Raw genomic sequence first — 72089 nt, 5'->3', positions numbered from 1 at the left:
ATCTATTGTTTTGGAAAGAACGAATTGGCAGAAAAAGTCATAATCCACAGCGCTTGTAAGTATAAATTAGACAAAGAGCGTCAAGGCTGCAGGTATCTGGGTAGTGTGGATATACTGCCAGTATAATTTCACTGTGGTAAGTACAAATGCAACACAAACAAGTTTCACTGCGCCAAGTACAGAAAAATAAAAATCGGGAGTCCAAGGGATTTGTATGAAAGAACAGCCTTTAGAGTCCAAGGTTTAGTACAAGCAACAGCCTTGCTGGGACTTGTTTGTGTAACATCTATTTTTTTGAATAGATACTACTGCTATTAAGAACGTGCACATAGGGGAAGTGAGGGAGGATAGAAGGAGAAAGCAGACAGACAGCCTAGATTATGGGACAGTATGATTGGGCAATGAGTATGATTGTACACAAGTAGGAGGTGAGTGGGATACCGTAGTTGAGTTGGAAGAGGAGGAACAGCCACCTGCCATTTCCCCATGAGTGGAGAGCTTGTGGGGACCTAGGTTAAGGAATAGGTGTGGACACATGGCAGTGGTGAAAAGATCAGTGATGGGGAAAAAGAAAATGGTTAGGACAATGGGGGCACAGTTTCCATTATTACACAAAGAACCAGGATGGGCCCAGTACATTTCATAGGCCCACATTGATAAACAATAATCTCATAAAGGCACTCCCATCACTCGCTGCTGGAGTGGGTAAGTGGATATATGCCTTTGAGAAACAGATGGCTGGTACGTCCCTGGCCATAGAGGATTTGAAAAGTGTGTTTGCTGCAACACTAGGGGATCAGGCTGATGACATTTGGGTTAAGGCTAGGTATCCGGGAGAGAATTTAGGGGATGGCAGCCATGATGGAGCGCATTTTAATTATATCAGGCCCTAGGTATGGGCAGCACTACAGCGTATGTATCCAGATACACCTGATCTTCAATCAGTAATGCAGCAGACAATGCAGGATGATGAAGATCCCACTCAGTATATTTTGCAAATACAGGAAATGTGGAGGGTGGAAACAGGAGATTCTTGGGATGGAGCAGTTCCATTAATTTTTTTTGTCGAAAAAAGAGGACTCCCGAAGGAGCTACAGAAGGCAATCAACAAGATAGTAGGGATTGGAGCTAAGAGCTGGGTGGAAATAGAGTCTATTATCATACATCACTGCAATTGGCTGAAAGAAAAGAAGAAGGGAGCCACTCAACAAGCACAAACAGAGGAAATGCAATTAGTGGTGAAGATGTTAGCGAAAGTAGCATTGGACGGGGCAGTGATGGCAGTACAAACAGAAGGACATGTAGAATCCAGGGCAGTCCAGATGGTCATGCAAGCGACACCCAGGTAGGGAGGAAAGTACGATATGGCAGGTGGCTATCAACCTCAAGGGGGTACCAGCAAGGAAGAGACAGATTCTCAGGGTCTTGGGGTGGACAAGGTGGATTTGGAAGAATGGGGCCTTGGGTAAGAGGAGCGGGACAGTGCTGGACATGTGGGAGTGTAGAAGCAGACAAGTAGCAGTATACCTGCACCAGCAGTGGTACTCATAACCCCAGCGAAGCCCAAACCCGTACCCATAGACTTATGGGCAAGGACCCCCAACAGTTACATATGGTGCACCATTGCCCACGGGCGAGGTGTACCCCCACTGATGTTTCCGCAGCTACCAGCTCCAGGCCCTTCAGGTGCACTGGCTTATGTGGTACAGAAAATGAATGCCGTGCCCAAAGGAACAGTGATGCACTACTACCAAGGGGCCACTGCCATTGAAGGGAAACCATTCATTTTCCTGGTAACAAATATGTATCCCGACTAGGACAACCCACTGAGAGTCTTAGCATGCCCAGTTCTATCAGTCACTGCCATCCCCAAACAGAAACCCTTGGTGGGCATAGAGAAAGGCAATGAACCTATAGAGATAGGCAATAAACCATTCAACTTTATGATGGATACAGGTGTGACCAAATTGTGGATTTGTGAGGGAGGATGTCCTTTGCCAGGCGAGGTAATGGTTATGCATGGCTTCTCTGGGGCAATACAATCAGTTCCATTCACAAAAGAGTTACCCATCAAAGTAGGGGGCAGAGACATACAGGCTCCTTGTTGTTCTCCACTGCAACACTCATCAATCTGATGGATAGTGACATTTTAAGTAAGCTCAACATGAGTATCTTGTTCACTGAGAGGGATGTGGTGTGTTTGACCCTGGCGTCTGTTACGTGAGGATAATGTTGATCATACATGCTTTGGGAAGTGAAGCAGTGGCAATAGTGTTAGCAGTGGCCCCTGATTTATTCATATACAGGATCACAATACTTCTCAGTGCAGTACCACAGGTGGCCAACCAATACCAATGGGTACCTTCCACAATTTTGTTCAGACCCACAAAGTCCCAAGAGCTTGTTAGAGGGACTATTATCATGCTTGACATTGAAGGAGTACTGATGTACAAACAGAGGATTGTGCTAATAGTGGTTGATTCAGACAAAGGATAGTGGTACACAATTCTGTATATTGATCCCACCCATCCCCTGGGGGATATAATGGATGAGGACCTTTTTGGGAACTGAGACAATGGTGGGAGATAATAGTAGCAATATGTGTTCCTTTTGAGATAATGATACAATACCAGCACCTTCCTTGACCTATGTTGCTGGTGTAGAATGCCCCTTTTTTGCTTCAGAAGACCTATTTTAGGTGCCTGACAACATGTGGATGAGTAATCTGCATGATGTAAGACTCTTATGGAGTGTTGCTCCAACACATATCACATTGACGCAAGGCGCAGTGTTACCCAGAGTTATACAGTGACCCTTGTCTAAAGCAGCTGAGGAAGGCATTAACAATACCATTATGACCCTCCTCCATCAGGGGAGTATAGTGCCATGAAACTCTCCATGCAATACAATGTTTACCCTGTGAAGAAGTCAAAAGGGGAGAGTTGGAGGATGATGCAGGATTCATGCCCCCTCAAAGATGTAGTGGAGGCAGAGTTCCCTGTGGTTTCTAACCTTGCTACGATATTGTGCAACATACCCACTTTGGCCATGCACTTTATGGTGGTGGATCTGAAGAATGCGTATTTCTCAGTCCCCTTACATCCAGATTCTCAGTATCTCACTGCATTTACATTTGCTGGAAGGTGGTTACAACATACTAGGCTTCCTCAGGGGCACTGTGAGTCACCCAGTACCTTCAAAAGGATCCTACATGAAGATTTAGAGAGCATTCAGTTCCCAAGCACTATCATTCAATATGTGGATGATCTGTTGGTGAATAGCACCACGGATCAAGAGTGTAGTGAAGATTCTATAACACTGTTACATTTGCTAGCTGGCAAAGGGAATGAGGTGGACAGAGCAAAGTTGCAATATTGTTAGCAGGAGGTGTTGTATGTGGGTCAGTTGATTTCAGTAAATTGTAAGAGAGTGACTCCAGATTGTGCTGTACCGGTGTGCAGCACACCTGAGCCAATAACTGTTAAGGACATGCAAATATTCCTTGGCTTGTGTAACTATTGTAAGGCATGGATTTTCAACAATTCATCACACGCTCGCCTACTGCTGCAGGCACTTGTCATTTCTACCACTCCAGTTTTATCAACTGCTGATTACATTATGGAATTGTACCGATGGTCAAATGATGACAGCAGTTTTGACACAACACAGTTCTGTGAGCCACAAACCTCTAGCACAATATAGAGGTATGTTGGACTCTGTTATGGAAGGACAATTTCCCTGTGAACAAGCGCTAGCTGCAGCTGCTTTTGTTATTGAGAAGTCAGCCACAATTGTCGTGGAATGTTCAGTGACTCTATATGTCGAGCATGCAGTATTTGTGATACTAGAGAGATCCAAATCCACTCTAACAACACAGAGAGCCTCAGCATATGAAGTGATTCTTTCCAGTCCATCCATAAACATTGTCCACTGCAAAATAGTAAACCCTGCCATCTTTTTGACAGAAACATTACAGACAACAACAAAGTTCATGACTGACTCACTTGCAAAGGCCCAGAAGATGACATAGCTAAAGCAAGCACATGATTATTCTTTAGATGATGTTGAGATATGTTTTGCTGATGGGTCCCCAATTACTGATCAAGAGACAGACCAATGACATACTGGAGCAGCAGCGTTCTGGTTGGTTGATGGAAAGTATGAGATTTACCAGGCCACTATTCTACACAGGAAGCAGAATGGATTGCTCTCATTGAAGTGTTAGAAGCAGTGCAAGGATGTCGAGTAACGATACATCGTGGCTCAGCATATGTAACAACAACAGTAAATTCAGGGTTGTCTAGGTGGATTAGAAGGGGATTTTGCAGAGCAGATGGGTCACCAGTTCAAAATGCAGCTCTCTTATACAGACTGATTCATGTGCTTTAACATCCCACACTTGGCGCAATCGTCAAGTGTCCCGCTCACACGAATGGCAGCGACTATGGTTCCCTCAGGAACTAAACCGCAGAAGCAGTTGCAAATTTGCCAGCATACCTGCCACTGCCAGACATCCCCAAACATGCAGTATTCGTTTTTATGCAGGGGCAACTACAGGTTACATATACTGTGCTGCCCATTACTAAAATTATTTAACTACATGGTCAAGCACCGCAGAGCGAGAAGTCAATGTAGCAAAAGAGGAGGTGTACGCAATCTCCAACAGATTTAGTGTGGAGGCAGGTTAGTACAGGAAAAGTAGTAATGGCCCAGAATTTAGCCTTAGTAGCATTTGATCAGCTGCACTACCCTTTGCATGTGTCTAAGCAGCATAATGCTGCAAATATATAGGAAGATTGCTATATGCTGAACATACAGGAATTATTGACCATGTTCATGTCCAACTGTGTCATTTGCTAGACATATAGCACTGAACTCACTCTGAAAACATTGAGAGGACCGTTTCTCCTCCCAACTACTCCATTTTGAGACCTCCACATAGACTTTGCTGATATGGCAGAATGGTGTAATACTTTCCATTATCTTATAATTGTGGTCAGTCATTTCTCCCATTTGATTAAGGCTGATCCATGTGCACATCCAGATGCCAAGTTGGCAGCCAAATTCTTGGTTAGAGAAGTGTTTCCCTGATGTTGAGTGTGCGAGACGCCTAAAAGTGATAATGGCACTCACCTCTTCATTGAGCTCTTCAGAGATTGCAACTCTTTTGGGAATTAAAAACAATATGTGCTCCATTTACCACCCCAGACCAACAGCATTTTAGAAAGTATGAACAACCTCTTGTAGACTAAGCTATTTAGGCTGTATGTCACACTAAAGAAAGACTGGGTTCACTGCTTGCCTTTGGCCCTATTCAGTTTGAGGACTCAGTCCTGTAAGGTCCATTACCTCTCCCCACACAAGATAATAACGGGGAGATGTAGGCACATGCCACTGTCTCCTGTACATAGTGTGTCTGATGCTCACAGGGCTGCATCAATTTTAGGAGATGAATTTCATTTGTACTCGACTCAGTTAACACAATGTATAAAATACCTTTTTCAACAGATTACGCCAAGAAGGACAGAAGAAGGAGAGAACAGTGCTGCATCTGATTCTGTGAGCTTGCCACTACTGCAGTTCTATCCAGGGGACAAGATTTATGTGATAACCATCCACAGGTGGAGCGAGCCACGCTATAATGCACTTTATAAGGTAGTGTATGACACTCCATTTGCAGTCTAAAGGAGTTACGGTATTGGGTGTATCTCTCCGATTTTTGGAAAGCATCCCAAACATCACCTCCTCCAATAAGTATCTTATCTTATCTTATCTGAGTGTCTTTTTAAATAAATTATTAATAGCAGAAATGAATTTTGAAGATCTTTTCATATGTATTGTACATTCATATCACTGTATCAATGGCTAGGTATCTGTGTGCCCTTCTCATAATAAACAATTCAAACGCTATTAACTAAAATGATTGCTTTATCCCCACAAACATGACTTCCTCTATCAATTTTACATGGTTAATCTCTTCCTTTCCTAACACATTTAGGTTGTTTTCCAGGTATCACTACACTGCAGTACTTTTTTAAATCTCATGTCTGGATTTATGTTTGTTATATTTTTGTATTTGTCTAGCGAGTTTCTATAGAATGGACATATAAAGGAGAAGTTGGGGTGTAACATAAGGGGGCGGGGGTGTAAATAGGGAACTTTCAGATGCCACAACATTACCTAGAACTTTATGACCACTGTAGTAAACTTTAAAAGAATGCAAGTGCTGAACAAAGTAGTATGGCAACTGAAGCTGTGGTTTAAAAGTGGATTAGATGAAGAAAATGTTTATTATCAGTACACTGGAGTTGTTTTTGACACAATGTCTGATGTGCGCCATTCAGAATTTAGTAACATTTGGTACAGCCACATGAGCTCAGTGGGGGAAGCAGAGGTATAACAGGAGCTGTTATGTCAGCTCACTTATCCCCCATGCATCGGGGGTCCCCAAAATGTTAGTACCCCAGGAAATATCATATTTGGAAGCCCAGTGTTTGGTTCATCTGGCACTGTGCTGGATTTGCAGTTCATTCCAGGGGCTATTGTGCTGAGTGTTGTAAGTGTCAAATATATGGAAGAACGCGGTGGGGAGCTGCATGGCAGGGGAGTTGACAGGGTTTGGAGAAGAACTGATATGGAACATCAATAAGAACTGCTTCACTATATGGACTATGCATATCTCAAAACTGACAAGGATCGAGACACTTGAAACTCCACTGAAGGTCCATCCAGCTGGGGAGTATAAGTTCTGTTTTTGAGGGTATGGGATAGTTTCTGTTGGCACTAATTTCAAATGAAACAAAACATTGTTCCTCCCAGATCGTGCAAAAGGAACAGCAGCCCATATGGATCTCTACTGGGTGTGCGATCAGCAAGCATTCCTGCATCTTCCACCATCTTGGTGGGGAGCCTCTGCAATAACAACACTGCACTCGGCTATCCTTGTGGTGCCTGAAGCTCATCTAACAATAGCATCCAAGCATAGTTTACCGCAACAGCTCCAAGTTCCAACCCAACCCCCCCCCCCCCACCAGGCAACAGAGGAAGAAGCAGTCACTGAATATACGAAAGAAGAGATCGAACTATTTGTCAGAAGAGTCATCCAAACTGCTCAAAGAAATTCCAGACCAATATCACCTGATTTTGACGGTAGTGTTCTTTGCCTCTTCCCTGACACCAGGGATCCAGGCTGCAGTAAAGGCAAAATGGCTGCAGATTGTGAGATGGTAGGTGATCCAGTTGGCAAATAATACTGAGCAGGGTGTGAATTCCATCAAGAGTGAACTGAGGGTAATCTGGTTGATATGATATGATATTATATTAGATGATACGTCATTTACAATGCGCCTATACACACGTGTTTCTAGGCGCAACAAGACAAGGAAGGGGAGACAGAGGGAGGTCAAAACAAATGATCTTACTATGCCTTGTGTCATTCAGATCGTGCAAATGAAGGGGCAAGGGAGTGGAGAAGTGCCAGGGGCGGGAAAGGGAAAATGCAATAAGCAGAGCTCAAGTAAGTGATGCCGGGGTGGCCGGTTCCAAGTAAGTGCAAGGAGGCAGGGGACTGTAGTGTTGAGATACAGTCCCTAGTGCACGGTAGGCCCAGAGGCGGTGCATGGTCTATTGGTTGTGAAGAAGCCTGGTCCCCATAAGGTTCAGGGGGAGGCCAGGTAACCAGTTAGTGCAACAAACAAGAACATCAGCAGGGGAGAGAGAGAGAGAAAGCAGAAGTGAAAAGGAATGTGCTTCCAATACCTGAGACAGTCCTGCTCAGGTTTGAGAGAGGCAGGGAGACTGTCCATGAGGGATGCACCAGCCGGGAAGAGAGATATACCCCCACTCTCAGCCTGGAGAAGTGTCTGACCCGCAGACAGCTGGAAGTGGATGAGCAGAGGGCTCGAGAAGGAAAGTGCTTAGGAAGGGAGAGTTGGATGTAGTGCAGTCCCCGGCACCAGAAGGTCTTGTGGACAATGCAGGGGGTCTTGCACTTGATCCTTGCAGCCACTGGGAGACAGTGAAGAGATTTCAAGGCTGGAGACATACAATCCCTGGGCGTGAGGCCAAGGACAAGTCTCGCAGTCCTGTTCTGGATTAGTTGCAGAGGGTGAAGAGTAGAGGAAGGCTGATTTAGAAAGAGAATGTTGCAGTAGTCCAGACTAGAAAGAACCAGGGCTCTGGAGACAGTGAGCTTCTGTGGGAAAGTCAGAAAAGGAATAATGCCTTTGAAGAGGTTCAGCTGGTAGTGGGACATCCTAGAGACATCTGTGATGTGAGGAGTGAAGGAGAGGTTGGAGTCAGTGATGACACCAAGGTTTTTTGCCTCACAGGGAGGCACAGGTAGAGGGCACAGGGAGTCATGACACTCCACAACCAGGATGGTCTGGATCTCTTGACGGCAATGGAGGGGGGTGTATTCACAAAATAGGACTGTCTTGCTGTACATGTGAACCCCCAAATGATTTAGAAAATGGTTCCCTGACACACATTATAGGGGCCCTTCATAAGTTCAATACTGACATGGAAAGTGAAGCAGGGGTGCAGAATGAAGATTGGTTCGATTAATTGCTCTCATGGGTGCCAATATGGCTCCGAAAAGTGGTGAAGATATTCGCCCCAATCATGGGGCTTCTGCTGATACTATACTGCACGCATCAAATGATACTTCAATGTTACGCAAACACCATCCCGAATAGTGCTACGATGATGGTTACCATTCAGGCAGGTATGGCTCTCCCAGGCACAAAGAATAGGCAGGTGCAGATGGAGGATTTAAAAAAGCCTTGCATAGTTCGGATTGAAAGGCCTATACATCCCCTGTGGACCTTGACCTCTCCTCCACCCGACCCAGAGAATCATACTGATCACTAGGTTGATTTAGCGGGTAAGTTGTACGTTGTGGATCCCTAAGAATAAAGCGGCGGGGGAGAGAGAGAGAGAGAGAGATGGCTTATTTAAATGAGGATTTATTAAATGGGGGAATGTTGGGATGCACATCCATATCCCACCTCCTCCCAAATGATTTATATTGCAAAAAATATTTGAAGGCATGGGAAATACACATGAGTGGGCACAGGGGGGAGTTTGTGAGGTGTAGTTGAATGGTACAGAGCATGCTTACTGTAGGGTGTTAACATACATTTAAGGCAGAACAATGAATAACTTTATACAGGGATAGGCAGATGTATTGCATGCACATAACCCACGTATATAGCATAGATCCTAATAACAAGAAAGTTAGACAGACCATTATATTCCAAGGTAGACCTGAATCCTCGCAGGCCATGTTGAAAACACAAAACAATAAGGCCTCGTGGGCGAATGTCCACCCTCACACCAGGCGAGGCAGGGAACACATCCACACACACAGATAAATCTTGTTAGAGCTTTGCAAAATTAGAAAGGAATGTGAGTGGGCAAACACGAGCAAGGGATGCAGCTGATTGTGAAGGACAAACCCATGGGAGCCGGGGCAGAGGTCTTGAGCGGCCAAGAAGCAAGCTGAGATTTAGGACAGTAGCGCCCCACAGAATAATGGTCTTCCCATTTGAACTACCAGATGCCCCAAAGTAAAACTCCTAAAGCCTTCACTATACAGATTGATTGGCAGAACCTGCAGGAAACCCAGGCAGGCCTCTTGGGAGAAGTAGTGGATAAGGGGGGAGCCGAGGAAAACAAGGCCTGCAATTTGTACCAGGGAGAGCAAAGGGTGATGCCAACTGTTAGAAGATTGTGACGGGGAGGTATATCGGGGCACCTGTGTGTCTGGGAGGAGAGTGTTTTGAGTAACTTAACCAATCATCTAACAAAAATCAACATGATGAAATCGAAGCCGACGTGTGAAGAAGTTGGAGGAGAAGATGACGCGGCCACAAAAGAAAATCCATATATGTGATAATTAGCATGTAAATAGACAGCAGCCAATGAGGGTGGGGGATGAAAAGTGTATATTGAATACTTCACAAATGACGATTTACACGGTCAAAACGTGCTGTTGCATTGAAGTAGAGAGAAAGCTGTGTGACAATGGATTGTAATACCCTGTTGCCATTTCTGTTTTGTATATAAAATAAATCTCTTGTTCTTCTCACTATAGGGTGCACTTATTCTTTTTTCCTAGTGGGTTGCCATTTATTTTTCACTCTGGTTGTTGAGAGATTACCACACAAGATGAAGGCTCTAAAGCACTGTTGTGTGTGATATTTTCTCAACAACCATAAAAGCAAATAGAGCATAACAACATTTCATTTTTTGGGATGTTGAACTTTAAGCATTTAAGGTTGACCCATGAACTGACCTACACCAGCAGCCTGTGAAGTGATAAGCCTGCAATCTCTAACCAGAAAATCAACTGAGTGTCATTGGCATAAAAAAAAAACATAGCCCTAAACGTTTGAATTAGGTCGGCCAGCGGCCTCATGTAAAGAGTGACCAGAAGGGAGCTAAGCGCGGAGCCCTATGGCAGCCCTCAGCTAATAGTTTATTTCCGATATGTAAGTGGGCAGAAAAACAGATTGAACTCTGCCTGTGAGAAGTCAGCACCCCATTTTTCACCACACGTCTAATATCATCCATTACTGCCAGAACAACGAGCTCAGTGCTACCACAGGGATGGAAACCAGCCTGAACATCATCCAACAGCTAGTATTTTTAGACAAAAATTGCAATTGTGACATTGCCACCACCTCGCAAAATATATTTGGGTAAGGGAGCAAAGATATTGGATGGACGTTAGCTAGACTACTCGGTTCCATGTGAAATTGCCATTTTTTAATTGTCCCAGGAGAAAATGACCGATTTAATTTGACCAATTTTCTTTTGATCTGAAACCGTCATTGTAAAGGTATTTTTCTCTTGAGACCTTTAAAACTCAGATTTCCCTTTTTCTTTTTTTATATTCAAGGTGTTTCACCCCCTGATCCCCAATTGTTCATAGCCCCACCCATGCCAACCCTCTCGTACGGGGTTTCAGCTCCCTCCCCACACGCTCTCCCTCCCCTGTGGGATTACTCTCCCAGCCCAACCATCCCACAACCATCCACCTAAACCAAAACACATACATACAACACACACCAACACACACACGTGCCCACACACACACACACTTACCCATTCTCCTCGCCCTCCACTTCCTGGTCCCACAGAGTGTGCACCAGGGGTGTGACAGTTCGCATTAGAAAGACTGCTCCATGTGGTTACGTAGCAGTCTTTCTAAAGCGACCTTTTAGTGAAAAGATCTTTAAAAAAAGATCTTTTGCACTGGGAACAGATTACTCAGGTCCAGGGATTTTTTTTTTGAGTAAGGGAAGTCACCGCCGCCATCTTCAGCCAATCAAGGACCAAACTAGATTCAAAATAACTATTGATCGCTTGACAGAAATCAAAGGCTACCAGAATATTTACATTCTTAATGATATTGGCGGTGCAGGGATCAGGAGGTTAGCCAAATGGGCAACAAGTCGCTATCACCTCCAACAACAGAGATTCAGAAACGGCCTGGAAAAAGAAAGCATTTCCTTAGGTGTTGTGTCTACTGACGGAGATCCAGGGGTAGCTGCTTGTTAACCCCAAGAACAGGGCATGCCATCTCCTTCTAAATCTTGATGATTGTGTTGGAGAATAACTGGGCCAGGTCATCAGACAGAGCCTGAGATGGAATAAAGTAAAAGGGCTCTGAGAGAACTTTAAATAGCTTGTGAGCAACATTAGGACTGGCAACAATACAGCCTTAATAACAAAGGCTTTTTGATTAAATCAGCATCTTCTGATAAAACAACGCAGATGCTGCTTATAAACTCATCTAACCTTAAGATCATAATGTGTTTCTCCAGACCTGTTCTAATTCTCTTAGGTTCTTTTTTCTAATTTATGAGCTGAATAGAACCATGCCTCTGTCACCTTCAGTGTGGCTTCACCAAGTCCTAACTGGTCAACGGCCATCATGATTTATTTGGTAAAACTAGTGTAAATGCCAAGATGGATCGGAGACCAGCCTTCCTGTTCCTCAAAGGCAAAGAACAGAGCCAGGCTCTTAAAGTTCAAATTCTCCCACTTATGGAAGATTTAAGAAGTGGTCTTATATGGGCGGGTAGTAAAGTCATCAGATAGCTCAGTGGTAAAAGAGCCACCAGCTTTGTCAGTCCAAGGAAAGATGACAGGGGTGCTTACTTTTAAAGAGCCACAGTTATCAAAATAAAGCCCAGAGTATCACCTTTTGTGTATATGGGAGATGGCACGAGTTGAGGTAAGCCTAAAATAGACAAGGATACCAGGAACAATGTAGCCTTATTGTTATCAAAGACATCTACCCAAAAGGTGAAATCACCAACAATTATAAGGCAGTAAAAAAGGGGCAAATTATGATACTGTGTACTCAAAATCGATGTGAAAATGAGTATTTGAGGAGGCAAGATGACAGACAACCAGAAGGTCCACCGAAAATACAAGATTCACTATTGGATTGGTTTTTATGATTTTTATTTTTATTTGTTTTTTAAAACACAAGCTATAAAACAGCATAATACATATATAATCATAATCAAATGAGTGAATCCTTGAGTGTAAATTCAGGCTTTTGATTACATGGGGATTGCCAGATTCTAATATACTATCAGATTTCAAAACAATTATTATGCAAAAAGGGTGCAGTGCCAGTACTAAAGTGCGTAACTAAAGTGCTTCTGCACACTTCCGTTTTCCAGTCTCTGTCAGGATTATCAAAGACCATCAGGCGAGGTGAAAATAATGTATATTACTGTGTTATTATTTTACGTACATTTTCCTGGATAGTGCCCGGCTAAATTATCTTTCCTAACATTGGAAGATTTAAGCATAGCTATATTTATAGAAAAAATCGTGCATCCTTCACTCCATCATACTAGCGACAACACAAAGAACATAACGGTTTCTGAGCCCCTCTTTTAATGATAATAGAGAAATGTTCAATTGGTTTTATATGGCAGTCACAATAGAAACAGGTTCAGCTTATAGTATGGATTACTTTTTCTTTTTTTTTTTTACATAGAGCTAACGTGCTGTCTTGCATCTGCTTCCAAGCGCTTTGATACAATGCAGCAGGCGGCAAAGCCTAAAAAATGGCTGCGTCATTCAGCGCATTAAAGAAAAGAATCTTCAGTGCACCATCGGACGATGAAGTCCCTGAGAAGACGATTTGCGCATGAAAGTCCTGCATGCTTCTCAGTAGAATTGGCCCTCACCACCAGCCATAAAAGCATCAAGTGAAACTCACTTCAGTGAAAGAACGCTGCACGGCACCCACAACAGGATTCAAATTAGAAGCCGTGGATGAAGGAATATTATTATTATTTTGTATTTTTTGTATTCATAGCTGAAGCTGGGGAGATCATGGCAGAGCAGGCGAGGAAGACTGACAGCCATCAATAATGAGGTATGTTCCAAGAGCTATTTCCTTGATTAGAGCTGCTCATCCAGTCATGAGATGGAACTGCCTTAGGCAGCCCTGAGTGCATAATAACATGTGGTCATGGCTTCCATTTACCTTTCGGTGCCTGCTGAGGCACATGCCACCAGCTGTTAGGTGACCTCAATCCTGAATTCTTCCGAGCGCAGCGTGTACTATTATGGAGTGGTCACTGTTACGTGTCGAGGCTGCTAAAACTATTCAATTAGAACTTTGGCAGCATTGGACATATGAAAAGCCAAAACAGAAAACAGAAACAGCTTCCCACGTCACCTTGAAACAGCTAATGTATTGCTGTGACAGCAGCAGAACAACCCTGTCAAAGATGGCCACCAACATGGAGCTACACACGGAAAAGGCAGTCATCCTCTATTTATATCTACACGGCACATCCAACCTCTAGTCGCGCAGCCTACAGCTTTCAGGCATTTGGCAGAAAATGGGAAAACTGGCCAATCAGCTCTGAGGTTGGATTCCCAGTAAATGACACACACGCACACACACACACTTCACTGCTTACTAAGTAATCACAGCCTCATTTTGCTTGTTCTAAACCTAGGTTGCATTTTAATCGGGAACAAGCCTTTGTTCACTTTTTACAAAAGGGCTACAATAGCATGCATCAGTCCAATGTATTACAGGCTGCTTGCAGATAGTGAGGTACACAAAGACCCGAACCAACTGCAGTGGCATAAATCAAACAAATATATTCAGGTGTCATGGAAGAATTGACTCTAAAGTTATGGAAGATTACACAAATGTGATCACCATGAAGGAAAGGTTTCTAACAAACATTGACAGGCTGCGTTGTGGGAAGCACACAGAGCCTGACCGTTCTCAGAAAACAAGTCACACTGGAGAAGGATAGAGAGGACATTATTCTGAGAGGAAAGCTGAAAGTGTCCCTAACAATTTGGATCTAATTTTGAGCCGCCAGTCTTAAAATAACAACCAAAGTGGGAGCACAATTTCTCAGCAAGCTCAGAAGTATGTTCTGAGTGCCCCTGGATTTTTCATAACTACTTGGTAAATCACTGGGCGGCGCTACGTTGAGGTTCAGACATTTGATGTCAAGATCATGTGCAGATGGTATACCTGCACCCCTAGGAGCACATGACAAATCATTTCTCACCAGCCCACGCTAACACAGGAGAGATCATACCTCTTTGTTCCTGCACATACTTCAGTGGAGAGGTCATCATCCTAGATACCCAAAACCAAAGTGAGAAGCCCTGAATACAAAGGGCCACATTACGAGGAAGGCAGTAGAGGGTTAACGGCTCCGGTAGAGCTAACGGCACCGTTAACCCTCTACTGCCTCATTACGAGGTCTGCTCGCGGGTCCCGCTAATGACGTCTGGTAAAACCAGGCGTCCTTAGCGGGACCCGCTAGCAGAACAGGATGCTAACAACTGGCCCGTCAGTAACAGGCCCATTGTTAGCATCCTCCCCATTCCCATTGAGCCCTAAGGGGACTCAATGGGAATGGGGATGTGGCGGGTCCCAGGAAAGGGAATTACCGGGCCCTCCAAGGTCAGAATGGGCCGGTAATTCCTCATTCCTGGAATCCAGTACCCGGTATGGGGTAGCCATGCCACTACCTCCATACTCGTAATGAGGCCCAAAATCTCTTAAAACAATGAAGAATGTGAGTCCAGATTTCTGACACTACTACACTGCAAGCTAAGACTTTACGCCATCATGGATTGGACTGACTCTCTCTTCCCCCAGTCTGTCTCCTGCTGTTGGGAACTGAAACACAGGCTTTACACAGGCATCCATGACAGCATAGCCCAAATCCCAGGCATGGCCACAATCAACACAGGAATAATGAGGGAAACAACCACCCCCTCCTGTGGCATGGGGTAACCAACTTAAACATCTGGTCAGGCTGAGCTGGATGGACACAGACTGTTGCACTCTCTGCGGCATTTTGGTAGGTCAGGCAGACAGACATCATGCTAGTCGGGCAAATGGGGTAAGGAGAGAAGCGTTAGGCCTGTAGTTTCTAGGAACTCCCCTAGAACAGAACTCTCAATTCTTTGGGACCCTGAGAAGAGCAGTAGGTGAAGGAGATCCACTAGTGGGATGTTGCAGCAGGTACAACCACTAACATGGAGGCTGAAATCCAACAGGCCACCAGGGTCAGCGTGGAAGTGCAGAATACCACTGTTACAACCTGGATGAAATGCGACCAAGACAGTAGTAACTCAGAATGACAATACCTGACATAGGGACACACAGTAGGCCAGAGCTAATCAGCCTCACATAGAAGGTGGCACTAGAAATGGGGAACGTGCAGGGCAGATAAGCAAGACAGACTGTAGAAAGGTGTACTGAGGTCCAGAGCTCAGATAAGTCAAAGGTCAAGAGCAGAGCACGAGCTGTGAGATATGTTGGCTAAGCAGCTGCAATACAAAACACACACAGACACCAGTGACACCTGAGAAGCCATGTGGATGGGAAGCAGGGGAATGAGGCAGAGTGTTCCTGGGGCAAGGAGGGTTCAATTCACCCAGAGTGGCCCACCACAGAGATGCACATAGGGAACAAGTAGTATCTGAGAGGATGGGAAGGCAGGATTGGTGGGGTGTGGGGAATCCATGCCACTGGTCAAAGATAAAATGGACGCCATCTAGATGAGGAGAGGGGAGAAGGATAGTGGGATAGGAAGTACCTGGAAGGTATAGCAGGAACTAGAGAGTCTTCTTTTAAGTTTTTGGAGCAGTGCTGCTGGTCATGTGTGCACACTCCTGCTCCATTTCTATTGGCTCTCGGCAGGTGCTCCTAATCAGATACACTGCCTCTTCTGGTGCAGAGCACAGACCCTTTCTGGTTCTGTCATGATCTCAAGACACGTATCTCCAGGAGTATGTGCATTGGGGCTCCTACATTACTTTTATCATAGTAAATTATGTTATTGTTATATTATGGTGTACTTGCAGAGTACATGGTCACCTCAAACGGTCTCCTGGCGCTGAAGACACTATCAGCATAGAACCCACTTTGCTCCTTTTTGCCATTGGTGCCAGGATTTTTGGAAGCATCTATGGAAATTGTTGGCCCAGGCCAATAACAAAAATGGGTTCAACATTCAGGGCCCTTTCTTTTTAAGAATTTTAAGAAATTCTCACTAGATTCTTCCATTCCTCCATTTTACCTAATGTTGGAAAGCTTGCCTTCTTTCATATCCTACTAATTATTCCATCTGAATAATCGGTAATGCAGCAATGTCTGAGCCACTCCTTGATGAAGGAATCTCTGGCAGCAGAATATAGGCTTTCTGCAGGGAGCGGGAGCTGGTCTCGATTGCAGGGCACGCCTGCAACAAAGGGAACGAATGGGGGCATAGAAGCAGGGCAGACATAAAGGTGCTGGGGCACTTAGGAGAGGGTATGAATAGGGCAATTAGGAGGGGGTGTACTTTGCTCTGTTTCTACCTGATTGGGATGAGTAATGTGATCTAGAATTAGTGTAGACTGCGGAAATGTGTCTTACTTATCTCTCAACCCTTTGAGTGTCCAAGCGAGGAAGGTGGGATGGCCAGTCAAGGCTTCTGGGTGCTGAAAAGGTCAGCAGGGTTTTTCCAGCTTTAGGATGGCATCCAACATAAGTCTTCTGCATGATGGTGCTAGGCCCCAAAATGGAGTAGGTTGGCGGTCAGTCCTCTTCAACTCGAATAATAAGCTTAAAAAGGAACTTTTTTCATCTGTCAAGAAATTGTGAAGCTAGTATTAATAATTCTATTGTACTTTGCGCCTGCAAATATCAGAACACAGTTATCATGCTGTGGAATCAGAAAAATACAATATTAAGGCTTTTACACCATGCAAAAGGAAAATACACTGACACGGGCTTGTAAAGATTCCCAGAATCTTTATTACAAAACTGAACAGTTATAAAACAAAGTACACAAATAGTTATTTGGCCAACAATACATCACAGAGACCACCAGCAGGGTTCAATGTTAGCAGTGAGCGGGATTTGCTTGCTGGACATCAGCATATTTATACATTTTCGTTATAACAATGTCCAGCCTCTTTCAAGTTAATCATGTACTGGGCTAGGGCCACGCCAGGTTCATTCCTAATTTACATATCTCGTGCATGCGGTTTACTTTTTTAATACATTTACTAACAAACATTATTATTCTCTAAGTTTAACGTTACACTTTTTATACATTGCTTTAATACAGATCAAACAAATGTTTTGCATGTCGTATTTGGATAGAGTTATTGTTCTTGTATACTTGTAGGTTAACATCGCTGATTCAAGTAATCCCCTGATCCCGAGGTCAACAAAGGACAAGGTCTACATGACCCTAACATGTAGCCTGAAGGCAGGTTGGACATTAACTCTCCTACAGAGGTTGAAGAGGTTAAGGCAAGAACAAGAGCACACGAGACGGCCATTTTAGAAAGGGTGACTTTGTTCAATAAACTAAAATGGCGGCTCTAACCTAAAATGGGGGCCTGATTCGCTTGAGGTCACGACCTTGTAATACACAATTTCCTCGCAAAGCGACTGGGCATAGGCCAACATATACAATGAGGACGAAACAATATTATATCAGTTCTAACAAACCCTCCTTTTGGCCTATGCCCAGCGCTAAACTACCTTCAATCATTTTGCGATTAACTCCACATTTCAACGTCTATACACCCCGAATCATTGTCGGACATATCTATTGCCATTAGATCAGACACTAGAGTCTCTTTCAACACATACTCTTTGGAAACCTTATCTGGGGCGTATATTTTATGCCCTAATAAACTTGTTGCTTGCACGCAACACTGAACATATACCAGGGAGATACTGTATACAACAACAAAGGAATAGAAAACTTCCCAAGATAATCAGCAGGGCCGAAAACAACTTCCATCCCCATGACCGTAGGAGGTCCCAAAACCATGCACTAAGTTCCCAGTTTCCCTCAGGAACATCCACTTCTGAACTAAGAACATGTAGATTTTGGATAGCCCTAAAGATCGTTGGAGAGGAGTCTGGTACGTAAACGCAGCAAGCGGACCCCACTAATTTACATACTCCTCCACGTTCAGCCAGAATGACACCTAATGCCATCCGGTTTTGAAGAGCCACTAATCTTATCGCTTTCTGTTCTAACGTCATATTATAGAGTATGTCAGTGGTCCGGTTGATGGTTCTCTCCAATACTCTCGCTAGTCCCCGGATATCTTCTGAATTCTTAATTTGCCCAAAAAATGGCACAAAGGATTTCATGATGTCCCCTAGAGTTTGCGCTGGAGTATCCCCTTTCACACCTCGTTGTGGACGAGTTTTCAAAATTTCTGCAGTACTGGCAATAAATACCCCAGGTAATAGAATCCCTAAATAGCAGTTTCCTTGCCAATCCCTGGGCAACCATGGAAATGCCACATTACCGCAAACAAAATAGACAGGTTCGCCTACATACAGAGGTCTGTTCTCACTAGTCAAATTCGCAACGTTGGCGCACTTTCTAAAATTACCCATTGGCCGTGTTCCATTCCTCTGTATGCAGAAGGATACTGAATAGGGGCTATGATTAACAGAATAAGATGGAGGCGTGGCATCCTTATTGCCTATAGGAGCCATTTTGAAAGAGATCAAAGACTGAAAAGGACGAGACAATCTATCAAAGGGCTAAACAGAAGCAACGTTCAGTTTACTCCTATTTGCAAACAGCGAGCATCCCGGGGGCATCAAAACACGTTTTTCAAAACTATTCAAATTTGTACCATCAAAGTTCCCTGAGATGCTGTCATTCCATCGGCCAAAGAATAGTGCTCTAAGAGAAGCGTAACAGGCAGTTGTCAAAGGTAGGGGATGAATATACCAACCTAGCCGCTTATCCCCATGTTACGGTAGATGGACAGATCCAGCAATTGGTTCTATTTAAAATTGCATGAGTGGCATTCATGATTAACAAACAGGTATTATTCTGATAGTTCCATCTATGCGAAGAATCTCTAGGCGATAAAGTATGCAATTGCATGGAAGGAGTGGGGATAACAGATACATTTTCAATAGGTAAAAGGTCCTCTAGTGGATATGCTTCCTCCAGATACCATAACCCAAAACCAACAGTTACTAAAAATCTGGTTATTATTACAAAAAGGCAACAATACACTTTGGGGGTCCCATTGCATGCTTGATCATTGTCTCTGCTAGTCACATATTTATCTAAAAGTTCGGTACGAGCGGTAGCGGGTGCAGGCATTGTAGTCTTCAATCGAAAAAACACCAATTGTTTGTTTGCTGCCAACTCCAGTCGCGTGTCTTCTTAATGTCTTTCCCACAACCCTTAGCCAACAGAATCCTCCCGTCCAGTCGGGCCAAAAGGCAAGCCCTGAAATGATTTTTCTCAATCGCACAGTCAGACCCTGCTTACGTCTATTTCCTTGGACGTAAATTATATTTCACAATTTCTGGTGAGAACAAAGTATCGTCACTTCCTACTGGAGGTGGCGAGTGAACGGAAATGGGATCAGAAAAGGATTGATCCAGAAGTTCCACTGTTGGAGAGTGCGGAGACAAGATGGCCGTTTTGTCTGGCCTTGCGAATTCTGGAACAGTCTCCGATACTCTCTTGTTGGTTGTTGCTGTTTCAGGCACATTAGTTACAGCAGTGGGAAGGGATTCTGTGTCTTCCGTATTGTATGGCACGGGCTGCGGGATCCATTTGGTGTGCGTCACATGGATCCAGCTCTTACGACCCGCTACCCGCACAGCAGTCTGGGTAACTAGCAGGACTTGGTAGGGACCCCTCCACCGAGGTGCAAGGCAAGACGACCTCTCAAAAACTTTCATGAGGATCCAATCCCCCGGGCGTACACTATGACCAGGGCCCTCGTATCGTACAGGTAATGCCTCTCGCACCTGGTGATAAATTGAAAACAAATTTTTAGTCAACTGGTTACAATAATCTGAAAGAAGCACATTCTCTATATCCCGCAACAAACTGCTTTTTGGCAAACCCCAAATATTAGCAGGTCTCCCCATTACCACCTCAAAGGGAGAGAGCCCAGTCGTAGTTTGAGGGGTTGTTCTCATCGACAGCAACACGATCGGTAAGGCGTCCGGCCATTTTAACTTGGTGCCAGCACACGTCTTAGCGAGCTTGTTCTTTATAATGCCGTGATGCCTTTCCACTAATCCGGCACTTTGGGCATGTCTGGCCGAATTGAACCGTTTATCAATCTGTAATCCTTTGCATATTTGTAGGGTTACAGCAGCGATAAAGTGTGGCCGATTATCCGACCAGATGACTCTCGGCAGCCCGAACCTAGGAAAAAACTCTTTCAACAGAGTTTTTGCTGTGGTTATGGCCATTGCATCTCTAACCGGGAAGGCCTCAACCCACTTACTAAATGCACAAATGACAACAAACACATATTTAAGATTGTTGCAACGTTCCATTTCAATAAATTCAAAGTGAATAACCTCAAACGGAACAGAAGGTGGAGCGAAACTTCCTCTAGGAGTCGAGGTACCTTTTCCTACATTATGCTGCAAGCAGACCATGCACCCTTGGACAAAGCGCTCCGCAGTTTTGAAAATCTTATCATTGGCCCATACACTGTGTAGCATTTTAGTCAATTTACGCGCACAGACGTGTCGGACCATGAGCCATAATAACCATCATTGTAATATAGGCGTCAGGGAGTAACCATTTCCCTTCAACATTGTCCACCCAACACCCATCATCATCCAGTCTTCCTGGACCCTCGACCCATCTCTTAGTTTCCTCTATAGTAGCATCTGCTTGAATGTCTTTTACAGAATCGATACTTTCACCCAAAGTGCAAAAATGTACAGTTTCTCTTACAGCATACATTTCTGAACTAAAATCAGTGGCAGTTTGTTTAGCTATCTGATCAGCGAAAGCATTCCCTTTTCCTACATCATCTGTAACCTTTTGATGTGCTGCACATTTTATGATAGCTAGCTGAACAGGGAGTGCGAGTGCCGAAAGTAATCGTACTATTAAAGTGCCATGCTGAATTTTCATGCCATGCGAGGTCAAGAAACCTAGTTTTTTCCAAAGTCTACCGAAGTTGTGGACCACCCCAAAACCATACTATCGGTATATTATTTACTGTAAGCCCTTTAGAAAGTTCACAAGCTCGAGTTAACGCTATAATTTCTGTGGCCTGCGTGGAATTATGTATAATTCTTTTGGTTTCCACAATCGTGCTTAAAGTAGTAACGGCATAAGCAGCCGTGGATGTACCATTAGGAAGTTTAAAACAAGAGCCATCAGAAAATAGCTCTCCTTGTGGGCTATTCAAAGGCGTGTCTTTCAGATCGATTCAACCTTTAGTCTCTTGTTCTGTCGCATAAAGGCAATCGTGTGACATTTTGTCACTTTCAACAGCATCTTGCGGGACAGGTAAAAGTTCAGCCGGATTTAATACACAACACCTCTGAATTTGAATGTGGGGGGCAAACAAGATTAGTTCATATCTTGTCAATCGTGCAGAAGTGAGGTGTTGCGTTTGAGTTCTATTCAATAAAATATTTGCAGAGTGAGGTACCATTAGGGTTAACGCATGACCCAGGACCATTCCCTCACTCTGTTTTACAGACGCAGCAGCAGCAGCAACAGCTCTCAAACATCTCGGAAAAGCGCATGCAACAGGATCAAGGGCGGATGAGAAATAGCCGCATAGCCTATTCTTCCCTCCATGTTCCTGCGTTAACACAGCCAAAGCACATCCATCACGTTCATACACATACAACACAAAGGCCTTGTCATAATTCGGAGTTCCTAGAACCGGCGCTGAACCCAGCGCGGATTTGGGCAAATCAAATGCTGTCTGGTGTTCCAAAGTCCATGGCAATGGCAAAGAAATGCCCTTCTTGTCAAAGCCAGCATTGGTTTAATCGTTAACGAAAAGTTAGGGATCCACAATCTACAGTAAGAAGCCATACCTATCAGGGCTCTAACTTCCTTCTGTGTATTTGTACAGACATGCCAGAAATAGTCTTTATTCGTTCAGGTGTCAACCTTCTTCCCTCCTTTGACAGGAGATAGCCTAAATAGGCGACCTCCTGACAATAATATTGGAATTTTTTTGAGTGAAGCTTTGTGGCCATGTTTCTCTAGATGACAAAGCAACAACACAGTGCCTTCTTTACAGGCACTCTTAGAATCAGCAGCCAAGAGGAGATCATCTACATACTGTAGTAGCGTGCAAGTAGTACGCAACTCGAGAGTATCGAGCTGCTCTTTTAATGCCCTACTATAAATACTTGGACTCTCAGTGTACCCTTGTGGTGCACGAGTGAATGTGAATGAGCGTCCACCTAGGGTAAACGCGAACAAATACCTGCTATCCTTGTGTATAGGAATACTGAAAAACACGTCTTTAAGATCAACAACGCTAAAATGAGTGGCAGAAGCCAGAATCATGGTTAGTATCGTTGTAACATCAGGTACAATATGAAATTGAGGAGCCACAATATTGTTAATTGCGCGTAAATCAATTATAAACCGAAAGGGAATCGCATTATCACCTTTTTTGTATACTGGCAAAATGGGGCTGTTACATAGGCTACCCGTAATTTCCTCAATTACTCCACGATGTACAAAATCAGAAACTATACATTTCAAAGCCTGCTCGCCTTCAACTGAGATCTTATATTGTGGGATGCGAGGCAATTTTACTCCCTGTTTCAGAATAATTTTAACAGGTTCAATTTGAAGAATGCCCACATCATTATCATCAATTGCCCATGAGCATTCCGGAACATTACTGAATTCTGGCGGTAAAGGTCGAGTCAAAAACTGAGAGGCGAGTGATTGCTGAGGTGAAATTGTTAACCGAACTCCGTCCGTAGAACAATGTATTAGTGCATGCAATGCCTTCAACAAATTTAACCCCAGCAAGTTCTTCCCACAGTTTGTGGTAAGTAGAAATGGACACTGCTCCGTGAAGGGACCCAGTGTTATCGGTACCGGCAAAGAGACCGGACAAACTACAGGTGTGCTTGAAAACCCTACAGAAACGTTGGACTGCCCTGACAGGGGAATATTTGAAACCCGTGAATGGTCAATGGAACATTTCTGTGCTCTCGTAGATACTAAAAATAGATGCTTCCTATTTCCCACCGCCATCTCAACATAGGGGTCTTTCTGATGAACGGGAATAGGCGTCGGTTCCAAATCCTGCTTCGGGCAATCCTAGTGAAACAGAATATTATCAAAAGGAAGCTCTTCAGAGAGGTACGCGGCAGAAGGGTGATCAAAAATGTTTCTATTATCCACATTCGAAACTTGCTTATCTTGTGAAGGAGCTTGCTGTGATTCTGGTGTAAACTGACCTCTGCCAGGGCCCCCTGCACCTGGGTGACCTCTGGATCATCTACCCATGTTCCCAAATGACCTTTGCTGCAAGGTCGGACAATTGTGCGCGCCAGTGGCCTTCCTGTCGACAATAGGCACACTGGTTAATGGTTACCGGAGCCAAGGGTGTACTTCCCTGTGGAAAGTACTGACCTCTAGATTGATTACCCCCTCTAGGGTTTCTACCAATCTGTTGTAATAGGACTTTTGTTTTCAGGTCACCCTTTTTTTTCTCAAGTTTTTCCTTTTCATTATTCACATGATTTTCATAGTACTGAGCCATATGCAGTACTTCTGATTGAGACTTCGCCTGCCGAGCGCTTTCAGAAGACATAATCTGTAACTGGATGTCAGGCAGCAATCCACGTACACATTTGTCGACAAACAGCTTTTTCCCTGACTCTGTGCCTAAGTCTTGTCCACTGAAATCTGAAAATACCTGTTCAAACCGATTGAAAAAATCGGTAGCACCCTCAGACTTTCCTTGGACACAGGCCGTAAGCTTGTCCCAAATGATTCTTTTTTCAGGAACTATAGTTTTTAGTTTTACAATAATCCTATCAGGCAAGGTTAATATCACTTGAGCCAGTCGCTCGCCAGCTGGTCTTTCTCTATCTAGCCTAACCATGTTATCCCATGTATCTCCTAACCCAGGTACATCATCTACAGTTCTAATCTGTTTCCATAAATCAACTGGCAGGAGTACGGGAAATAATAAATCAATATCACTTAAGGTGAATACCAACGACTGTAAGACCGACTCTATTTCTTTATAGAACCCGGTCGGATTCTTTCTTACATCGGGAATAGATTGCTTTATGGTGTTCACTTCCTGTCTTGAAAACGGGATGTGAACAAACTGCGATAAGCAATGTGTAGGAATGTCCACCGTGAGTATTCCTCGCGCAGCATCGGCCGCAATCTCAACTTTCGGGACAAATGTCGGAGGGACCTCTCTCATAGGCAACTGAGAAGTAGGCAGCTCCGAACGCTTACTAAGCAAAAGAGCCAAATCAAGCGCTAAGGCAGTCGAAGAAGTATCAATCGAAAAGGCTCTCTTATAAACACTCAACAATTCTGCGGGACAACAAATCTTTCTTTTTACACACTCATTCTGCAGGTATTCTACCATCACCTGTATCACCTTCTTTTGCATTTCTAACATATACTGACTGCATGTGTCATATACTTCATCTGGAGTTATCGACATATCCGAAATCCATCTTATTGCATCCTTTGTACAAATTCGCGCTTCCTCACCTTTTAATTCACGGCGAGGAGAAAACCGTTTCTGTAAGTACATAATACCTAAACTACTCCCATCTGCTTCCTCATTCTGTAACCCATCCAACTCCTTCCTATACTCAAAAATCCTCTCACTCAACATGCTCATATACCTTCTCCGCAGTATCTCTGGACAATGCTAAGGCGTTCAAATCCCGTAACCCTTGTGGGAAATCTACATTGTTTAATCTATTCCACATTATACTCAAATGAGTCCCTAATCCTTCAATAAAAACATTTTTCTCAGGAATATCTTTTAAATTTTCGAGTGTGGCAAAAACATCAGCTTGTTCACCCTTCGCCATACAATGTTTAGCCCAAGCGATCAATTCATTCTTTTTTTCTGGGGGCACAGTATTACGAGTCACAACCCTTGGTCTCGCTCCCTGGTCTACTACAAGCGATGCAGAATCACTTGGAAGAGGAAGAGTAGGCACATTCTGAATATCAATAGGTGGAGGCAAAGGGGCAGGCAAAGGAGCGACGTCAGGAAGAACAACAGGAAGAACAGCAGGGAGGACCGGAGGGACTATAGGAGGAGGAATAACAATGGGAAGGGGCAAAGCACCAAGAGGAGGGACGTACGGAGGTGGCGCGGAGGCACCGGGCCTTCGTTCATGCAAAAGTTTATTAATCAATTCATCTGACGTATGAAAATCTTTTGAAGGGTAAATTTTCTGAATGCCTAATTGAAACGCCCTGTCTGTGTTCCTAACTGACTCCAATTGTTTATTTTGATCATATAACTGTGGCTTTTCGACACTTGTCAAATGTTTACGCATATGTTTCTCTCTACTCTTTTGTTGCTGCAAAGCTTCTGTTTTCCAACTATGCAATGCGTCAAATGCTGCAGGTCCAGCCTTTTTCTTTACTAATACAGACTCTAGATATTCTATATGAGGGATTTCAAAACTACCATTGGTTGGCCACCGAAGATTAGAATTATATCTGGTCTGTCTGTGCCAAATGTCATTAAATGCTATGCTACCAAAGCCTTTCTTACAGTACATAGTACATGCCGGCGACCCCTCCTGTGGTGTGGGACGGCTATCTGCCAAAGATTATCTGTCGCTGCAGAATAATGCCCTAAAGCAGGCAGACAATTTCTCAGGCATATCAAAGTTCTGGTGTTACCTGGTCAAGTAATTGTGCTCACGAGTACAATGCGTCAAATTCAAATTGTCAGGGTTAAATTAAGAATCGGGTCACGATTCACCTGACCAAAGGACTGGGAGGCCCGATTGGGTTACTAAGGACAATGCTAAGGACCCATGTGTCTGGTGATTTTCGGCAAATTTACCCACCTCGACATATGGACCCTCGTCAAGACGTCGTCTCGGGCTACAGCTCACCGTTCAGGGATCGGATCGTGCAGTTTTGTCGAGGAATTCACTTCTCCTCCAGAGTGGCCGTTTCTGTTGGCACCTTTCCGATCCCGGTCCGATAGCCGAGCCAACCTTCAACAAGACGAAGTCGATCTTGAGGGTCCCTAAATGGGCGCCATCTGTGGAATCAGAAAAATACAATATTAAGGCTTTTACACCATGCAAAAGGAAAATACACCGACTCAGGCTTGTAAAGATTCCCAGAATCTTTATTACAAAACTGAACAGTTATAAAACAAAGTACACAAATAGCTATTTGGCCGTCAATACATCACAGAGACCACCAGCAGGGTTCAATGTGAGCAGTGAGCAGGATTTGCTAGCTGGACATCGGCGTATTTATACATTTTCGTTATAACAATGTCCAGCCTCTTTGAAGTTAATCATGTACTGGGCTAGGGTCACGCCAGGTTCGTTCCTAATTTACATATCTCGTGCATGCGGTTTACTTTTTAATACATTTACTAACAAACATTATTATTCTCTAAGTTTAACGTTACACTCTTTACACATTGCTTTAATACAGATCAAACAAATGTTTTGCATGTCGTATTTGGATAGCGTTATTGTTCTTGTATACTTGTAGGTTAACATTGCTGATTCAAGTAATCCCCTGATCCCGAGGTCAACAAAGGACAAGGTCTACATGACCCTAACATGTAGCCTGAAGGCAGGTTGGACATTAACTCTCCTACAGAGGTTGAAGAGGTTATGGCAAGAACAAGAACACACGAGACGGCCATTTTAGACCACAGGGTGACTTTGTACAGTAAACTAAAATGGCGGCTCTAACCTAAAATGGAGGCTTGATTCACTTGAGGTCACGACCTTGTAATACGAATTTCCTCGCAAAGCGACTGGGCATAGGCCAACATATACAATGCCGACGAAACAATATTATATCAGTTCTAACAATGCTATACGTGTATTGAGGAGTAGGAGAATCATTTTCCAAACTTTGGCCTACGAAATATGCATAATGTTTAACAAATATACATGTAATGCAAAGAACTATGTAAAATATAATTGCAGAGCCCTCAACTGAAATCAGTTGCTTCAGAGATAGTCATCTAGATACACATTGAACTTCCCACCTATGAGTGCACCATCCCAATGTTAGTTGACTGAGTCCCGTACCAAATGACCACTGATATATCAAATCACTATCCCACACCTAACAAATGAAACTGTTAAGTCCAATTTTACAGTAGCAGTCATCTCTCCCAAACATTGTTTGTCCGTATAACATCATAGAATGACGTAATATCCTTTTTCAGCAATGTAATCTATTGTTTTCCATGGTCGGCCAAATTCCCTGACAAGCAAAACCACTTCTGGGCCATGACAATGGCAGTGAGACACTGCAAAGGTCTCATCACCATAATATGATGGCATAACCACGTGCAGCATCGACGCAAACTCTGTGTATCCTCAGCCTAGAAAATCCAAGATAGTCACGATGGGTCTTAACAGTTAATGCTTTCAGTGCTTGGAATTTGATTGACTGCGGCATAGACATCATTTCGCTCAGAATATCAATGGACATTTATGAAATATGACTCCAAACTGATATGTGCCCTGAGTGTGTGTGCAATTTAAAATGTCCAGTTCTTTGCTTTTAATTCTCTAGCCAGGATCAGTATCCCATCACCCCTATCATATCGTGGCCTATATGTGTTTTTCTGGCACTGGGAATTTATTTGCATGTGACACATCCATAGGCAGACTGCCCCCAGAGCACACTGTGGGAATGTGCATTTCAGAAAGGTATTTCATTGTTTTGGGACTCGGGCAGAGACAGCTGCATGTCACGAAGTACGACTGACTCTGGCCCAGCCCCTCATTTATTTCGGAGGCTCCAGCCTTTTGAGCAATTTCGTGTTATATGTATAGGCCACGCCGCCTCTGACTACTCTTCTGCATTTCACCGCGTGCTCGGTGCATCACGGCCTGCACGCCACTTTGGTCCCCTTAGCATTGAATTTAGGGCGGGAGCGGACTTTTCTTCTTTTCACGGGTTCTCATTGATCAGTTTCCTTTTCACAACTTGGAGACCAAAAGTTCAGCTCAGACGCGGTCGGATAAAGGAGGCTGTGACCTTCAGCTTTCTCGCCGCCTGAAGAAATGATGAAGCAGCTGTGATGCAATTATACTGATCGGCTCCTGCGCGCCAAGGCGCGCGATGACAGCAGCGGGTCAAAGAAGACAGTCCATGTCTCTGCGCCTGAAACTTGCAGACACAGACGCGCGCGAGAAGAGACAAAAGTGTCCATAAAAACGCGCACCCCGGGGGAATTAAAAATCTGGGTGACCTGGAGGTTGACGAAATCAGAAAGACCTAAAATCAATCAATCTGTCTCCTAATTTATCAGTTCTTGGCGTGTAAATGAAGCTCTCGTGTGGAACAGCAAAACATTAAAAGGTACAAATATCTCTAATGAACATTTTATAAAAAATGTAGGGTTACAAATTGCTCTGTCAAGTCATTTCGGTTTAATCAATGGATCTTTTATAACGCAGTTAATATGGGAAACCAGTCTCTAAGCAAGAGACTGGGAGTCGAGCACGCAACCGGAGCTATTCTCCCATCCCTAAACTTGCAAATAACATCTCCAGTCCAACAATCCACATTCATTGTGATGGGGAATCTTTTTACAGCATTCTCACATTCACTTCTCTACAAAAACACCAACAGCACCCAAGGTTCAAAATGGAGGTGAAAACTAAGTTAGGTTAGTGTTAATGGGTCTTGTACTGCAAACTCTTACCACTTGCATGGTCGCTTGGCGCTCTGGCAGCTATGCAGTGGAAGAAGGGTTTTAGGTATGTTAGTGGGATCGAGAGGGAGAAGAGCAAGAGCTTTCATGTGCTGTTGGCACCTTCAATTTGCAGCAAAGGTGTGTTTTCGGTTGGTAGCCGTCATGTGGTGTTGATGTATGATTGTGTATGGTATGGTTTTGAGTAGGGTTTTATGAAGTGTTTGTGGTTTGTGGCACAGTTGAGGTGTGGATGTGTTTCAGAGTTAGAGAGTATGCAGAATGGTGAGGTTTTAGTACAGTTAGTTAGGAGCAGCACTTTTCTTACCCCCAACAGTCCATCAAAGTGTGGTACATTTCCTACCCCCAACACTCCAAGTGTGGTACATTTCCTACCCCCAACAATCCACCTACGTGTGGAACATTTCCTACCCACACAATCCATCTAAGTGTGGTAGATTTCCTACCCCCAACAATCCATCTGCATGTGGTACATTTCCTAACCCCAACAATCCATCTAAGTGTGGTACATTTCCTACCCCAATACTCCATCTAAGTGTGGTACATTTCCTACCCCCAACAATCCACCTACGTGTGGTACATTTCCTACCCACACAATCCATCTAAGTGTGGTAGATTTCCTACCCCCAACAATCCATCTGCATGTGGTACATTTCCTAACCCCAACAATCCATCTAAATGTGGTACATTTCGCACCCCGACAATCCATCTATATGTGGTACATTTCCTACCCCCAACATTCCATCTAAGTGTGGTACGTTTCCTACCCCCAACACTCCATCTAAATGTGATACATTTCTACCACCAACACTCCAACTAAGTGTGGTACATTTCCTACCCCAGCAATCCATCTAAGTGTGGTACATTTCCTACCCCAATACTCCATCGAAGTGTGGTACATTTCCTTCCCCAAACAATCTATCTACGTGTGGTACATTTCCTACCCCCACAATCCATATAAGTGTGGTACATTTCCTACCCTCAACAATCCATATACATGTGGTACATTTCCTAACCCCAACAATCCATCTAAGGGTGGTACAGTTACTACCCCCAACAATCCATCTATATGTGGTACATATCCTACCCCCAACACTCCATCTAAGTGTGGTACATTTCCGACCCCAGCAATCCATCTAAGTGTGGTACATTTCCTACCCACAACAATCCAAGCGTGGTACATTTCCTACCCCCTAGACAAGCTGGCTGGATTTCTTATTTCCTGGAATTTAGGTCAATTACAACCGATTCCTAAACTGAACTCCAGTGTTACTGCATGATGCTAATACCTTTACTGTTTTCCATCTCTTCTCTTCACCAAATCTCCCCCCTTCCGCCGACTCCCCTCTTCCTTCTCCGAAATGTCCTATGGAATCAATTTGTATCTCAATTTTAGTAAGTTATTCCATATCACTGCTATGAACATGACCCTATTGTTAGATCCTCTGATTTTGGAAATATATCTGGCTATCCTGCAATATCACTCTTGGACTCAAGATAGTGAGATGCTTGCAAAAGAGACAGTAGAATTCTGGGTAATTTCCCATTTTAGTTGGTATCTATACTTGATTGTTAATATCACATCCAACTCTGGAGTCTATAGAAGCTGCAACATGAGATAATGCCCCAATCCTGTTTGTGTTGATCTTTCCAAATCCCATAAAAAGAAACAAAAAGTAATTGGCAAATGCAACCATGTTGGACTTTGTACAGGCACGAGTCAGGTATTTGCCAGGAACTGCCAAAATGTTTTTACCTGACCATTAAATGGTAACAGCTGGAAACTTGTGTCAAGTACCTGGGCATATGATGCCTAATACCTATAGACAAACTCTTATCAATGATTGTTTTTAAAAGGACTTGAAAACAAGGAACACATTCAAGTACACATATTGCTTATAAATCAATTGGCAGATAGCCCACTTGGTTAAGACATTTTTAGACACAAAAAGCTAATGGTGGTGGAAATAAATGAATACCTCTCAGAAGACTGTTTAGAAACAACACTGAAAGTCCCCCATTGAGCAAAATATTTAATGTTACTGCATAATAGAGCTAGCTCAAAGAGATTTGATGGGATGGGGCAATTAGTGAATGTGATTGTCCATAGGTATTGGCATGGCCATGGGTGGTCTGTGAGTGGGTAAATAACCAAATAAGCCAAACAGGCTGTGTCTCTTCTCACATACCATTTCCATTCCTTTCAGTACTCCAGTGTTAATGTTAGTGTTAATTATTTCTTACAAGGTGCAACTCGCCCGTAGGCCTCAGTGCACAGCAAGCAAGAAAGCTGAGTAGAGAGAAGCAAATGGTAGACCAGGGAGACGCTGGGTTGATAGGCACTAGTCATAAGAGTTAAAAATAAATGTTTTAAGAGATTTCTTAAAGGAAGAAAGCGCAGGGCAGGTGTGCAGAAAAAACAGGGAGAGAGTTCGAAAAACATGGGGCGACAGAGTCAAAGCTTGTGTCGTCAAAGAGGGCAAGCTTGTAACAAGGCTGCGTAAGGTTATTGGAGTTGCTGGATCGTAGAGCGCGAGATGACTGAAAAAGCGTAATCCTTTCATTCAAGTAAGATGGGGCATTGTCTGTGAGGCACGTATGAGTGAGGGAAAGTACCTTATATGCAATACTTTGCTTAACAGGAAGCCAGTGTAGGGAGTTTACAGGCTTCAGTGACATGGCTCCTTCTGGAGATACCACTTCCTGCACAAACAGCATTATTCTGAATCACCTGTAAGGAAACTAGATTGGACCGAGACGTACCAGCCCAGAGGCAGTTGCTATAGTCAAGTTTGGTGTTGACCAGGGCCCCGGCAAGGTCCGCAGTGTTGGTGGTGGATAAGAAAGGTTTGATTTGTCTGATAAGTCATGTTGTATAGGTGCAGCAGGCCTTCAGCTGGCTAACATGTTTTTTCATGTTGAGATTGGCATCTAAATAAACGCCAAGTGTCTTGACCCAGGGGCTGGTCTGAATTGCTGTTCCAGAGATGTTAAAAGCTGAATATCTGGAATCCAGTTTAGCAAGACGTGGAGGAGTACCAACAAGCATAATCTCAGTTTTATTGCTATTGAGGGAAAGGGAATTTTCGATCATCCAGTCCTTAACGGTAGCATAGATGGAAGTGATTTTAATGAGGTCCAATTCATAATTGCCAGTCAATCTGATCACCACCTGAGTGTCGTAGTTGGTATGACTCATGCCAATGCTGTCAAGAAGGTCAAAGAGAGGACAAATGTATAAGTTAAAGAGAATGGGAGAAAGAGATGCACTCTGAGGGACACCACATCGCAGCAATTGGATGGGAGATTTGTAGCCCCTGAGGCAATATGAGCAGATCTGGGACCTAGAAATGAGGAGAGCCAACATAAGGTGTTATTGAAGCAGTTTGCAATAGTTCCTAGTCCCTCTAGCAGCAAAGAGTGATCAACAAGATCAAGAGCTGCGGGGAGATCTAGGATCATTAATAGGGCAATCTCTCCTGTGTCAGCAATATGGCACAGGTTAGCTTTTAAGTCAACCAGAGCGGTGCCATGTGCCATGTGATGCGTGAATACCGGACTGTAATGAGCCCAGTAGATGATTATTTTCAATGTGTTCCTGCAGTTGACTGAATGCGACTTTGTCAAAAATGTTCAACAACAGGGTAACAGTAATAATAGGGCGATAGTTGTCTGTAGAGGCAGGATCAAGAGTAGCCTTTTTTAGAATCAGGGAGATCCAGGCATCCTTGAGAGAAGCAGGCACAGTAGTAGTGGTAAAAAATTAATTAATCAGTCTAGCGACCAGAGGGGCTAGACAACTGAAAACATCCTTAATCTTAGCAGGAGGACAACCGCCATCAGGGCAGGGGATGGCTTAAGGTGTTGGATAATATTGGATAACTCAGATTCTGGGATCTCTTTAAAATTTAGCACAGGGTTAGAGGTGTCAGAAAGTTAGGGACAGGGGCCTCATTAGTGATGGAAATATGAGGATTGAATAGTTTAGCTTGTAGTGAGGCAATTTTATTGCAGTGAAGATTGAGTTTGGCATTAAAATCTGATTGAATATCAAGACACCACTGATTACTTTTAGTGACGGCAGAATAGGAGTTAGCTTTGCCCACGAAATCTTTTCAAATGGCAAAGAGTTCTTTTTGAGATGACTTGGAATTGCTGATGCGATTGTCATAGAAATCGTGTTTAGCAACCAGGGAGGCAGTTTTGTAGTCAGTGGTGGCTTTGCGATGCGAGGCAAGATTAGCCTCAGAAGGGTTCTTCTGCCAGGCTGGTCTCCTTTTCCGTTTTTGAGTTCTTTGGTCAAGGATTTTGTCACAGAACTATGATTGGCACAGTTTTCAGTATTGACAATTATAGTTGGGGGGGGCAAGAGTATCTGTGACAGAGGAGACAATGGGGCCGATTCATGGAACAAACGTGCGCCGAAAATCTACGCGCAAGCAGGCGCAAGCAGGCGCAATCAGGCGCAAGCGGAAAAAAACAGGCGCACGCGCACGCGTGCGATTCATGGAAGTCCCTGCGCGTGTACACCTCGGGATGTGCGCCAAACCCGTGCATGGTGCACAAGTCACTGCAACATCCCGAAAGGCGTGCGCGACGTGCACAGTGAAAGCGCACAACCTCAGCGCATACACCAGAAAGTGGGCGGGACACGGGGCGTAGCGCGCGGAATGGGGAACAATGCGCGAAAATAAGGGCGTAACTGGGGATGTACTGCAGGGAAGCAGACGGAACGCCCACACGCACTTGAACCACACGTATTCATGGAATCGAATAGGGCAAAGCCACGCACAGCCAAAGACACGCACAAGCAGAAACCCGTCCGCCACACGAAGGCAGGCAGTAGAGTCCCAGCGCATCACAAAAGTGGCAACATACAGCAATTGGGCCTGTGCGAGCGGGGTACGTGTATTTCGGGGGCGTGTGGGAAGTTACACACGCGATTGAGCGGGGTACGTGTATTTCGGGGGCGCGCGGGAAGTTGCACACGCGATTGAGCGGGGTACGTGTATTTCAGGGGCGCGCGGGAAGTTACACACGCGATTGAGCGGGGTACGTGTATTTCGGGGGCGCGCGGGAAGTCACACATGCGATTGAGCGGAGTACATGTATTTCGGGGGCGCGCAGGAAGTTCCACACGCGATTTCCGCAGGGTACGTGTATTTCAGGGGCGCGCGAGAAGTTCCACGCGCGATTTCAGCAGGGTACGTGTATTTCGGGGGCGCGCGGGAAGTTACACACGCGATTGAGCGGGGTACGTGTATTTCGGGGGCGCGCAGGAAGTTACACACACGATTGAGCGGGGTATGTGTGTTTCGGGGGCGCACGGGAAGTTACACACGTGATTGAGCGGGGTACGTGTATTTTGGGGGCGCGCGGGAAGTCACACACGCAATTGAGCGGGGTACGTGTATTTTGGGGGCGCGCAGGAAGTTCCACACGCGATTTCCGCAGGGTACGTGTATTTCAGGGGTGCGCGAGAAGTTCCACACGCGATTTCAGCAGGGTACGTGTATTTCGGGGGCGCGCGGGAAGTTGCACACGCGATTGAGCGGGGTACGTGTATTTCGGGGGCGCGCGGGAAGTTACACATGCGATTGAGCGGGGTACGTGTATTTCGGGGGCGCGCGGGAAGTTACAAACGCGATTGAGCGGGGTACGTGTATTTCGGGGGCACGCGGGAAGTTACACACGCGATTGAGCGGGGTACGTGTATTTTGGGGGCACGCGGGAAGTCACACACGCGATTGAGCGGGGTAAGTGTATTTCGGGGGCGCACGGGAAGTCACACACGCGATTGAGCAGGGTACGTGTATTTCGGGGGCGCGCGGGAAGTTCCACACGCGATTTCCGCAGGGTACGTATATTTCAGGGGTGCGCAAGAAGTTCCACACGCAATTTCAGCAGGGTACGTGTATTTCAGGGTACGGGGGACATTCCACACGTGATTTCAGCAGGGTACGTGTATTTCAGGGTACGGGTGAAGTTCCACACGTGATTAGCCTGGGTACGTGTGTTCCGGGTTGGCGGGAACTTTCGCACGCGATTGGTGGAAATCCACGTGTGTTCTGTCATCACGTGCAATGAGGGAACACCTGCGCACATCACGTCACAGACGCGCTCACGCTTGGGGCCTTTGGTCCAATGAAAATGCGTATGCGTGCAGACGCGCTTACGCGCTAAGGGCCTTTCCTCGAATTACACGCTGACGTGCAGATTTTTCACGTGCCAAATCACTCCGTATCAAGCTGGCCACGCATAAGCACACGGAAGACCACGCTCCTGCCCAGAAGGCCGAACTACTGCCCCCCAGAGCCCCGAGCACGCTCCCACCTGCCATCTGCTGCTGCCTGACTGCCTGCTGCCCACGTGCCCTGCTGTCATTTGCTGCCTGCACATCAGCCAGGGGTGCTGTTGCTGTGACCACCCCTGCTGGAACCGAAGACTCCCGACTGGGATTCCATCGCTCCACAGCCCAGCCCCAGGACCCAGTTGCCCACCCACTCCTGCCTCTGGGGTTGTCATGTCGGGGCACACAACATCTGGGACCACTGACAACCCCTGGCCAGAGAGGCAGAGGGGCACCAGCTTCAGTGCCACCGAAGTTGGTGTCCTGGTGGAGCAAGTCCTGGGGCAGTATGATGCCCTCTTCAGAAGTTCCCGCGCCGACAAGGAAGGACGGACTCGGATCTGGACTGACATCGTGACTGCCATCAACGCGGAGGGGGTGGCAGTCCGCGACTTACAACATGTCAAGAAGCGCTGGGAGGACTTCAGGTCCAGGACCCTGAACAAGGCTCGGCGCCTCTTGAAGGCAGCGGATGCCAAGGGGTGCTGGGGCCACTTGTCGGAAGAACAGATGAGGGTCCTGGAACGCATATCCCCAGCGCTCCACGTCCAGGTCCTTGAGAAGCAGACCCGTCTGGTGTCGAGCGGTGAGTGTACATGCATCCTGATTGTGAGCAGTGCGTGTGGTGATTATTCAGTAGTGTGCAGGTTGCACATCTGTTTGTATGGGGTCGAGTATGGGTTGGGGTGTACAGGGCCGTGGGGATGACACATGCGAGGGCTGTAATGTGTGAGTCATGGATGGTGCTTGTGTGTGTAGGCTTGCATGCCAAATGCAGTTGTGTGGGCACACATGTTTGGACGAATGTGTATGTAAGTAGACATGTCCGTGATGTCACGCATGTATCTTGTTTTTGGCTGCATGTATCAGCACTGTGTACATGTGCATGTGTGTGTATTTGACAAGGGTGCAACAGTGATGCAACATGGATGCATGTGACAGCGGTATGTGGAAGCCTGATTGGCAGATGTGACATGGATGCCCGTCTGAACACTGCGACACTTGGCAGAGGTGTACACATGCATGCAAGTGTGGTGGTGTGTGTACATGTGTGGTGCACTTCCTGTGTTGCATGTGATGTCTGGCTCACCTTTGGCTGCTCATGCTGTTGTATGTGTATGGATGGTGGTGGCAGTTGCGATATGGCTGTGGTATGGCTCATGTCTGCGAGTTGTAATGACATGTGTGTATGTGTCCATTGTACAGTGCCCTGATGCCTGTGTTTTGTTTCTCCCTGTCTGCAGCGTCAACTGATGAAGAGGGCGGAGAAGTTGCTGTGGAGCACAGCGGCGGGGATCCCACCGCCAGCCAGAGACGCAAGGCCCGGCTCCCCTCCCATGTTGTCATCTCGTCGGGGAGTGAGGAGTCCGGTGCCGCGTCCCAGGCCACAGCTGCCGGGGGGAGGTCCAAGAGGCAGAGGTTGGAGTTGGACTCCTCGGCAGCAGAAGGGGCAGCTGGGGAAGATGGCACAGTGTCATCCAGGTTGGTGGGGGGTTTGGTGGAGGAGGAGGCCGTGCAAGCACCAGAGACGGGGTCTGGTGGTGGGGATCCCACTGGTGCTAGTGGTGCAGTGCAGGACCAGGGACAGGAGGCAGCACAGGCCGCCGCGGAGGTGCCTGTGTGCAATCCTGTCCCTGATCCTGTCCCTGCATCATCTTGCACCAGCAGGGATGCCTACGTCCAGACCCGTTTTCAGGCAGGGGATGAGCTCACGTCAACTGGCCTTCCTCTGCCTGCGGACGTGGCTATCCAGGTCCGGGTTGAGCCTGTCCTGGCTGGTGTGGCGTTGCGTCAACGGGCCATGCGAGGTGACCTGCAGTCTTTTCATGAAGAGACTGCACGTCATCTGGAATGGCTCGTTGACCACGTCAGCCTGCTGGGACAGGTCACCCAGGCCGGATTCCTCCGTCTGATGGGGCTTGCTCCGAACTATCCTCAACTGGACCCCCTACGCGCCAGTCGTCCTCTGTGCCATCTTCCCACCCATCAGTCACCTGGGTGCCCTGTGGAGCTGCCTCTGACGGTGCGGCCAGGCTGGTGGAGGAGGCATCCCTGCCACAGTCGGGAGTCGGACGTCCAGCAGGGGTGGCCACATCAACAACTGCACCCCAGCCGGCGGAGGATGTGCAGGCAGCAGGAGGCAGTGCACGGGCAGAGGCACAGCAACAGCAGCAACGTGGTGGGAGACATGAAGGCTCGGGCCTTCAACATCGGAGGGGCAGGCATCGGCCGGAGGGCAGAAGGACCCAGGACAGAGAGTGTCTTCCGTGTGGCAGTGGTTGGGCCACGCCATAGATGCGGAGCGGCAGCGGGTGGAAGAGGCACGGCTCACAATGGTCAGGGCGGAGAACTCCATGCGGAGGGCCCTGAGGCGGGCCGAGTGCCTCGAGGCAATCCGCAGGGGTTTGGAGGTGGAGACGTCGACGGCCCTGCGGACCCTCTGGGCCATGGAGGAGGACCGCCTCCGGGACATTGAGGAGGAGTTCGATGATGCCCTGGCCCGGGACTTCCACAAGTGAGCCGTGAAACTAGCCCGCTGCCCTTGTACATAGTTATGTAGGTAGTGTTAGGTTTCATTTTTGTTTTTATTTTATTTGGACCTTTCGGACATTGGCCACATTTTTGTATATAGTTTATTTGATTAGTTAGTGTAGTTAGATAGGTTTCCTTTATTTTGTTGGGATGATGGACCCTGGCTTGTTCCCATGTACATAGTTCACAGTTGGATTGTATTATTTCTTTCACTTTTTAACCATGGAGCAATGGCTTTCTTTTTTGTTTCCCATTGGATTTTGTTTTGTGGACATTGACTTTGGACAACATTACTTTGGAATTTTATTTTTGGTTTTGCTTCTGATGGAATCGCGTGAGGTACTTTCCGCGCACCCCAGTGATACACGTAGCCCGCTTGATGTGCTGGTACAGGGTTAGCGCAGCCCTTTGCGCTGGATTGGGTATATTGATGGCTTTTCCCTGCGCGAGAGGCGTTCTTGAGGACGTAACTGGCACTGCTGCAGGGTCGCTGCGCCACTGTGCGCCACGGCTGGTTTTGGTGGCTGGAATCCATGAATACGCTGTGCGCGGGAATTGGATTTTAGCGCACGCGGCTGGCGCAGGGATTCGCACGCGTACACTGTGCGCCAGCCACGTGCACCACTTGTGCGCTGGATTCTATGAATTACCCCCAATATCTTTGCATTGTACAGTGTGAAGGTAGCAGGTTTGCTAGCATAGGTTGGGCAAGTTCACATTTTGTGAATATTGCTAACTGCGTGTTAGGTGGGTTGGAGTGAGAGCCAATGCTCTCTGCTAAAGCTCCTGCACCCATATGTAGAGGGGTGGATCTGTTCCTCCATGATGCAAACAGAGAGCATCATGATGAGTGCTCTGTTACACTGTCCAATGTTTTTGCTCTTAAATGCATTTTTTGTTTCCACAATGGTTAATACTTGATGTTTTCCCATTTGTGTGCTATATTAAAATGTGGTTATAAATATAACAACGAGGCCCCAAATCTATAAGAACCAGCTTCTCCTTGATGCAAACGGTATCTGTAATTGGACTGTTGCATCTGAACTAAAGCGTTTTCACTGACAGACCTTGGAAGGAAAAGTATGAACATGTTATTCTTTACTTGGCTGTGTCAGCTATTTTGTATTTGTATTCATTTGGACATTGATATGAGCTTTCATAAGAAGCTCCACACATGACTCGTATGGCTGACTTGGAAGTTCCATGTCTGGGTGGCTGCTAGCACATGAAGCAATGCGACAGCAGAAAGCCAGGGCACTGACATGGCACGAATAAAAGAAGCAGAGAGCAGTATTGCAGACCATAGAATCTTCATATAATGGTATATGCCTATGGTGCATATACGTATATACATCACATTATATGTAAGGAGTGGCACACCACAGAGGAGCACATAGGAAACAAGTAGTATCTGGCTGCAGGGTAAGGGAGGATAGGTTGGGTTTTGGGAAGCAGAGCACTGGTAAAAGATAGGATTGACAGCAGCTAGATGAGAAGAGGGGAGAAGGATTGAGGGATGGGAAGCATCTGGAAGGCAGAGCGGGAACTAGAGAGCTGTCTTTAAATCCTGGAGCAAACAGTGTTGCAGCTCATGTGTGCTCTGCCTTGCAGCTGCTTCCCATCACCCTCCCCTCTCCTCCTGTAACTGCTGCCCACTCCTATCTTTGAGCAGTGGCATGCTTACCCATACTTCATTGATTCTTCCTCCCTATGCTGCCAATTACTACTCGTTGCCAGTCCGGTCCTCTGCGGGGGGCCACTCCCTACCTATAATAAGATGTGTACATTTCTGTGTACAGTAGATGACTGAGGATGCGGGCCATGAGTGGAATACCATAAACATCTCGAGTACATGGACTTGACGTCAAGGGTTAGGGAGTCCCAGTGGTAGGGTGTGTGATGGGCGAAGGAACAAAAGTGAATGGCAGCATGGGGAGTCAGGGGAATAGAGTTGTTGAGGAGAACCAGTGATCTCAGAATATGAGGATGCAAGTTGCAAGGGATGGAGTAGGCAGCCCACAGTGGAAAGGGGTCCGCTCATGGATAGATTTGAAGATTAGACTGACTTTAATGATGGAAAGATTGGGCATGGACAACCATCCATCATGGAGGAACAGATGTTTGCGAGAATTGTGTGAGGTTGAAAAGGGTGCAGTGAGTAAAGTTAAGTACCTTGGCAAAGAGGTTAATGGAGTAAATATTAAGGACTGAAGGGGGAGTCCCCTCCGGTGGTAGGAACATTAATCCTGCTTGAGTAGGACAAAAGTGGGTATGAGGGGCAGATTTTCCTGATGTTGAGGAGGTTAAATGAATTGAAGAGAACCCAGGACAGACCCTTGAGAGACCCAGCCTGGTGGAGGGGGCTTGAGCAATTAGAGTGGATGTTATAGCATTCCAGGAGATGAAAATGAATTGACAAGACACATAGGAGGAAATCCAACTCCTTAATAACATTTCAGTTCAGTGAGAATTATCCTTGTGTGACAGCTTTGAATTCTGGGACATAATGGTAGTTTGGTGCAATAATCATTGCCATATATTATTGTGGAATATTTTCACCATATGCTTTCCTTGTGTGTGATACATTTGCGTTGAACATATAGTGATGTGACATATTGTACTTTAATAATTTCCCTGTAATTATACAAAGCTGCCCTGTGTCCTCCATCACTTTGTTTTTAAGAAAGCAGTAATATCTATCCATGCTACAAAATATACCTTTGAATGTCCCTTTGTGTCTTCACTGAATCAGTATTTTTACAGGTGGCATTTTGGAATGCTAGTGCATGCTTATCAATGTTACGTATCAGCATTGTGATAATGTTTCTTTTCAATGTGTGTTGCCTTGTGTGTTACAAGTTTTAAATATGGAATGTGACAGTAAAATGTAAGCAGTCAACATATGTTACATCTTCATCTCAGTGCCTTCCCTGTCTCCCCTGAGTGACTGATGTCTGCGAGAATGTTCCTGTGTGGATGGAAGGTTTGTGTGTGAATGTAGTTTCTCTCTGAGGCAGTTGGTGCCAGCCTGCCTGGGTGATCGGTGGTGATGAGGTTCTCCCCTGGGAATTGGTCCCCTTTGGGGCCCAGCGTCTCTGAAATGTCATCTGCCTATGACATCTTAATAAAGAGAAACTTGGATGAACCTGCCACAGGTCCACATTATAAAATTGGAAAAGATTTTCACTGTCAGATTACCGTGTTTGCAAACTGTAAACCATACAAAACAATTCACCCCGGGCTGCCCTAGGTCTCTCCAAACACAACTGCATTTCTGAAACGAGATAAAATGCTCATTGGTTGCCAATAAATCTCTCTTCTAGCCCATAGATCCCTGACGAGCACTGAACCGATGCACCTCTCCCAATGCATCGAGAAATACATCCCAACTCGCCAGCTGAGATCAGTGAACTGCCACTACCTCAAAGTACCTAAGTTCAGTCACAAGTCTGCCGGAGGCTCCAGCTTCCCTGTCACAGCGGCCAAGCTTTGATAGAACCTCCCCATCGCACTAAGAAAAGAACCGTCATAGTGGACCTTCCGAAAAGAAATGGAAAACTTGGCTGTTGAACAAAGTAGACCCTTCAATTGCAACCACCTGTACACGATCACTCCACCTGTATGTCTCCTCTTGACATTGTTTAATGTCAATGCAACTGGGGCCTAGATACCTGAGAGTTCAGTGTGCTGTAACAAATGCAAAAAGAAATGAATATACAAATTTGTGACACAGTGCAAAGCAAACTGCTAGGGGCGATCCCTAGCATACACCTTTGTTACAGAAGCTTGCGTCATTTCTTTTTGGTGTATGTCACTGAACAAGCTTTTTAAAAAGTACTTCCAATTGAGGTTATTTTGGCATAATTTCAAACCAAATGACAGTTATGATCGTCATATTTATTCTCACACCACTGTCCCTCTATTCAGTCGTTTGTCTTTTGTAATGTGTAATGTCTGAAAATATACTGTTTACTGGGTTCCTGTATTATATATCTCTGCTAATCTATGTACAATATTCATCATCAAATTGCTTTCTGTGCCATCAACATACTCCCATAATCATAGCAACAGTTAGATGTTTGCACTTTAGCCCACAGTCCACTTATCTCCAATCTTCAAGCTTTATGATCCAAATCCCCCTACTGCCAATAGTCGATTTTGCTCCACATGGGTAATATACACAAGCATTCACAAAGTCATGTGGTGTCGCACTGGAGAACTGACTCAGCCTGTACTAATGTTTTTACCTGAAGGAGGAGGAGGATGGGGTCGAAAGATCTGTGGGATCTGTGACAAAAAAAGGCTTCCAAGAGTGCCGCAGAATGACCTGTGAGGCACACAAGCTGGGGATGCCCCAACACTCCTGTCTCAAGGGCCTCTGATTTAAATCAGCAGCCCATGTACCGTTTACAAATGTACTTTCTTGATCTGACTACTGTTTAAGTGGGAGAGCAGCACTGGCCAGTGGTTCAAATGCAGGGGAAAGTGTCACCCAAGGAATATGTATACATTGTATGACTGGCAGACACACAGAGGATGTGATTTGCAAATTTAAAGAGCCAACGCAGGATGCAGTAGGCAGTGCTTTGTTCAATTTCTTCTAATTACAGTTGTGCTGCTGGGATAACAAATGCAAAGTAAACTGTCCAAAGTCTTGAAAATAATCTTTACAGATTTTACTTTTGCAATCGCCAAGGCAGGACTGTGAACTTTTGCAATTGCCAAGGGAGGTCTGTGTCATGTTAAATGTTCAATGTTAAATGTTACATTCATAGCTTATGGATATTAATAACATTGAAGTTTGAGCTTGCAAGTACATGACAGGGCAAGCAAACATCCCTCGTTAGCCTCAGAGTGGGAATCATTTCAAATATAAGTGTAGAAAACTATGCCCTGAGGCTGGCAACTAACCTGACCACTCTCTCAATAGTTTGTGCTTCATTGCCCCAGGTGAGATGTATTTCAGACAGAGCCATTGTAAGAATTGTTGGGCTGTGGGCCTCAGCCAAACTTGCCTCCCTGAACCAAATAAAGGACTGGTTCGAAGAGTCTCTGTTTTTCCCCTTGCCTTTATCTCAGTCACAATTGGAGGTCGGCGAAACAGACCCATTTTGCTCTGTGGAATACTCCAGCAAAATCAGCAAAATGTTGCTTCACTCTGCCATTTCACTTCGATGAAGAACAAATCAGAATGGTGGTGTGTGTTGTCAAATTACTATCAGGCCTGTTCTCCTAATTCCTAGCTTCAAACAAACCTTATTGCACTTAATGTGTCACCTTTGACATTAGATTAGGCAATACAACTTGACTGATGGTTAGCCTAATGGGAACGAAAGGCCTCTGTCAGAAAATCTAAGCTAATGATTGGCCGATTGCACTGCTGGCATCATGGGTTTCCTTGACAAGGAAACAAAACTTAAGACTAGAACTTTGGATAAGAAATAAAGGGGCCAGTAACATTGAAAGTAACATTACAAAGGGTTTGTGAAATAATTAATTAATACTCCGAAGAGACCTGCCTTGACCAATTGGAATGCATAACCTGTGTTTTCCTTTAATCATGAAAAAACCATTAGTCACAGAATAGAAGGCCCTGTGAGCAGTCTTTCCGAGTTAATGAGCAGCCCTCCCGCCTTTGGGAAATGATCTTAAATAAAATGTAACTACTTATAGAAAATAGAAATTGTTATGTGCACAGAACACAGTGACTGATAACATATTATTGACAGAATGATAATAAAATATGTTAGCTTTGCTGGTGTGAATTACATCCTGTTTTCATTGTACTTCTAGCTGTGGGAGCTTAAATTTAAATAAGAACGAAAATGCTTGTTCTATGCTGTGCACCCTGTGTAAAACAAGGAACATTTTATAAGTGATAGTTAAATTGTATCAAACATGTTTTTATAGATATATCTGTAGTTCAAAGGTGGGCCGCACCATAGCCTAATGAGCCTAATGATTAATTTATTGATAATATATGATCTGTGAAAGCCACATATAATTAAACATAATTTAGGCACGTGAGAGAGCTAAGCTGTTTCATTTCCACTCATTGCAAATGTTGCTAATGTAAATCTTTTTCACCACTTACTTAGACAACCACAAAAACCTTTTCCTATCTTGGGTGGGTGAAAACCACAAAAAACATTTTCCTGTCTTGGGTGGGTGAACTGAGAGTGTGTACGTTCTAACGTTCTGAATTAATGCAACTCATTTTAGCCTGCATTTAAATAGCATGCAGATAGATTAGATATTCACAATCTCAGATTCACACGGTGGGGACAAAGAGATGCAGATATCTGTGTATATAAATGTCATTTTGTATGCACCCTTTGTCCAGTATCAATACTTGTTTTTGATACTGGGGAAAAAACATGTTGGATTTGTTATTTTTTTTCTGAAGTTGATTGTGTGTAAATCTTAATTTAATAGAGCTTTAATGCAATGGTCCATAAGCAACATTATGGCCATATAATTAAGTGCTGCTTAGAGGTGACCTTATATTGTTTAGGATTAGAATTAATTGTTAGAAATATTATAAATAGCTCTTTGTGAGATTGGATTTTAACAGGATTGTTAAAGGCAGGCCACATTTAATTGGGTAAATAAGCCTGTGTAATGTAAAACGATGCCTTGTGGTGACTTACATGCTGACAGGCCAGTGCTGACAAATGCCTTGGCTTGCTGGGGTTCCATGCAATAGTAGAATATGGAATTACTTTGCTCAAGGAGGCATTCTAGCATGTAAAGGGTAGAGTTCCAGTGAGTTACAACCTGCAGCTTGATGTGGATGGTGTGGCAGAGGGTGCATGTCCAAGAAGCTGGCCAATGCATTGCGGCTGGTATAGAAGCAGCTGACGTGTGAACACAAACCGAAAGCATACTGCAGCATTTCATCAATGGTAGGGGGGCTTTCTGGTGTCATAACAATGTTGATCACATTTGCAAAATAAGAAATGTCGGTTATCTTTGACTCGTTCAGGTCAGCCACAACATTTCTGCCATTCTCCTCAGTGACAGAACCAACTTTAAGATTGTGTGAACCAAGCCACTTTCCGATAAACTTTTCAGGTTTTACATGAATATCTGATGCTTTTTTATGACATCTGGTGAAAGTTCTGTAAGGAAAGGATTGAATGTTAGCATTGCGTCTCAGAGGAAGTGTGTGGTATGTTTGGGGACTCATCATTGCAGCTTATTATCAGGGCTTAGCATAGATTAGCAAAGTCATTCCAATACTTTTGTAGAGAAGGAGTTGGACGCATTACATAACTCATAATGATATGGTCTCAGACAGCCGTACAAAATGTACCATTGCACTGAAAGTGTGGAAGGATGCTGTGTGGAAGGATGTCAGTACGCACCTTTGGACGTCATGGATCGCTGCATGAAACCTGGTGATGGCAGAGTGATGTCATTAAGCAAATATACGAAGCCATACTGAAACGATTTGAAAATACTTAAGAGAGACGATGTAACTGGTGTAACAAGAGAAACATGTACAAAAAAAGTATTTATGAATGCAAAATAAGACAAAGTAAGTTGCTGATCAATAAGTGTAAAGACGCAGTAACGCAAGGTATAAAAGCCATATAGAAGCTTGCTGTAGAGGAATCTATTTTGTGGCTAAGATGGCCATAATTGGAGAATGGAAGCTGGCTCGTGTTAAGATTCAATTAATCTACCTCAGAAACAGATCAGGGTAGAATAGTTAGAAGATCTGAAAGAACAGCTTTGTGCGCAAAATAAAGAGGAATATAATTTGTTTGGGATCAAGGATGCTATTTTTAAGGAATAGCTGCAAAGCACAAAGGGAGGCAGAAGTATAAGCCCTGGATGAGACATATTTCTCTTTGATTAAAGAAGATGGAAACATCTGCAAGAGCCATGTATTAGACAATTACAAGTCTATAAAGTGTAGACAAGTTAGAGTGAGCAAGTCTTTAGAGTCCAGAAAGAGCAATGACACTCAGTATAATTAAATCAATTAGCAGTAAACAAGAGGTTGAAATTGACAAATTCATGGTCTCTTCACATGTGACTCAGAAGTCGAAGGCAAGGGCTATTCAATAAGCCTCTGATGAAGATAGTGTTGTGCTTAGAATCCCTTGAATGTCCCAAAACCTTTGTCTCAAGGCCTGTCTAATGAGAGATGATGGACTCATTGGAAAAGTGGGGAGTAATATGACCTGATTCAAGCACCTGGGTTTCATTTCGCTTGCTGCTAGCCGAGCCGAAAGTCCAAGGTTGGATGAGAATGCCAACTAATCAGTGGTTCTATGGGGAAACCTGCTATACAATGTTGCATAGACCAATCTGTTGCCAATTTGTTCACTATAATCAGTATTATACCTATTTAGAGGTAGTTCGAGGGGTGCCTCAAAGATAAGAGACGGCCAATGGTGTACTAGCCCCTATGTATTCTAGAAGTAGACATGTTCCCCTAACCAATCCCTCCCGCTACTAACTTTTATAGTTTGCAACATATAATGACATCATGCATGATGCATATTGGGGTAGAAGACCTTTGTGTGAACAAGTTTGTGTGTGACTGTGCAAGCATCAGTCCAATGTCTGCCAGTATGCCATGCTTTATTACATTGAGACTAAAGTATTACTTTGCCATATTCTTTGAGTTGGTCTGGTTATTTGGTCTGAGATCATTATTGGTAAATTCCATCTAACACAAGAGACGAGTTTCAACCTAAACCCATATCCAGATCTTCAAACTTTTGTCCAGAAGACCATGGAGTTTCCTGCGGAGAACGGCGCCCAACAAAACACGTGTAAAAAGATACGTGTAGAGAAACACGCTGGTGGGGGGCATCTGTACTCCTGCTCTCTATGTGGCAGAGGACAGGCATAGAGGACCACAGCCAAGATTCTCTATAGGGTAGCTATGGCCGAGCAATCAAGGCCTAGCTTCTCAGGAGGTGATGCGGGCTGGTTCTTAAATACAGTGTAATCCCGAAGCACCCACAAAGGAATGTCCACACACTGTATTAGGTAAAACATGGTCTTTATATAAATAAGGTTCAATGTTATATAACACTATCATGAGCACTATTTGTGTTCCAACAATTCTAAAATGGTAAATATATACAGTTCTAGGTGGTACCACTTTTCCTCTGATTCCATTAAAATGCTCAGTTCAAATATCATACAAATCAACACAGCAAAACAATATCAACCATAGATTTAGAAGGAAGACATGTTGGTTAGACAATTCACAGAATACTGGCCCCCACCACTAGGCACAGTTCGGCACAGATTTCCCATCTGTGAAAGGTACAGTGAGCAAGCAGTGTGTGCTGAAAACTCTCATCTCAGAACAGGTTATCATGCTATGTTCTTTTTGAAGAGGAGAGCCTGTTACCTTTTCTGATATATTGGTAAGGAACTTGGGGTTGGTCACCCTGAGTTACCTGGGGGCAACCAGATGTGGACTCTCTGCTCACTGTGCTCAGAGAGGCACAGATTCACCTCACTGATGAGGCCCAACAAGGCTGAAACACATGTATGGCGTTGCTGTTGGTACTCTTGTTCAGAGAGGAATTGCCATAGCATTTCGGTGCTGGACTGCTCATGTGGGCGGGACAAAGACTGATATGCAAATGGATATTTCCCATCTGTGAAAGGTATAGTGAGCAAAAAGCGTGTAGTGCAAACTCTCATCTCAGAACAGGTTATCATGCCATGTTCTTTCTGGAGAGGAGTGCCTGTTACCTTTTCTGATATATTGGTAAGGAACTTGGGGTTGGTCACCCTGAGTTACCTGGGGGCAACCAGATGTGGACTCCATGCTCACTGTGATCAGAGAGGCACAGATTCACCACACTGATGACGCCCAACAAGGCTGAAACACATGTATGGGGTTGCTGTTGGTACTCTTGTTCAGAGAGGAATTGCCATAGCATTTCGGTGCTGGACTGCCCATGTGGGTGGGACAAAGACTGATATGCAAATGGATATTTCCCCTTCTGTGAAAGGTATAGTGAGCAAAAAGCGTGTACTGCAAACTCTCATCTCAGAACAGGTTATCATGCCATGTTCTTTCTGGAGAGGAGCACCTGTTACCTTTTTTGATACAGTTCGGTATGAGGATCACCCCACCTGGGCAACCTGTAAATGAAGATGCACTACAAGCCCAGTTCATATATTGTCTATTAGCGTCTAATCTTCTTCTATAGTTCTGCAACCCAAATGTACCTTGTGTTGTAGAGTTCTTCATCAGGGAATCAACAGGTCCTTCTTCAGTGCACTCCCTTTCTAGCAGGAGCTGCGGGTCATCAAATTTCCGAGATGAAGGAAGGGTGAACTTTGTTGTAGAAGCATCAGCTTCGGTCCTTGTTGTGCTCATAGACGAGTGATCGAAAACGTCCTGCAACAGGGGAGGCATGTGGTGCAGCTTCATGATGATGGTTCGTTGCTGCAACGAAGAAGAACTTTGGCCCAGCAAGGGCGTCGGGTCATCGGCATCTGGCGTCGATGAGCGGGACGTGACCATGGCGGCTTCAGTAGCTTCGTCTGCATCTCTGAGGTCTTTGGGTTGTGGGAAACCCACCAGTGGATTATCCTTGGTCGTCGGCGGCCTTGGCTTTCTCCAGCAGGATGAAAGCGGTCGACGATGATGAACAAGGCAAAGGGAGCACAGCAGCTCCCGTCGGTGACGGCGGTCATCAATGGTGGACGCCTGTCTGGTGCTTTTCTTCATTCTCCTCAGCGGTCCCCTTCTCCGGTCAGCAGCTTTTCGTAGGTCTGTCTGCCAGGGAGTTTTGGCAAAGATCAGCTGGTGCATGATGGTCCCTCGTAACGTGGGGGGAGTTCTCCTTACCAGGCCCTCTCTTGGATCAGTTCTTGAAGACATAGCAGCTGTCAGATTACACAGATACACGGAAGGGACCAGCAGTTCACCTTCTTCTTCCGGCTCAGCTTTGAGAGTAAGCATCAAATATCAACTTCATCTTCTGAACGATTTCTCAGTGAGAGGCCCCCAGATATACTAGTCAATCTCCCATTCACTCTGCTGGGTCACATTCAGGCAACCAATCACTCAGAAGGGCATTCATGTAGTCAGTCAGCCAATCAGGCGCACAGTGCATTAAGGCCATTCTTCTCCATCCACACTCTCTGGGACTTCGGGAAACTAGGTAACAGTTGATGGAAAGCAAGAGGCCACGGGGGCCATCTTGTGTCCATCAGGAATCCACCAATTCCAATGACAGGGCCTGGGCATCCCAAAATGGAGGACGCTCAGGGCACCTTTCAATTCAGCACAAGGCTGCCACCAGCCCATACCCTGCTCTGTGGGCCACACACAGGTGCCCAAAAACATACACAGGGCATACTGGGTTGCACTCCCACCCATGGGTGCCACAGGGGTATCCCAAGGGTCTGTTCACCAGACCAAATACAGGAAGAGCCACACCGTCAGGAGTCCCACATGAACTCCTGCGTAGAAAACAAGTCTGAACACATGATAAAAAGCAATAAAGGACAAGGATTCAGAGGCCCTATCCCCCTGATGCATTTCCAGCATCACAGTTTGGCAGGTCCCCTCTGACAAAATAGCAGTCTGGTCCATGCAGGAGCCCCATGGAAGAAAGGCAAAATTAGGGAGGGACTGTGTTGTAAATAATGTATATATATATATCGAAAAAAGAAGAGGAAATGGCGAACCGGGCCAAGGCATTAATACCGCACTCCACAATCCGGACAAAACACAGAAGACACCATGTGGAAAATACAGGTGCCTTTAATGTTTATAAAAATAAAAAATGCATTGCACATAATAATGTACAACACACAAGCAGCAACACAGAGACAAACAACAGCAAGACGCCGTGGTACACAGCCTGCAGACAATGCGTTTCGCGCTACACTGAGCGCTTGATCACGTGGGGGGGAGGAGGGGTTAGCCAGTACAAATACACATGAAGAAAGCAGTCCTCTGACTATGTCTGTGACATCGGCAGACTAGGGCTATGTGAAGGGGGCAAGAGCGGCCATGTTGGAAGGGAGTAAAATTGCATGAAAACACATAGTGCAAATAGTAAAAGCACTAAGACAAACCCTCATGAAAATAAATGAGAATAAGAATTAAGGGGTAAGGCTGAAGACTAAGTGCAAATTGCACAAATGGTCTACATGCATGTTACAGTGTGGCATCAGATTATGAGAAACCAGTACTATACAAAATAGAATATACAATCACAACGGCCCTCATTACGACCCAGGCGGTAAGTAATTGAAAATTACCGCCATGGCGTAATGAGCGTTAACGCCATGGTCCGATGGCGATAAGAGCGCCATATTACGACCCATCGCGCACGAGCATTACGCCATGGCGGTAACGTAAACTACGCCATGCCGTAAATAGCCCTTACCGGCCTCGTTAACAGCGCAGGGTGACCTACCGCCACCCATCATTGCGCCGACCGTAGTCAGCGGTCACCGTAATTAGCGGTGACCGCAATTAGGCGGAACCGGAAATAGCGTAATCGCGGCGGAACGGGAAACAGCACAGCGGCCATCTTAAAAAACACAATCCATTGCCATCCTACCCAACCACACCACAACCAACCCTCTAACCCTGTCATTCCCATAACCCACCCATTTCCTCACCCAACCATGCCGAAAGTTGTGAAGAAGGCATGTGACAGGCAGCGGCAGGAGCGCTACAGTCGTGAGGAACTGCAAATGCTTGCAGACACGCTCCAGGAGAAGGCCGATGTTGTCTTCTCCACTGAGATGACCCGGCCAGCCATAGGCCGCAAAAAGGAGGTGTGGGAACTTGTGGCACAACGTGTCAGTGCTGTTGGAACCACCTCACGCACCTCCAAACAGTGCCGCAAGAGGTGGGACGACCTGCGGATCAGGGTCAGGGGCATTATGTCTGCCAACCGTAACCTGGCCCTGGGAACTGGCGGGGGAGCACACTCCCCACTGAAGATGCAGCCATGGGAGGAGACATGTGCCTCTCTGATTGGCATTGAGTGCATCGAAGGTGTCGGCAAGATGGAGAGAGGGGCCCCGCATCTGGAGACACAGGTAGGTGCCTCATATCCAGCCTTGCAAGACACCCTGATACACTTGCACGTGACGATCACAATGTGGCAGACGCAACACATCAGCAGATGAGCCACACCCTGCGCACATGCAGCATGCACACTGTACAGTAGGCAGGCACACACCTGCATGCAAAACCGAACCTAAAGGGAGGCAACCTGTATGTCACGGGCTACTAACTCCACCATCTATCCATTACACTCTTCACAATGCCTGCTCAATGTCCGCTGAACCATCAATAACAGTCACCCTCCTCTGCTCCACCACAGGCTCACAAACGGACACTGGCAGGGACGACAGCACCAGCACCCCAGCCAAGAAGGCCAGGAAAGTGGGAGAAGGGAACCATGCATCCACCTCTGCTGGACCCAGGCCGAAACCATGCCAGGCTGAAGAGGCCAGGGCAGCAAAGTCCCCCGAGGAAGGGGTCGTGACAGCGCCTGCAGCCCAACAACACCCACTGTTGCCCACTGAGGGCAATGTGTCAGCAGGGAGCAGTACTGTTGGGGAGACTGCAGCCATCGCTGCCTGCTCTGATAGTGATGTGGAGGATGACACTGGACTTGCCCACAACACGCAACTTCACTCACCACACCTATCCCCAATCAGCCATCATGGAGATGACACCCAGGGCCAATCGCCTGCTAATTCATGGCCAGCAACTCCAAGCCCAGTGGGAGTTGGGGAAGATGGGAGTAGTCCCATTGGTCCCCCATTGGCACCCTCCATTGGGCCAGATTTCCAGCTGTCGCTGGAGCAGATTGCCAACAGGCAGGAAGTACTGGGCACACTCCCCACGCAGCATGTTGCAGAATGTGGAAGTGCCAGTGCAGCCATGGAGAGGAGTGCTGATGGCATCAGGTCTGCCATCCAAACTGCCAGCAGGGACATATGCACCGAACTTGCTCCAGTGCGGCAGATGATGAGCCAGCTCATCCAGAAAATTGTGGACACATGCCGTACTGAGCAGCCCGGTACATCCTCAGCTGCAAGTTCAGCACAAGCCTCTCCCGTCCGCAGGTCATCCAGGACCCTGAGGAGCACAGGCAGGGGGGCCCCAGGTTCCGGGAGAGGGGGCAGTCAATAGTGTGCAAAACTATACACACTTCACCACGGGCACTGTCACATGTTTGCAGGGTGTTCAGGGGGGAGGGGGAGGGGGGAATTGGGTGTGTTGGAGTGTTCAGGGGGGAGGGGGAGGGGGGAATTGGGAGTGTTGGGGTGTTCAGGGGGGAGGGGGAGGGGGGAATTGGGAGTGTTGGAGTGTTCAGGGGGGAGGGGGAGGGGGAATTGGGAGTGTTGGAGTGTTCAGGGGGGAGGGGGAGGGGTTCTGTTATACCTATTCAGAAGAACAATACACTTTTTCATTTCTCACAAACGACATGTGTGGACATTGCTCATTGCGTATGTGTGCTTTATTGTTTTACAGTCCACAGTGTTGACATACCAGACACACACAGTGCCCCAAGTGCCATCCATATGTTACACACACGCTGTGTGTGCTAGAAGTATTGGTCAATGACATTCTGACGCATTATTTGCCCCTCCTGTGCATCGCTGCCTCCCTGAGGTGCTGCCCCATCCCCATCATCATCATCCCCATCATCAGGTGGTTGTGGTTCTGCGTCAGGGGGCAGAGGCACGTTTCGTCTGATGCACATATTGTGTAGCATGACACATGCCATGACGATCTTTGCAACCTTCTCATGGCGGTACAGGAGTGCCCCACCAGACCTGCTGAGGCAGCGGAAACGTGCCTTCAGTAGGCCAAAAGCCTGCTCTATCACCACACGGGTACGTGCATGGGCACGGTTGTAGTCCTCCTCATGCTGGTTCGATGGGTTCCGCACTGGTGTGAGGAGCCACCTCTTCAGGGGATAGCCCGCATCACCTGCAAAATGTGAGAAATGAATGTGTCAGGAACGAGATTGATTTGTGAACATGACGCACAACCATGCCTTGATTCCGACTGTTACTGTGCACCAATTAGAGTTGTGCTAATGGATTTACACTTTGCAACCAGTATGTGTTCATGGCTCTCATGTACTGTTTTGCATGCAAAAACACAATGCAGGGGGGACGATTGCCTTGTGAATGGCCATCCACTGTGTCTGTTCAGGCCGTCATTCATGTGACCTTGCACGTGTCCTGTGAGCTTGAGGCTCACATGATAGCAACATTGATGTCTGGCTCATTATGACCCCAGTGAGCATTACTGGTGTCAATGGGGACAGTTTGTGGGTCTTGTAGTGGTGCATTGATGTTCCTGTCTGTCATGTGCCTCCTTTGTGCGCAGTTGTGGGGGACAGGCCTTTCAGTAGTTGGTGCATGGTGACGTGCATGTTGGTGGTTTTCTTTAGGGTCAATGCGGTCACAATTTGCACAATGCACTTGCAGATGGTTGTGTCGTTTTTGGGATACACTTTCATTCACATGTTGGGATGATTAGGTCAGGCATAATGTGTACACTACTCTGTTGACGTCAGTGCTGCCACAGGGAATGATCTGGCTACTGCTAGTTGCACCCATGTGACTTATGCATCACCCCCCTGTATCTGCCAGATAAAATATGCATTGGTACGTCATTCAACACCCACTTTGCATTTCCATGCTCATGACATTAGACTCACCGAGTAGGTAGGATCTTGGGCCTGCATGTCGCTCCATGTAGCGTGGTATTGTGGAGTTCCGAAGGACCATTGAATCATGGGTTGATCCGGGGTATCTGGCAGAACAATGTGTGATGATCCTGTTGGAGTCACAGACCATTTGCACGTTGATCGAGTGGAAATGTTTACGGTTGCGGTACGGTACCTGCATGGCATGTGGGACCACCAATTCAACATGGGTGCAGTCAATGGCACCAATGCAACCAGGTATGCCGGAAAGTGCATGGAAACCCACTTTGGTGTTGGCAATCTCCTGGGCAGACCGTGGTAATGAGATGTGGTCATCTGTGTGCTTGAGGAGGGCATCGAGCACTTGCATCAGTGTACGCGAGAATAATGGTTGTGATATGCCATGCAAGTGCCCCACTGTGTGCTGGTAGGTGCCTGTGGCCAGGAAGTGGAGCACGGACACTACCTTCAGTAGGGGGGGTGGCAGTGGGTGTTTCAATCATGCTGACGATGTCGTTGTGTATCATGTCCACAATGGTGGTGATGGTGTCCCGGTCCAGTCGGTACAGGGTGTGGATCTGCTCAGCGGTGAGGTTGAATGGGCTGGCTCTGATGCGTGGGATTGGGGGCTGCCTGCGTGGTGGCACTGGCTGTGCTGGTGGGGCTTGCTGGGCCTGCCTTGCCTGCCTTGCCCTCCTTCTCCTCCTGCGTCTCCTCTGTGCAGCCTGTTGTTGTTGTTGTTGTTGCTGTTGTAGTTGCTGTTGTAGCACTCGCATTGCTATCAGGTCCTCCAGCCCCAACATTGCTAGTCCTATTGGTATCATTGTGGAGTGTGACTGGGTGTGGGAAGGGGTGGGGTGTGCTCTTTTTGTACTTCCTGAGTCTGTATTGCCTTCACGTGTGCTGTTTCTGTGCACCTGTGGCAGCTGCATTCACTTTACATGTCCCTTTACGGTTGGTTCGCGATGGCGTAATTAGCACCATGGTGGTAAGGTACTTAACGGGCTGGGTGATGGCGTTAGGGGCATGTCCGCTTGGGTCGGCATTCGCGTACCTTTCCGCCATAGCGCTAAGTACGGTGTGGATGTTCGCGTGCGCGCGCCCTTGGCGCAGTCAGCGGCAGCGTTAGCTACGATGCCGCTAATGACATCGTAGTTTACGGTCACGGGTCGTAATCGACCCTAGCGGAAGACGATGGCGGTAATCGTTTACCGCCATCGTTTTTCGCTTTGCGCCAGGGTCGTAATGAGGGCCAACATCATGCCAAATGTACCCGTTGATCTAAGGTAAATATACATATTTATTAAATCGGCCAGATCTATAGTCCGATATAACACATAATTCATAAATTGCAATAAACATGCATATAAAACAACCCAATACCCCATATTGACAATTCATGAATATAAGAATAACAATAATCCAGTATTAAAGCCATAGACACATATGAGGAATGTAACCAAAGCCACAACATATACAGTAAAACTGCAAGTAATAAGACTGCACCCATTAATCGAACATAAACTAGCAGGCTAGAATTTTAGTAAAAATAGTCAATGAAAACGGCTATTATAATATTATGTGTCCAATAAAGTGCAAGTGCAGGAAAGTTTCCTAATTATAGTGCAAAAATAGCAGCAAGACAACAATGTGTCTATCCAGCCTCATCAAATGAGGCTGTACTAAAGTGCAAATGCGTAAGCAGCAAAACATTCCCAAGGGTCAAATACCACATTAGGGGATGATGATAGACACATAATATTGAAAGCCCAAAATAACATAACATAACCTAGTTGAATCAAAGACTAAGCAAGCAAAACCAATAATCAGAGCACAGTAAACAGAACCAATAAGCGGAAGTCACAGACATACAGAAGACCATAAATAGACCTCAAAGTGAGGTAAACATTATGTGTGTTTCACTCCCCATACATTGCGAAATATACAGCTAAATCATAAGTAAAAGGAAATAAGAAAAGGGATGAAAGATAAAATAATAAACCCAAAACTGAGAAAAACTGAAAAAAACCACACAGGAAAACAGAGTTGTAATCCAAAAGGACATCAACTACAGAAACAAGAAACTGCAGAGAAAGAAAACAAAACCAGAAAATTGCAAAAAATTGCATATATACATGTAGAACAAACAATCAAGTGCCCAGGAAAGTGTACAACTCCTCATCTACATTGTGACCCTTCGGGTACTTAGTATCAAAATCCAGGATAAATCTGGTTTCAAGTTGTCTCAGCTTCAAGACACAATCACCTCCCCTAGGGTGAGGAGGTACATGTGCCACTGCAAAAAAAGTTAACATTTTCAAATCATTGTCATGTTCTGATTTAAAATGCTTGGCCATTAGGTATGCCGTGGGGTATGCCGGGTCAGAGTTCTTAATGGCTCTTAGGTGTTGTAAAATTCTGAGTTACTTCCGACATACCATCTCGAGCAAGGGCAGGAAAGCAGATACACGATGAAAGTAGTCTCGCAATTGATAGAAAATGTTATCTTTTGCTGAGTTTTCATGACTGGATGGACAAATGATTTCTGTGCAGTGGCATGGGCACACGCTTTACACTTCATGCATTTAGTGAATCCCATGGAAGAAGCTGGAAGCCAGGTAGTAGAAGACTGATTCTTATCACCTGGCAGTAAGAAACTGGACACAAGTTTATCTCTCAAGGAGGGCACACGTTTGTACGTCATGGTAGGACGATTGGCCAAAATAGGTCTCAGATCACTGTCTAAGGTAAGAACACGCCACTGTTTTTCAACCATTTTCCGAATGTCATTAGAGGCAGTGTCCAATTGCGATAATGAGTCTAGGGTCATCATTAGTAACGGTTTTGGAATTAGTGTCATACTATAATGTGTCTCTAGACATTCCACGTGCTCAGAGATAGGCCATTTCAATAGTTTTCTTATCATACCCTTGTTTCAAAAAATCCCTAGCTGTCAATGCACAATGATGGTCAAAACAGGCAATATGTGTGCAGTTACGGCGATACCTGATAAATTCACCGTAAGGAATGGATTTTTTGCATGGTACAGGGTAACAACTGTTAGCATGGAGGGGTAAACCAGTATTTGTGGGTTTCTTGTGAAGTGTCGTGTAGACACCTGAATTATCCATCATTACAATGACATCCAGATAGACAATCTCAGACTGACTATGGCATTCAGTAAAGCTAAATTTAGTCTGATTGCTGTTAATGCTTTTAACAAATGACAACCAGTCTCTTTCTGTACCCTCCCAAAAAAAAAAAAATAACACGTCATCGATATACCGCCACCAAGAAATAATCTATGTTGGAAAACAAGATAATAGTAAATCAGACAGGAAAGTAGCCTCTCACCACCCCATCGTGAGATTAGCATAAGTTGGTGCAAGGGTACTTCCCATCGCAGTCCCTCTCACTTGCCGAAAGAAGGACCCCTCAAAAAGAAAAACATTATTGTGCAGGCAGAACGAAAGCATATCCAAAATCATAGAACTATGTCCAAGATAGTTAAGAGAGCGAGCGTCCAAATAATATTTGCATGCATTAATACCAACAGTATGACTAATAGACATGTATAAAGAAACTACATCTAATGTGGCCAAAAGCAAACCTTCCTCCCAAAGTGTATTAGTAACGTGTTGTAAAAAATCCTTAGAATCCCTCAGGTAGGATGGTAACACTGATACGAATGGAAAAAGTGTTTCATCAATAAATTGGGCCAGATGTTCCAATAGTGAGCCACATAAAGTAACAATAGGCCTACCGAGGGGATGGTTAAGGCATTTGTGTGTTTTAGGGAGAAAGTAAATGGTGGGTATAGTGTAGCATGCAGGAGTGAGAAATTTGATCAAATCATCCTCCAATAGATCTTCACTCGCCCACTTGGTACATAAAGCAATCAGATCTGTCCTAATTTCTTCAAAGGGGTCTTTCAGCAGCTTCATGTAGCACAGACGGTCATGTAATTGCTGATTAGCCTCTGATACATATTTTGTTCTACCCTGAATGACAATATTAGAGCCTTTATCGGCTGGTTTGATGACGATATTGGATAACTGCTGAAGTTCACTGATGGCCAAACGTTGAGCAATAGTGAGATTCTGCTTGATGGTACTGTTTTTTTAAAAAAAAAATTATTTTTGGTATTTAAGACAAAAAAGTAAAACAAAATCATAACATAAACAAACATGGAAGTAATTTGTGCTTCTTCTTCCCGTCTCCATATCCCGCTTTCCATCACCTCTCGGTCACAGCCTAGCTTGAGTTAATAGCAGTTCTCGGTTATTTGCATTGTTGGTGACGGGGCCTGTGTCTGTAGTCTCCTGTGGGGGTGCTGGAGTTGTATCTCGAGGGGAGTCTCTGTTTTTGGTAGATAGTAAGTAGGCAATGTAAGGGCCCCAGATGTCGAGGGGTCTTGCATGCAGAGGTAGTAGCTTTATGAAGTTTGTTTCGGTGTCTTGACTGTACGTTACATCTTTCATCCACTGTTGTATGGTCGGGGTGGGACCTTTTCCCCAAGACATTGCGATTCTTCTGCGAGCCAGCAGCAGTAGCAGCCCTCCCAGTTTGCGAGTCACAGGGGGAAAGTGTTTGGTGTATCCCAGTAATGTGATCTTGGGGTCGGGTTCGATAGGTGTGTCCGTTATTGCGGCTGTCTTTTCCAGTACCGATGTCCAAAAAAGTTATATTGTTGGACAGGCCCATGCGAGGTGTAGGAAGTCAGCCTGTGGTGCATTACAGCGGCTGCATTGTGGGGGGGTTGAGGGGTGGTAATGGTGAATTCTGGCGGGAGTGTGATATGTCCGGTGTATTAATTTCAGGTGTATTAGTTTATATCTTGCATTTATTGGTATCTTTTGTGTTTGTGCTAGGGCATAGTCCCATTCTTCATCTGGGATTGTGATCTGAAGAGCCCTCTCCCACCTCGCCTTAGGTGCTGTCGGGTTTGGGGCTGTGTCTGTTAGTGGAGATTTGTATAACATCAAGACCAGTTTGCCCTCTCCTTGTGATTGGATGACCCCATGGAGTAACTGCCATGTCTCAGGTTTTCGCGGGAATGCTGGGAGAAGCGTTTGTAGGGCGCCTCTGAGGTGGAAATATAGGAACATATCTAGTGCGGTGGAGGCTCCGCGGTCTTTGGCTTGTTGGGGGTAAGGAAGTGCCCCTCGATAAAGAAGTCCTCCATATTTTTAATTTTCAGTTTGTCAACCCAATCCAGATACACTCTCTCGGCGGTTAGTGGGACACCACGTATGAATTTTACAGGCAGTAAGGGGGAGAACCTGGTCTGTATCTCGTATTTTAGCGCTATTTTTTTCCATATTGCTATGGTGAAGAGAACAGGATTCAGGGTTTGGTGTGGGGTGTGTGTCAGGCCTAAAATGGCTGCCCCGAGTAGATTGGGAGACGCTAGGGCTTGCTCCAGTTGGACATGGGGGCGGATGAATAGTGTGGCGTACCAATGTCCCAGGAACTGGGCTTGTGCAGCCCAGTAGTATCGTTCTACGTCGGGGAGGGCCATTCCGCCTTTGTTTACTGGTTGGACAGTGAGTTATAGGCTATTCTGGCTAGCTTTCCTGCCCAGAGGAGTTGCAGGATCATGCTTCTCAGGTGTTGGAGCTGTTTTTGGGGTACTAGAAGGGGGAGGTTTACAAATAAATACAGGAGTTTGGGGAGTATTACCATTTTTACCAATGATACGCGACCCCACAGGGTAAGTGGAAGTGATTTCCATCTTTCTACTTTCTCTTGTAGTGATTGAATTACCTTCCCATAGTTGTCGTGGAATAGTGTTTGGTGGTCACGGGCTAGTTGGATGCCTAGGTATTGCACGTTGGAATGTTCCCATTTGAACCCATAGTTATCTTGGAATTTTAGTGTCTCCGGTGTGAGTGGGAATATGATGGACTTACTGTGATTGATCTTCAGCCCGGAGAAGTTGCCAAATGTTATTATGTCACGAATTACCGGGTTTAGGTTGGATGTCGGGTCTCGTATGTAAAGGGCGATGTCATCTGCATATAGGGATATTATTAGTTTATGGGGACCGAAGGACAGGCCTCTTTGTATATGTTTAGCTCTGATGTCTGAGGTGAGGGGTTCCATCACTAGTGCAAAGAGTAGGGCGGAAAGCGGACACCCTTCCCTTGTTCCTCTCTGGAGATCGATTGCTGTCGATCTGGTTTTTCCTAATATAACGTGGGAACGGGGATGGTCGTACAGTAGGGCTATTAATTGAAGGAATCTCTTGCTGAGGACCATCCTCTGAAGGATTTCAAAGAGAAAAGGCCATTCAATGGAGTCGAACCCCTTTTCGGCGTCTAATAGGACTGCCACTGCTTGCTGGGAGGAGTCAAGTGCTTCCATGACCCCAAACATGCGTCTTAACACCGAATGTGGTGTTACGGTCAGGTACAAATCCGGCTTGGTCTGCCAGCACCAGCGTGGGCATCAAGGGGATGAGTCCAGTGGCCAGGATCTTGACTAATATTTTATTATCTAGGTTGATGAGCGAAATTGGCCTGTACGAGCCGCATTCTTCCGGGGGTTTATTGGCTTTGTGTAGCAATATCATATTTGCTTCTCGGAGTGTCGGGGGTAACGAACCGACCTCTAGTGCCTCTCCATATACCTGCTGTAAAAATGGGGCAAGGATGGGTGCACACTTTTTGTAAAATTCACCTATCAGTCCATCGGCGCCTGGGGCTTTGGTGCCCGGTAGATCTTTGATGGCCTGGTGGATTTCGTCTGTCGAGATTGGCGCGTTGAGGGGTTCCCTTAATGTGGCGTCTACCCAGTATAATTCTATGTCTTCTAGGTAGCGAGACATTGTTTCCTGGGTGGCATGAAATTTGGTGTTATAGAGGTTTTGGTAAAAAATGCGAAAGGTCTCTGCTATTTCTTTATCGGTGTGTACTAGGGTGCCCTGATGGTTCTGGATCTGTTCGACCTGTGTAGGTTTACGGTCCGCTGCTATCTGCCTTGCGAGCAGTGCTCCTGGTTTTTGGCCCCCACCATATTGGCAGATACGATGACTATGTGATAGGAATTTCAATTCTCTGTCCACGGCTGTTCTGGATTTGTCGAGCTCTGTCTTCAGCGATGCCAGTACCTGTGGTCCTGGGGAGATTGATTGTAGTTGTTCTAGTTCTTTTAGACGTGACTCGCTTTGCGATAGTTCTCGTCGAATGAGCTTCAGGATGCCTTGCTCTTTGGCTAAGCATACTCCTCTGACGTAGCATTTCAAGGATTCCCACACGGTCCCAGCTGAAGATACTGAGCCCTGGTTGATTTCAAGGAACGTCATGATTTCTGTGCGTAGTTCATCTGCGAATACCTGATCCTGCAGGGACGCTGGTTTGAGCCTCCAGTGTCTCCTCCCTAGTGATGGGTCTGGTGGGGTGTATTCGGCCATGACCGCTGAGTGGTCCGACATTGATCTAGGCTGTATTTGGCAGTTCGCCCATTGGGCTTGGCTGTGAGCGGACACCAGGATGTAGTCCAGGCGGGCGCTGGTTTGGTGGACCCAAGAGTGAAATGAGTAGTCTCGGGACTCTCCATGTTGGCGTCTCCAGATGTTGACGAGACTAAATGCTTTGCAGATTTCTAGGACCTGGAGAGCGGCTTTGGGGGTGACCGTGGTGGTCGGGTGTGATTTGTCCTTTTGTGGGTCGAGGGTGGTGTTCAAGTCTCCCGCCCAGATAATTGTTGCAGACCTTCTTTCTTCCAGGTGTGTCAGGACCCAGTCAAAATCATTATGTCTGTCAGTGTTTGGTCCGTAGGAGTTTATGAGAATAACTTCTGTGTTTTCTGCGGTTCCGTGGATCAGTAGTGATCTCCCTTCGTCATCGCTTTTAACTGAGTGCAGTTCGAATTTCAGGGTTTTGTTTATTAGGATTGCCACTCCCCTGGCGTATGTGGAGTATGACACAAAGTATCTGTGGCAGCCCCAGTCTCTGGCCCATCTGTTCTCTGTTCCCGGGAGGAGGTGGGTTTCTTGGATCAGGGCGATGTCCACTCTATGTCTCCGGAGGTACTGTGTCATCTTCCTTGTTTTGGTCGGGTTATTGCCCCCTTTAATGTTCCAAGTGGCCAGCTTGAATGTTCTGGATGGTTGAATTTTGAGCAGGTTGTTGGCCCGAATGGCGGACTGTCTTGTCGCGTGGTGCGCTGGTTACGCTGTTTCTGGGCACTTGTATTTTCGGATGAGGGCTGGCTTTGGTGTTTCCGCTGGGTGTCACCTGGTGGCGGCGGGTGGAGTGTGGACATCTTGCAAGCCTGGAGCCTCATTCACCCTCGCCAGCAGCTATCCTGAGGAGAGGGCAGGAGCCCCTCCTCCCCTGCAGCAGCTCCCAACCAGCATCAGGAGCACTCCACGTGCTTCGGTCACCGCCATCCATGGCACCCAGCCGTAACGAAAGCCCCGCTGAGCCATCCATGCGGTAAGGCACAGATGCCCCATGTTCACCTTGCCGGCATCAAGAAAAATTTCAAAATTAGATGCCATCGGGCAGGCGTCGTCGATCCTGCAGTGCCTGACCCATCTTGCCTGACCTCATAATGCCGGGCGCAGGGCAACTAGCAGCCTTTTCATCTGCCTACATCCGCCGGCAGGCAGAAGCGCCGGCGGCCACACATAGGCCCATACTAAGGCCCCTGTTTGCTCCCTGTTCGCTCATGTGAGCATATAACGGACCTTCATGAACTCTTGCCTCCGCCGACCCAAACCTTTCAGCGTTGTCGCAGCAAAGGCTAACACTATCATGCGTGAGTAACTCCAGCAATGTCGTTGTTAAATCTCTGACCTGTCATGTTAGCGCTACATAAATGCTCTCACGTAGCTCGTATTCACTACCCTGTCTCATGGCTACCTACCTCACCAGTTCGGTAGTCAAATATACACAGTAACTAACAAATGCCTTATTCAGACCGACTTGTATATGTGATTGCATAATGAACCCATCACATGCGTGACACGCAGACGTAGCCTAGTTAGCCCTTCCACCTATTGTGACTCATAAAACTGTGTTGCTTATTGAAACTGCCTATCCCAGCGTCACCACTTATTGCCAGTCAGCTGCATTTGCCCAACTGCTAATTGAATCCTGCATTAGCCTGTTACTTACCTGTTGCTTGATAGCTGCATCTAGCCTGTGTGCCCTGTTTGCCTTGTGACTATACTGCCGACCTATCCAATCACTACTTGCCATCTAGCTCGCTGTCTAGCTTAAGGTTGCACTCAACTACTTGAAAATCTCCTGCAACCACTGTCTACGACAGATTATCGCCTGATTATGATGTTTGCCAGCACTATAGTTTATAGTCTGATCACGAATACGTGCAATCACGCTGTGTATGTCACTGTGGATAGTATAACAACCTGCACATGTCCAGAACTTGTCGTGTGATCACCCAATGCGCTCATCAGATAGGAATTAGTAGACAAAGTATTATCTGTCAACATCACTAGCTGCCCACACAGCCTAATTTACCAGCTAGGTCACCTCACCCTACCACACAAACACCTACCTTGCACGACTCCTACCTTCCTAACTAAGTGATAGCCCTGCATAATGTGAAGCTTACTTAGTATCTACTGTATCATGGCCACTGCCACACTCCTTGTCACTAATAATCAGGTAGGCCATACAGGGCCCCCCCCATGTGGACTATTACCCTTCTCACTCATATCGACAGACATAGCTACCAACACTTCTGTCTACACTAACTTAAAACACCAGGCTATGCCAGGACCATCAGCCTATGCCTCCCAGCCCAGTTCCACCTACGATAGAAACAATAAATTACGAGCTAGACTTAACAAACTTCACGAGATACCAAGACGACTCCTCCCTCTTACAAAACGGGAGACGAAACCCCATAATGATAAGGAATGTAATGCCTCTAATATCACCCTAGCCTTAAAGAACCCACAAATATCTAAATCTAAGACAAAATCTAGGGCTAAAAGTACTCTAAATCTTACAAAACTTAAAGTGGAAACCAAGGATCATTCCTATAAAGGAGCACTCCTCAATGCTAGGTCATTAGTTGCCCATGCCCTTGATATAGCGGATCTAATCACTGAGGAGAATTTGGACTTTATTGCAATAACTGAGACCTGGCTACACAAGGCAGCAGGCCCATCACTCATGTTGGCCATCCCTAACGGCTACTCTATATGCAGACAAGACCGAGAGGGCACCCGCGGAGGTGGAACTGCCATTATTTCCAAATCGAACCTATCGCTAAGGCTAGCCCCTACCCAAACCTTATAATCTTGTGAAGCTCTCACTGCCAAACTCCCCATAAACAATACTCAATCCTTAACCATTCACCTAATCTACAGACCTCCAGGCCCACTTGGGACCTTTGAAGAGGATCTGCATAAGTTTCTAACCAATAATGCTAAAACCAATTCACAACTGCTGGTACTAGGGGACTATAATTTAGGATTTAATGACCAAGCAGACGCGCACGCCTTCACCATTGCCAATGCCATTAATTCCCTAGGATTCTCCCAAAAAGTCATCAATCCCACCCACACGAAGGGTAGAATATTAGATTGGGTCGCTGACTCTAACTGTACAGTAGCCATCTCTTCTATCTTTACCATGGACTGACCACTCATTAGTGTCCTTCAACCTCTTAACCGCGGACCATCCTCCACAGTTGTTCCCACGGCACCATCGTGCCTGACTAGAAACAAGAAGAACATGACAATAGACAATGTCATACCGGCCATTCTCCCTACATTAAACGCACTACCTGACAACCTAGACCCTAGTACTCTAGTTCACGAGTATAATAAAATAATGACTGAGACTATGGACAAAATTTCCCCACTTAAAATGCGTACAGGTAAACCTAAAGCCCACTTAAATAAATGGTTTACACCTGAATTTAAAGCCCTACGCCTTACTAAGAGAAAATGTGAATCTAATTGGAAACTGTGCCCATCTGACGAGAATAAGGCTAACCTAACATCTATCTCCCGCCACTATAAAAATGAAGTTTGCCTGGCAAAGAGGAACTCATACAATGATCGCATTGCCAATTCTAATTCAAGCTTGAAGGAACTCTTCTCTATACTGAAGGAACTTAAATCACCCATTGCCATACCAGACACCTGCACTAAGGACCAGACATGGTGCACAGATATCCAACATGCTCTAGCTAACAAAATAAATACCCTCCAAAACAAAATCCAACTAAAAAAAGACTTGCTCAACCTCGCTAATCTGCCTATGCCACGACCTAATGCTACCCACAATCCCCAAACCAGCAAATTCTCCTTCACCAAAACTACTACACTAGAGATAGAGAAAATCATCCTTACCCTCAAACCATCTAACTGCAAAGGTGACATCTGCCCAGCACAGTTAATAAAAGACGCTGCCAGAGATTCATCACCTTTTATATCCAAACTTGTTAACGCGTCCTTCTCCACAGGCATCATCCCTGCTAACTTAAAACAATCTTGGGTGCTCCCGCTGCTCAAAAAAGCAGACACTAGACCCTCTTATCCCCACTAATTACAGCCCAATTACCACAGTTCCATTTCTTCTGAAGATCTTGGACAAAGTGGCCTATACGCAGATTCAAAAACACCTTGAATTGCATAAGTTACTAGGAGCTAGACAATCTGGCTTCCGCCCACTACACGGAACGGAAACAGCCCTTATCGGTTTAAAGACCCAAATAGACGAACTGAGAGATCAAGGTAAGACAGCTCTCCTCCTCTTACTTGACCTCTCAGCTGCCTTCGATCTCGTGGACCACAAGGTCCTCTGCAGACATTTGGACTCTGCTGCTCACTTCTCCATGCAAGCCATCAGATGGATAGAATCCTTTCTGAGTGAGAGAACTATGAGAGTTTTTTCCCCTTCGGCAGCAGCAAACCCCATACCCATCATATGTGGTGTCCCCCAGGGATCCTGCGTCTCCCCTACTCTATACAACATTTTCACCAAACCTCTGTTCGATAATCTGGATAATCTAGGTATCACCTACACTAACTATGCAGATGATACACAGATTCTCCTCCTGCTTTCTGGGGATCACAGCAAGGACAGGGAGTTGGTGAACAGAGTGTACCTCATCATTCAGGCATGGATGGCAACCCATGGCCTCTGCCTGAATGATGATAAGACAGAGTTGATCATTCTGGGCACACAAACCAACATCAACAAATTGGGCCCGGACTAATCTGCTTTCAGCATAGATGGAAATGTGATCAAAGTCTCGAGGGAAGTAAAAACACTTGGTTTTTACCTTGATTCTACCTTGTCTTTTACTAAACAGGTCAACTCCCTAGCTTCTACCACAGCCTACACCTGCAAATTGATAAGAGCAGGTAACCCCTTCTTATCCAACAATAGCTGCCTGATCCTGGCGAGAGCCTTAATACTTTCCCGACTCGACTATTGCAATGCCCTCTACAGTGGTGCTAACAAAGCCACCACCCAAAGACTCCAAACGTTACAAAATAATGCTCTTAGAGCTGCACTTGGCATAAAGAAAAGGGAGCACATCTCCTCTATTAGGCGGCAGCACAAATGGCTCTCGACCGACAACAAAATCCATCTGAAAATGATCTCCTTGACCCATAAGGCTCTTAATAATGCTGCTCCCAGTTACCTGACGGACAAAAGAAAAAGAAAAACTTCAAATAGACCCACAAGAATAGCCAACTCCAACTGCCTGGTAGTACCCAGATTTAGACTTGCTGTGAGAGCTGCCAACTTGTGGAACGCTTTGCCACCCAACCTAAGAGCAGACCAACCTTTCTCACACTTCAGGCGGAACTTCATCAAACATATTAATGCTAACAATGCCTAGACACCTGACTATGACTCCACTCTAGGCTTAGCCCTACTCTATTGTACATAGGTACTATTAGCTACCCTTCATTATGTCTATAACTGTTAATATTGCATGTAAACTCTTGCACATTCCTTAGTTTATCCTGGCAATCACTCAATAGTAAGTTAGTAAGTGTACATTTATGTAATTTTGTAAATTTTATCGATTGTAAATTTTTATTGATTGTAAATTTTTATTCATGTAACATTGTAAACCTCGCATATACTTTCTGCTGCGCCCGGTAACCTTTGGGTCTGGAGCGCATTATAAATAAATAAACAAACAAACAAACAAACAAACAAACAAACAAGCAAGCACGCTTCCGTAAAATAAAATTGTTTCCCTCCCAAACATGGGCAACCCCCAACTTGCCCATTGACTTTTCCCTCCCTGAAATCCCCAACATAACTTCACAGTGCTTGGGCCACTAGGGAACTTCCAAGGTCCAGCACACCTTTAGCTTAACTGTGGATTTCGGGGATCGGTGGCGGGGGTGGTCAGATTAAGTGGCGCCGAGCCGCTTGTGATAAGGCTGTAATGGGGGTCATGGTGGGTCCCCGTTTTTTCGGTCTCTCCTTTGTGGCCGTGAGTTGTTGCTGTTTTGGTGGCATCCTATCCTATCGAGAAATAGATTTGCCTCCTCGGGAGTGTTGAAGAATTGTGACTTGCCGTTGTGTTGGATTCGCAGTTTGGTGGGGTAGAGCATGGAATACATTAGTTTGTTGTCTTGAAACCGGCGCTTCACACCGGTGAAAGTTCTGCGCAGCGCTTGGACAGATGGGGAGAAGTCGGGGAAGAATTGGATTTTGTCCCCGTCATATTGTAGGTTTCCTTTCTCCCTTGCAAGGCAGAGGATTGTATCTCGATCTTGGTAATTCAGCAGTTTCGCTATGATCGGGCGGGGGGGCACCCCGGGGATAGGTCGGCTAGTAGGTACCCTGTGGGTTCGTTCCACCACAAATAGGTTGGAGAGTGCGGGGCCTCCGAATAATTCTTTGCACAGGTTTTCAACGAAGACCTCCATTTTTCCCGTGTTTTGCTGCTCTCTCACTCCTAATGTTGTAGCGGCGTGATCTTCCTTCGAGGTCTTCGTTTTTGGCCATGACCGCTTTCATCTGTGCATCTAGTGTTGTTACCTTGGTGGCTATGGAGGATGTCTTGTCCTCCACAACAGAGATACGTTGTTCAGCGGAGTCGAGTCTGTCTCCATGTTTATCTAGCCGGTGTTGTAGTTGATCAACCTTGGTGGACAGGGAGTCGAGTTTGCTGTCTATGCTACCGATCCCCGCATTTAATTCGAGGAGGATTTCTTTAATGTCTGTACTTTGAGCGGGTTCGGCGTCTCGGGGTACAGTTTCTTCGGGGTGCTCATGTCGCTCGCTTGTTTTGGGGGTCTTAACTATGGCACCCACTTCGAATGTCAACTTCCGTTGGGCTTTGTCCGTTTTTCCCATCATGAAGGCTGTGTGTCAAAAATGATCAGGGATGCCTTCGCTCTTGCTGTGTTCTCGTGGAGGGTGTTTGGCAGTCTTTTGTAGCAGGTTTTTTGTTCCCGCGTTTGCCTGGGTGTTATATCTGATGTGGGTGCCTCCTCTGGCCTCTATGCTTCGGCCGGCTCGCTTTCAGACATGATAACCTGTTCAGTGGTTATTAACCACTTGAGAGTTCGCAGCCACTGGACTCCCTCTCACTGTGCTTAGAGAGGCATCAGTTTCACCTCACTGATGATCCCCAACAAGGGTGAAACACGTGTATGGGGTTGCTGGTGGTACTCTCGTTCAGATTGGAATTGCCATTGTATTTCGGTGCTGGACTGCCCCTGGGCAGGACAAAGACTGATATGCAAATGGATATTTCCCATCTGTGAAAGGCACAGTGAGTAAAAGCAGTGGCTGCGAACTCTCAAGTGGTTAATAACCACTGAACAGGTTATCATGTCTGTTCTTGCGAGAGAGGGGCGCCCGCTACCTTTGTAAAACTATTTGTTAAGGAACCTGGGATTGGTAACCCTAGGTCTCCTGGGGGCAACCAGACGTGGTCTCCCTCTCACTGTGCTTAGAGAGGCATCAGTTTCACCTCACTGATGATCCCCAACAAGGGTGAAACACGTGTATGGGGTTGCTGGTGGTACTCTCGTTCAGATTGGAATTGCCATTGTATTTCGGTGCTGGACTGCCCCTGGGCAGGACAAAGACTGATATGCAAATGGATATTTCCCATCTGTGAAAGGCACAGTGAGTAAAAGCAGTGGCTGCGAACTCTCAAGTGGTTAATAACCACTGAACAGGTTATCATGTCTGTTCTTGCGAGAGAGGGGTGCCCGCTACCTTTGTAAAACTATTTGTTAAGGAACCTGGGATTGGTAACCCTAGGTCTCCTGGGGGAAACCAGACGTGGTCTCCCTCTCACTGTGCTTAGAGAGGCATCAGTTTCACCTCACTGATGATCCCCAACAAGGGTGAAACACGTGTATGGGGTTGCTGGTGGTACTCTCGTTCAGATTGGAATTGCCATTGTATTTCGGTGCTGGACTGCCCCTGGGCAGGACAAAGACTGATATGCAAATGGATATTTCCCATCTGTGAAAGGCACAGTGAGTAAAAGCAGTGGCTGCGAACTCTCAAGTGGTTAATAACCACTGAACAGGTTATCATGTCTGTTCTTGCGAGAGAGGGGCGCCCGCTACCTTTGTAAAACTATTTGTTAAGGAACCTGGGATTGGTAACCCTAGGTCTCCTGGGGGCAACCAGACGTAGTCTCCCTCTCACTGTGCTTAGAGAGGAATCAGTTTCACCTCACTGATGATCCCCAACAAGGGTGAAACACGTGTATGGGGTTGCTGGTGGTACTCTCGTTCAGATTGGAATTGCCATTGTATTTCGGTGCTGGACTGCCCCTGGGCAGGACAAAGACTGATATGCAAATGGATATTTCCCATCTGTGAAAGGCACAGTGAGTAAAAGCAGTGGCTGCGAACTCTCAAGTGGTTAATAACCACTGAACAGGTTATCATGTCTGTTCTTGAGAGAGAGGGGCGCCCGCTACCTTTGTAAAACTACAGAATAATATAGTCCAGCTGGAGAGGCCAGAAGCGGAGTACCGACTTGTAATTCTAAAGGCGGTCACCAAAGAACCAAAAGCTGGTGCGGAAAGGGATACATAATGCAATAAATACACATGTAGCAACACTGAGACAAAAGCAAACTGAAACGCACACCTACCTTATGACGGTCACTCGTGTGTCCTCCGGCACACGTTGAATCGCCAGCTGATAAGGTGGGCTCAGCTGCAGTCTACCATGCGTGCAATCAATCCCGATCCTATCGGCAGCATAATATGCCACCAGCGGCAGCAGTCCTATCCATGAAGCGAAAGTTGAAATAGGACGCGCACACAATAACAGTCCCGGTGCTGATTCAAACACGGACCGCTCCGTGTTAAACAAAAATAGAAAAAAGAAGAGGAAATGGCGAACCACACTCCCGCGGGCCTAGGCATTAATACCGCACTCCACAATCCGGACAAAACACAGAAGACACCATGTGGAAAATACAGGTGCCTTTAATGTTTATAAAAATAAAAAATGCATTGCACGTAATAATGTACACACACAAGCAGCAACATAGAGACAAACAACAGCAGGACGCTGTGGTACACAGCCTACAGACAACTCGTTTCACACTACACTGAGCGCTTGATCATGTGAGGGGAGAAGGGGTTAGCCAGTACAAATACACATGAAGAAAGCAGTCCTCTGACTATGTATGTGACATCAGCAGACTAGGGCTATGTGAAGGGGGCAAGAGACGGCCATGTTGGAAGGGAGTAAAATTGCATGAAAACACATAGTAGTGGCTGTGCAGTTATGGTTAAGTTGCTGTTTCCATAGGAAGAGCCCTTTTGGGTGGCTTATAACTCAGCTCTCCCAGGACCAATCCTCACTAAACTTTGCAAATAAAGTATATGGGTCACTTGCAAAATTTGGTGAGGTTTGGTCCAGGGGTGGCAAAGTTATAGGGGGGGTCCCAAAACTTCTTTTTTTTCCCATAGACTGAATGGGGAAAAATCTTTGCTCACGCCTACAGCCCAAACCGCTGGACGGATTTTCACCAAATTTGGACGAAGAGTAGTGGCTTGGTCCCGAATGCGTGCTTTTGCAAATTTGGTGAAAATACGTCAAGAAGTTTTTTTTAAAATGACTAAAAAGTAGGTCACAAAAAATGAGTGATATCTATGTTCAGTCCGCGGACACACTTCCCTGTTCGCTCCGCGCACAGTGTCCAGATTTGCTAATCGGCTTGCGTCATGTCCGTGGACATGCAACGTGTTCATGATTGGATGATGAAGAGCGTGAAGTGCGTCAGATTTTTGGAAACGCCCGCCATTTTGGATTCGCGGACATCTGCAGACAGCGGGGTGAAACTTGGTGGAAAAATACTATTTATTAAAGTGTGTTGGCGTGTAAGACTGTTTGGGGAGGGTGGGGAAGTAAGAGATCGGTTAAATGTTGTATGTATTTAGGTGGCAGGCACCCCTGTTGTGTTCGTTCTGACCGCAGACAACACGGGTGTCCTGAAATGTTTGTAAATAAACGAAATGGGGGTGTCCTGAGGACACTACGCCTGTACGTATGGTTCGTTGGCAAGTTGAAACTGTTCTAAGAACACATCAAGTGTCCTGCGATGTTCGTAAATAAACAAAATGGGGGTGTCCTGAGGAAGCTATGACTGTCCGTATTGTTCGCAGGCAAGTTGAAACTGTTCTAAGAATAAAGGCGGTATCCTGAAATGTTCGGAAATAAACGAAATGGGGGTGTCCTGAGGACGCTGTCCGTATTGTTCGTAGGCAAGTTGAAATTGTTCTAAGAACATGTGTCCTGGGATGTTCGTAAATAAACAAAATGGGGGTGTCCTGAGGATGCTATACCTGTCCGTACTGTTCTTAGGCAAGTTGAAATTGTTCTAAGAACACATCAAGTGTCCTGGGATGTTCGTAAATAAACAAAATAGGGGGGTTCTGAGGACGCTAGACCTGTCCGTATTGTTTGCAAGCAAGCTGGAACTGTCCTAAGAACACACGTGGTGTCCTGAAATGTTCGTAAATAAACAAAATGGTTTTGTTTGAGGACACTATGCCTGTCAGTATTGTTCACAGGCAAGTTGGAACTGTTCTAAGAACAAACGCAGTGTCCTGAAATGTTCGTAAATAGACTAAATGGGGGTGTCCTGAGGACGCTGTCCGTATTGTCCGTAGGCAAGTTGAAATTGTTCTAAGAACTCATCATGTGTCCTGGGATGTTCGTAAATAAACAAAATGGGGGTGTCCTGGGGACGCTATACCTGGCCGTACTGTTCGTAGGCAAGCTGAAATTGTTCTAAGAACACATCAAATGTCCTGGGATGTTCGTAAATAAACAAAAT

Source organism: Ambystoma mexicanum, chromosome 10, assembly GCF_040938575.1.
Source record: "Ambystoma mexicanum isolate Mex_15411 chromosome 10, UKY_AmexF1_1, whole genome shotgun sequence".
Taxonomy (NCBI): Eukaryota; Metazoa; Chordata; class Amphibia; order Caudata; family Ambystomatidae; genus Ambystoma; species Ambystoma mexicanum.
The sequence above is the reverse complement of the archived record's forward strand: the minus strand, read 5'-3'. Positions refer to the sequence as shown.